Source organism: Tripterygium wilfordii, chromosome 4 (genome assembly GCF_013401445.1).
Source record: "Tripterygium wilfordii isolate XIE 37 chromosome 4, ASM1340144v1, whole genome shotgun sequence".
Taxonomy (NCBI): Eukaryota; Viridiplantae; Streptophyta; class Magnoliopsida; order Celastrales; family Celastraceae; genus Tripterygium; species Tripterygium wilfordii.
Window position 1 is genome coordinate 13632964 of NC_052235.1, and position 70728 is coordinate 13703691.

The 70728-nt window shown below is 35.9% G+C and overlaps 9 protein-coding genes across 15 annotated transcripts; 4 read left to right on the forward strand and 5 right to left on the reverse strand.

The window, feature by feature from the left end:
• Positions 1-1917: 1917 nt before the first annotated feature.
• Positions 1918-2414, forward strand: LOC119996160 (histone H4). The gene has a single exon (XM_038842698.1). The coding sequence runs from the start codon at positions 1955-1957 to the stop codon at positions 2264-2266; it is 312 nt and encodes a 103-aa protein (XP_038698626.1). The 5' UTR covers positions 1918-1954; the 3' UTR covers positions 2267-2414.
• Positions 2415-7384: 4970 nt separating this feature from the next.
• Positions 7385-8107, forward strand: LOC119996991. The gene has a single exon (XM_038843766.1). The coding sequence runs from the start codon at positions 7385-7387 to the stop codon at positions 8105-8107; it is 723 nt and encodes a 240-aa protein (XP_038699694.1).
• A 5702-nt stretch (positions 8108-13809) lies between these two features.
• Positions 13810-15143, forward strand: LOC119997693 (DNA repair protein XRCC3 homolog). Its single transcript, XM_038844863.1, has one exon. It carries the CDS (start codon positions 13852-13854, stop codon positions 14758-14760), a length of 909 nt encoding a protein of 302 aa, XP_038700791.1. The 5' UTR covers positions 13810-13851; the 3' UTR covers positions 14761-15143.
• Positions 15144-17404: 2261 nt separating this feature from the next.
• On the reverse strand, positions 17405-24195 carry LOC119997378. 4 transcript variants are annotated; one of them, XM_038844341.1, is made up of 7 exons: positions 23657-23818; positions 23482-23562; positions 22799-22913; positions 21735-22367; positions 20323-20434; positions 18551-18606; positions 17405-17778 (listed from the first exon to the last, which is right to left on the reverse strand). In XM_038844341.1, exons 1-6 carry the CDS (start codon positions 23725-23727, stop codon positions 18581-18583), a joined length of 1038 nt encoding a protein of 345 aa, XP_038700269.1. In that variant the 5' UTR covers positions 23728-23818; the 3' UTR covers positions 17405-17778; positions 18551-18580. The 4 variants fall into 4 exon arrangements, with proteins under 4 accessions (XP_038700269.1, XP_038700268.1, XP_038700270.1 ...); XM_038844340.1 differs by having other exon boundaries at positions 17405-17771; positions 23657-23813; XM_038844342.1 differs by lacking the exons at positions 23482-23562; positions 23657-23818 and adding an exon at positions 23866-24195 and having other exon boundaries at positions 17405-17771.
• A 1588-nt stretch (positions 24196-25783) lies between these two features.
• Positions 25784-32282, reverse strand: LOC119996068. Its single transcript, XM_038842572.1, has 12 exons — positions 32132-32282; positions 31332-31424; positions 30987-31115; positions 30354-30654; positions 30021-30139; positions 29173-29305; positions 28382-28458; positions 27445-27642; positions 26832-27021; positions 26491-26669; positions 26272-26378; positions 25784-26173 (listed from the first exon to the last, which is right to left on the reverse strand). The coding sequence occupies exons 1-12, from the start codon at positions 32144-32146 to the stop codon at positions 26032-26034; spliced, it is 1683 nt and encodes a 560-aa protein (XP_038698500.1). The 5' UTR covers positions 32147-32282; the 3' UTR covers positions 25784-26031.
• A 5753-nt stretch (positions 32283-38035) lies between these two features.
• LOC119995989 (AAA-ATPase At5g57480-like) lies at positions 38036-40212 on the reverse strand. The gene has a single exon (XM_038842473.1). The coding sequence runs from the start codon at positions 39824-39826 to the stop codon at positions 38246-38248; it is 1581 nt and encodes a 526-aa protein (XP_038698401.1). The 5' UTR covers positions 39827-40212; the 3' UTR covers positions 38036-38245.
• A 3086-nt stretch (positions 40213-43298) lies between these two features.
• Positions 43299-48400, reverse strand: LOC119997308 (probable DNA-directed RNA polymerase I subunit RPA43). Of its 4 annotated transcripts, none has more exons than XM_038844232.1 (8): positions 47978-48399; positions 47477-47598; positions 46789-46940; positions 45986-46095; positions 45781-45866; positions 44642-44746; positions 44376-44554; positions 43299-43676 (listed from the first exon to the last, which is right to left on the reverse strand). In XM_038844232.1, the coding sequence occupies exons 2-7, from the start codon at positions 47584-47586 to the stop codon at positions 44422-44424; spliced, it is 696 nt and encodes a 231-aa protein (XP_038700160.1). In that variant the 5' UTR covers positions 47587-47598; positions 47978-48399; the 3' UTR covers positions 43299-43676; positions 44376-44421. The 4 variants fall into 4 exon arrangements, with proteins under 4 accessions (XP_038700160.1, XP_038700161.1, XP_038700159.1 ...); XM_038844233.1 differs by having other exon boundaries at positions 43309-43656; positions 45986-46092; positions 47978-48400; XM_038844231.1 differs by having other exon boundaries at positions 43309-43656; positions 47865-48397.
• A 2548-nt stretch (positions 48401-50948) lies between these two features.
• Positions 50949-54768, forward strand: LOC119997307 (4-coumarate--CoA ligase 2-like). The gene is made up of 5 exons (XM_038844229.1): positions 50949-52000; positions 52613-52811; positions 53817-54030; positions 54154-54256; positions 54378-54768. The coding sequence occupies exons 1-5, from the start codon at positions 51023-51025 to the stop codon at positions 54495-54497; spliced, it is 1614 nt and encodes a 537-aa protein (XP_038700157.1). The 5' UTR covers positions 50949-51022; the 3' UTR covers positions 54498-54768.
• Positions 54769-55096: 328 nt separating this feature from the next.
• LOC119996992 lies at positions 55097-55663 on the reverse strand. The gene has a single exon (XM_038843767.1). The coding sequence runs from the start codon at positions 55661-55663 to the stop codon at positions 55097-55099; it is 567 nt and encodes a 188-aa protein (XP_038699695.1).
• Positions 55664-70728: the final 15065 nt, after the last annotated feature.

The window sequence follows — 70728 nt, forward strand, 5'->3', positions numbered from 1 at the left end:
TTTCTAAAGATGCCATACCCTGTAGCCATGCAAATTGGTAACCCTTCTGCATGGAGATGTCTAATTAAGTGGCTAGCCCCCGCAGTAGGGAAAACAATTACCAAAAGAAGCCAGCATCTTGTTGAATGTAAAGTTATTGAAGCCAAAGTCCAGCTGTGTAATTGTCAATTAAAACCAAGTAAAAGTTTCAAGGTACCAGACGGAATCTTTTTTCAAACATGAATTGGGAACCTCAAAAAGTGCTTGGATTTGAAGGGAGCGACTAAAATCCTAGCTGCAACTGCTATCCTAGCCCGTTTCATACGCAACAGTTGATGGGCACCTACACAAGGCACAGAGAACTCTATCTTCATCCTCAAACTTATTTCTACACATTCTATAATGCCAAATTCTTCTTCAAGAATATCCATTTTTCATAACAAAGAACATTAATCTTCAATTTTGATCTTCATCGTACACCAACCCCCCCCCCCCCCCCTGCAGAGAGGAGAAATAAAAAAAAAAATCTTACAATAGGATAAAAGGTATTTAGACTAGATTTCAACAGACTACAAACATTTCCCTTCTTTACTCTCTAATGTGTTGACGCTAATCATCTAAGATCATTCACTAGAAACTAACACGTAGACAATGATTATTGTCTCCGATAAAAGTAAGACTATAAATAACGGAAGATAAAAATAAAGCGGGCCAACTTATAGTCTGGCTTAGCCTCAAGAGGACTGGTGGATGCTCTTGCATCAGTTCACACATCTTGAATTCCTACAGTCTTCTTTGAGCAGCCACTGATATAAGTTTTTACATATTGGTATGCGAATTGCATATTACACATACTAAACGGGGAAATAATCATAGAAGTTGAAGTCCCAACTTTGAAAAAACTAATTAAACACAAGTATATGTAATGATCCTTCATTTGCAGTTCAAGTACAAGCAGACCTCTTAAGACAATATAACTTGAGCTGCTTTGTTTTCTAAGATGAATAAAACACGAATCCTAGTATCTCTTCATCATGCAGTCATAAGTTCCATTCAGTCCTGAACCTCAGATAAACTCAGGAAAAATCACACTAGATAACATCTAAAACTGTGGAAGTTAAAATGCAAAAGTATATACGACATCAAAGAAAGACTTAAAATGGGGAAATGGAGGACAGGATCAACATTGCTCTTATTTGGATGTGGAAAACTGGATATAAGTATCCTTTTCCTCATTCAGTTGAACAATGGAGGAAGGGAGAAAGGATCAAAAGTCAGGTTGTTAATAACCAATCAGTTATTAAGTAGCAGGAAATTTTTAAAAAAAATACTAAAAAGTAAATATCCAAGTATTTTAATGAAATTAGGATCCTTTATCAACCAATAATCCCCACATTTTGGATAGAAAATTGGGGTTGATGGATTTGTGCCCCTTCCACATCCGAAGTAAACCTCTTACCCCAACCAATAACACTTCCAAAAATGAAGAACAGGAGAGCTTTCCACCCTCTCTGCTACCAATTGGTACAATTGATAACCTTCTAGCAGTTCTAATATAGTTCGCTCAGAGTAACAAATTTGCAGATAACACCATCAATTTTCGAAATGTACCAGATTGATAATGAAGCTATATGCTTGAAGAAAGAAATTACCAAGCAAGAGACCGTCCATGTCGAAGATGAAGTGAGTGACAGGCTCTCCAAGCGAACCGGCTTCGTACAGAGTCTGAGACTGAGCGAACACAGTTTGACGATTTTGCCCTCTATAACATTCTTCAATCCAACATTTCCAATTTCCACCAATCAAAAACAAGCACTCCATATCCAACGGCTAAGGCTCTAAGTTAAGACATTACATGGATCGCTAGGAAATCCAACGGGTAAAATAATACTTGAGTTTTTATAAATACGAACGAAAATCTTGCAAAGTCAGTCATCAATCATATCTCATCAGAGACAGAAGAGCGAGAGAAAAGATGTCAGGAAGGGGAAAGGGTGGAAAGGGGCTCGGCAAGGGAGGTGCGAAGAGGCACAGGAAGGTCCTGAGGGACAACATTCAGGGCATTACCAAGCCCGCCATCCGTCGTCTGGCCAGGCGTGGCGGAGTGAAGCGTATTAGCGGACTCATCTACGAGGAGACCAGAGGCGTCCTCAAGATCTTCCTTGAGAATGTCATCCGAGATGCCGTCACCTATACTGAGCATGCTCGTCGCAAGACTGTCACTGCCATGGATGTTGTTTATGCGTTAAAGAGACAGGGCAGGACTCTCTACGGCTTCGGTGGTTAGATGTTGGTTTCAAAATTTGGGCCTAGGGTTAGGGTTTTGTCTCGATCTGCCCCAAATTATAAATATTTCAATTCAATTATGTTGATGTTGGAATGATATTATGAATGGATATCGTTAATCAAATTAGTTCCTTGATTAGTTCCATGGATTCTCTCTAACCTCTGGTTTTGCTTTTTTCCTTTGAATTCCTGTATTTTTCTGGTGACGTTTGTGCTCTAATTGGATTGACAGTACATTCCCCAGTCATCTTACTTGACTGGGCTAATGGTAGTGAATGGTTTTGCTTACTGGAATGAATTCTTGTTCTGTTGCCTAGCTCTCCTTTTAATGTCCCATCCAATGTCCCTTACTAGGGCTCTTGATGCCTCTCCGGTGCTGCTTAGAAACTGCAGATTCTTGGTAGTCAACCAAGAAAATGGTTGCAAATTGATGCGACCCAGAAATTTGAACTGATCATAATGATTTCAATGGCAACAAAACCACAACAATCGACAGAGAGTGGCGGAGCCACATATGTAGTTCACTGGGCTGAATGGGCCTTCACTTATTTTACCTTAAGGCCCTTAATACTCAAGCCCAATCTATATGAAAAATAAATATATGAGAAATTTTATCTACACACCACAAAAACATTATATTTATATCACTTTTTAATTTTTTGTAGTTTATATAAATATCCTCGTATATAATGACATATTAACTCTTAAATTTAAATTTTAAAATAAACAATATTTTACATATTTAATTAGAGACTATTTAGTTTGCACCAGATTTTTTCGAAGGGAAAGAACAATAGGAGGATGTTGTTTTTCTGAAGAAAAAAAAACAACACAATCATGTCGTAAGCCCTATCGTTTTTCTAGAAGATAAACAACATGACCCTACTGATTTCTAGAGAGAAAATCGAACCTGGTTTATTGACTTTTGTTTCAATGGTTTTTAACACAAAAAATCAGTGCATGGAGTAAAATTATACACAACCACTAATGTTATGTAACAATTATTTTACCGATTTTGTTTGATTTGAGAGATTTTCAGAAGTAATATACATATTAGAGAGATTTACAAATCAAGAGTCTTTTTATCTACTCAATCTATGATTGTTTGACCTTGATATTGGGCTTTTTCTTGGTCGAAATTGCAAGTCGACACTTCTTGGTTGGAAATGAACTTCGAATCTAGTGTGGAGAATCAATGGCAGCAATCGTCTGGGCAGTGGTTAAATCGGTAAGAGAGTGTGAAGATGAATTTTGGGTTAAAAAGACAATATGTGTGTAAACTTAACAATAGAATTTCTAATATTTTACATATCAAGGGTAAATTGATATTTTCATCATAATTTTATGTGTAGATTTATAATTTTTTTTGTGTAAACTTATCATGTTCAAAAAGCAGTGTAAAAATAGTGTTTTTGTGGTGTGTAGATAAATTTCTCTAAAAATATTTTATATTCTAACCCATTGAGCCATTATAGCCAAATAGCCTAGTCTCCCAACCTTGATCTTTATTACCCCAGCTTAAGAGTGTGTTTAGATTGAGGGATTTGGAAGAAGGGGAAGGGAAGGGAAGGGAAGGGGAGGGAAGAAAAGAGAAAGAAAGAAAAGGGAAGAGAAAGAGAATGAATAATATTTATTTTCTCTCATATTTGGATAGATAAAAAAGAAATGAAAGAAAATTAGTTTAATTTATTAATTTATCCTTATTTTTATGTTAAAGTATTATGTATAAGGATAGAATAAGTTTTTAATTTATAAATAACTTAATTAGTCATTTCTTCCCTCCAAATGACTCTATTTTGGTGAGAAAGAATTTTGACAAAAATTTCATGAATTCTCTCCAATTCTCTTCAACTAACTTTCCTTAATTTTTTATAAATTATCCAAACAAAAAGAATTAGAAAAAAACTCTATTTCCCTTCTATCTCTTCCCTTCCCCCAAATCCCTCAATCCAAACACACTCAAAAGGAATGCATACACGGTAGACAACCTTATTTATCATTGAAGAAATGTGTATAACTATTGAGTATCAACTAGATATAAACATTGGATGCGAACCTATGACATATTTAATCAGTTGGGGGGTTTGGCGATCTTTTTAGATTGTTAGTGTAAATAAAGAAGCATCTCTATTTACTTGGTGTATGGACTTATGAAGTTACCATTAATTTTGCCTAGAGTAACAACGAGTGAAAAAGAAACTTTTCAAGAATGAACATTATAAAATGGATTTATGCAATCAGATTAATGACCAATTTTAAATAAATGTCTTGTATATTTCATAAAAAAGAGTTGTTTGAATCTATTACTAATCATTTCGTAATAGAAAACAACTATGATAAATAAATGCGTAATGTTTTATTTCTTTAAACTCTAATCTTCGTGTCATATATATAACTCAAAAAAAAATTTCTGGAGACGCTGCCTTGGACCCTCGCTACTTAGTTGTGCCCCCAGTGAATTCAAATCTTGGACCAAACTACAAGTCAATTTTACAATGAGAACGCTGCCATTTTTTCATAGACAGAATGCTGCAGTTTGATCCCCAGAAGTAAAACTAGATTGTTTAGTTGCTGAGTAAAGAAGAATTAGCTTTGGCATTTATAAGTAAATTTCGTGTACTATGGAGGATTCTTATCAGAACACAGAATGCAAACACTTCAAAAACAGAGTGGAAATTATATCTCATGATGAGAAAAAAAAAAAAAAACATTTTGAACCACATTTTCATTGAATGATTGAAATGATTTAAGGGGCTGCTTAATGCGAGTATTGGCTGGCGTTCAGGATGGTTGCCTCATTTCATCATGAGATAGATATTCTAAGTAACATACAACCTTGAAACTTTTCTAAGAACACCTCTACAAACATAAAGGTAGACAATTTTTTTTGTCCTTCCCAACCCAATTCTTGTGAACACTCAGGCCAACCATAATTTACGGGACATTTGGTTCATAATTGAATGAGTGTGAGGCGAGCATGAGATATGTGTGAGGTGAGTGTGGAAATGAGTGTGGGACTATGAGGAGAGCATGACCGTATTTGATATGAAATAAATAATGAGTATGAGTGTGAAGATTTTATTACTATAATTTTCATATTACCCTTTTATTTTCTAAAAAATAAAAATAATATTAAGATAAGGGTACTATAGCCTTATGTAGTAATAACTATCCCAAAAGTTTTCCAGTAGTGTGTGACATGTATTCATTGGGTGTGGTTACATCATAACAAGGGGCTCATTGAAAACTACGTCCAATGAATGTTTACCACACATTGTTGGGATGTTTCTGGAATGGTTATTACTGAGATTTTTATCATTTTTGTTAAAACTCATTCTCCCTCGTGGAGAAAAGCCTCCACAAGGAAGAATAAAGGGTGAAATGAGTTTGTGATTTCATCCTCTTAAAATCAACCAAACAAGGGAATGAGCAATTCTCACTCCGATCACATCCTCTAAATGCCAACCAAATGCCCCCTTAATATCCAGCTATGCCTAGCTAGACCAATGATATAGATCTGTCTTTCCTTGCAGCAATAAGAAAAGGAATATAAACATACCCAAAAGAAAACAAAAGGTAGAATTGAGAAATTAAGCACATAAATTAAGTAAAAACAAGTAGAACTATTCTTGGTTCCTCCACACTTAGTGGAAAATCAGACGGCAAGATTTGTAAGGAATGGACAAAAGGAGAGCATTGCAATCCAATTGTCATCCAATTAACATAAAATTCTTATGTAATGATATGAGTTAAAAGCTTCTAGAAGAAGATAAAAAGCATTATGTAATGTATCACGTGGTGTATATGGTAAGGTGAGAAAGTAAAATCATTCATCTTTGGTTACCACAAATGAATTGACGTGTTAGGTATTTGATTCGCAAATGTTGTTGATAAAAGGGTTTTCCTTCTAGTGAAAATTCTCAAGTGAGGGATCCCTCACTTTATTTAAAATAAGGGATCCATCTAACACCATTCATTATGTGTAAGTGTGATCCCCACATGTGATGGGGCCCACGCATGAATGGTGTTAGATGGATGCCGCACTTTAAATAAAGTGTGGGATCCCGCACTTGAGAATCCCTCTTCCTTCTAGTGGTTTATTACCCAACTCGCCGACCTAAACAATGGTATGCAAGATATTGTTTGAATATTCAAATATATGGTAAAACGACGTCGTACTAGCATAGTTCTCTCCCTCTTATCTCTATCTCAAACTAATTCACTAATTTAGGCCATTCCCCTTAAATACAAGTATTTATTTGAAAGAACCTTTTTGATTTTGAGTGTGATTCAAGAAAAAATTATACCTTAAAATGAATGACCTAAAACATAAAAACACAATTCGATATAAAATCGAGTCTGCACAAAATCTAATCGAACACACACATCCATGGGGTTAATACGACTTTTCAACATTGAAAGATTTTTCATGTTTCAACTCACGAACGTTCAAATATTTTAATTTAGTTATCCAAATTTCAACATTTTTCAATTTAGATTAGTAACTCAAGTAGATTTTTAGATTTTCAGAAAGTCAATGCGCTTATGCGATGCGTACAGAACATTTGACTTATATATAGATCCCTTCATTGGGTTTAAAACCAACCGGAATAACTTCGATGGTCGGCACAATAAAAAGAAAAATAATTAAATTAAGTGTATATATTTGCAAGATGACTAATTTTACAAATTTGTATAAGGTTTCAAATTTAAATGTGGGTCCATTAGAGTAAATATTTGGTCCACTAAACAATAAATAGTTTCATTTGAAGTTACAAAGCTTTTAATTCTCTCCATTTGGATTTTCTTTTGTCTTGACTTTGAATTCATCTTTCTAGATGACTTTCTCTACCTTCTTTTCTCAAATCCTCCCACCTTCTAGAAGCTCTGAAAAACAATAACCCTTGGAGCCACCTATATATTATAAAAACAAAAATTAAAATTAAAAAAACAATGTAATTATTATTATTAATTTATTTTATTCTTTTGTTTATTTTTATCTCTCATTGGCTCTTTCTCAATATATATACATACTCTCTCCTTTTAGCCCTCTTCTCATAGAATCTTCTCTTCTACACAGTCATTTGCTCTCTCTCTCTTCTCACACAAAAAAACAAATATGGGAGAACACTTCAATCTTCACAACCCAGAACAAGAAGAAGAAGAAGAAGAAGCAGAGGAGACTCTCTCCCTTCGCGACCTCCCACTTGACAACAACAACATCAACAATCATGGCAATCACAGTACTCCGCGGCGATCATCCTCCGACTTGTTCGAATTCTTCAACAACTTCCCCGTCGACATGTGCCCCGCCGAAGAAATCATTCTCTCCGGCAAACTTTTACCTCCGAAAGATCACTACTCCTCCACCGCCAAACCAATCACGCAAGACAACAAGAAGATGACGGACTTTATTAATCTCAAACGCTCTAAATCCCTCTCCGAAATCCAAACGCCTCGATCGAGCAGCACCAAAGCAAAGCTCAAGCTCATGAGAAACAGCGGCTCCCTCGATCACCGCAAACAAAAAGAAATGATGGAAAGAATCTCGTCCACGAAGAAGCCGGCACCGAAGCCTCCTAGATGGTACTATGTGTTCATGTTTGGCATGGCCAAGATTCCGACACACATGGAGCTGACGGATATCAAGAATCGACAATCCAGACAAAACCCGTCAGCTCTATTCCCGCCGGTAATTGATAATAATAGCAACAATACTTCTACAGTCAGCCGCCAGAGCTATGGTATCGGCAAGGGCTCATACAGGCTCATCAAACTACTGAGCTGCAAGGATCATGCTAGCGTGGCTGTAGCAACGACGCCGTTTGCTTGGCAGGGATAATATGGTCATTCTACATTGTGTATACTTACATGAAAGGAGTTTTTAACGTCAGTAATGATAGGTGTTCCAGCAATTGATATCCTAGTTATCCCAATTACTGAATTGCACATACGAGATTTCATGCATCATGTGGGATATGTAACGCTCATGAATTCACTTGAATCATGTACGTCCAGCACAGCAGCTGGGATAATTGGGATATCAAAATGCTTGGGATGTTTATCATGTTGGTTTTCACGTGGAGTAAAAGGCATGGTAATGGTATTGTTGTGTGTACAGTAGAGAATGATGTTTAATCTTCTGGGTTTTTGTTGGTTGGGTGAGAAATCAATGGTGATCACGAGATTGCCGACAGCGACATAAATATTGACACTATATATATATATATATATGCAGCAGTTTTGGGGTTTTGTTTTTGGTTTTTGTTTTTTGTGATGGAGTTGAGTTGGTGCATGATATAAATGTATGAATTTGTCCGGCAATATTATTCTCATGTACACTTTGTCGTCTCAGCCTCTCCAGGTGGAGAAATTAACAGCTATTTAGGATAGGACAGCAGACCCCGCTGTTTCCCCAAGGGGGGTCCAAACATTTTAGCGATTTTTTAATAAATCATAAATAAATGTGTAGTACTATTCGGATTAACAAATCTAACAATAATTTTATTCGAAATAAAAGTTAAATTCGTTGCGATTGAAACATCGAATGTTTTAAGTTTATGTTAGACAATATAAAATTGTTTTTTTTTATGTTAAATTTAATTTTTATTTCGAACGAAATATACATAATTAGATTCGTTATTTCGTTAGACATAATACTACACATTTATAAAAAAAATTTCAAAAATACTATTTTTTTATAATATCAAAAATCCGATGACAGCGGGCCTGCTTACGAACCATATTAATTATTAATTACTATTAATTATCAATTAGTTTATTCTACAATCCATTTTGTCTGCTTACGTACGTAACATTAGATCAATTACTTTGGTTATTAATTATTTCAAGAATTAGTTCCCGTACGTAAGATGAACTTACTTTTAATTGCCTTTTTATTTATTTTATAATTATTTTAGACAATGTTCATATCTACAATTAGTAACTATGCAATTTGATCCTTTCTTTTTCTTTTTTCTTTTGAATTTTATCCCTTAACTTTATAATTGATGTTTTTAATTATATCTCATAGAAAATTTGACAATATAAGTTCCGTAAATGATAGTTTGTTGACATTTTGAATAGGAGTTGCTTACTTTTGAAAATTTTAGTCGTCAATAAATTTTATTGTTAAATTAGGTAAATACACATATATACATAAGGTATAGGAATCTAACTCTTGTCCTAATGATTAGGAGAAAGTCTTCTCTCCATTGGAGGTCGTTGATCCAATTTCTTCCCGAGTTCATACATGAAATTATCACGTGTTTGTCTAGCAGGCGTGATTTCTATGCTACATATTGAGCGAACACCCAGTGCATATACGAACAATAATGACAGCGGGTTCCTATGTTAAAAAAAATTACACATAGGTGATATATTTACATATTCAATGTCCACGTCCAAAACCTTTTACTTGTCTTTTACCAGCCTTTTTTCTTTTATTATTGTCATTATTATGATACCATGCCTTGTGTTTAATTTTCATAATTATATATGCCTTATTATACACAACTTCATAAATACGAATGATTAACTATATATAGATTATCTTCTATGGAGCTTGACAAACAAGCCATATTATTACAAATTTCTTTGTACTTAAATCCACTTCACAAGTAAAGAAAACTAAAGCCATGAAGCAATAAATCAAGTAGTGTCGTAGTGTTGCTTTCATTTAGTAAATCATGATATTAATAGTAACTTTAAGTTAGTGGACTCAATATATTTATGAAAGTTTGAAATTTACATATCTCCTACCAAGATGTGTTCAAATCATATTCACCAACCCTAGATGATTTCTTTTTGCCCTTCAAATTCAAATAAATTTAATACTAGTTTTAACGTAACTACTTATTTTTGGAGTGCATTTAATGCATGAGAATTAATATATGACCAATATTGTCTACCTTAATTTGGAAATATTAATATTACTCTCAGGGGTGGCAAAAAATTAATTCTGAGTCAATTTCGGGTCGCACAACATCACGTGTTTGCAAATATTTATATATTCGGATCCTAACCCGGATTTGATTTTGGGCGTACTTAATTAACCAAATTCGTATTGGTTTAAATTCGAACAAGTAAACCGAACAATAACATAATCTAAGTTAGGATCTGGTCAAGTAAATCGGACACAAGATTTATGTATTTGGATCCGGACCCGGTTTTAAACAGGATAAAAATTTTATGTTGTGACTCGGAGTTCGGACATATAACTTATGTTTAAACTTGGTTTAATAGGGGTCGAACAAATTCCGTCGTCTGGACCTGACATAGTTTTACCACCCCTAATTACTCTCAAGGATTAATAATGCCTATATACGATAATCATGCGGATATTAATTTTTTGTTAAAGTAGAATTTAAGAAATTACTTACTTAGCATGCAAGCCACATTTTAAAAGTGGCATTGCTTTATTTAATGCTAATGCATGCATTATAAAGTTAACGACAAGATTGGGTGGGAATGATGAGCATAATTCACTGGTAATTAACATTATCGTTTTCAATCAAATGATGATACGATTATTTCAATATTATATTGCCACAATTTCTTTTTCCCTTATATGTTAATTAATTACATGATGTGGTACTTAAATTATGTCAAAAAAAAATTAAGTAGTAATTTCTTGATTAAAGTTTGTGAGGAAAGTTTCTTTCATGGTCATTTCTATCAAAAATAGTTAAATTAAAACATATTTTTCTAGATTGTGGACGTCAACACGTCACCGTATTAAAGAAGTTAGGAGATTGATAGATAGGATCGCCAATTAAGTTGGTCAGCTGTTAATGTTTACAGGCAACATAATATTTGGCCCGATTGTTCGGAAAATTGGAAGGTTATAATGGAAGTTTTTACGACAACATTTATAGAGATTTAACGCTATGATGGGTTTGACTCACTTATTTTTTGGTCATGTATTGAGTTTTAACCAAACTTATTATGTCGTTAAGTGAAAATTTTCTACGCGTGCGAGCCTAGCAGTCTGAGTTTAGACTCATATTGGATATCAAATGATAAACTTGTATGATGTCGTTCGCGGTTAAAAAAAATCTGACCCACTTGATCTGAGGGAGCTAGGCCTACACGAGACGGGGTGAATTAATGTATCCCCGAATTTTAAATAGAAACATCTAATCCAATTTAAACCACGTTAATACTAAATACCATAACACAAGCAAGGATTGGTCTCTAAATGGTCCTCCTAGCTAGTCAATTTCGATCAATGCATTAATGTATGTAATAGAAGTTGAGTGGAATACAAGGTACGAGTAAGCACTTGACAAAATGTAAGAACGCAAATATTGGCAAGTAAAGCACACAAATCAACCTCAAGCAAGTGTCTTGACACACAAGTCCAATAAAGTGAGTTCTATAAGTATGGATACAAATGGGTTCGCTCAAGGATAGCACTTAGATAATACAAGTGAGGAACTCTCTCAAATATAGTGGATAACCTCTTGAATATGAATGAAATGAAGAACAAATGAGGATTTTACTGATCTGAAAGAGAAGCACTCCCTCTTTGCAAAAGCAAGTTGACGAGGGATGTATGCGGGTCGGGTAGAAGCAAGATTAGGTAAATGATAGCTTGAAAGCTTGGTAGACTGAGAGCAAAGATGGTTTCTTTTCTCGCAAAAAGCAAGCTTATCCATGGATGGAAGAGGAAGGACTCCTTTTGTCTCAGCAAACTCTGGCAAATTAAATCCAACCCTTAGATCAAAACCAAATCTTCATCTTTACCTTCTATGTTCAGCAAGAAGTTCTTACCGTTTGATCAAAAACTCATTAAATCCTCACCATTAATTTGAGCATCAAAATTCAAAAGGACTCGCTTCCTGTGTGAGACACTACCTAGGCGCCTTAATTTCCAACATTTTCCAAGACCATTTTCATGCACATTATGCTCGGTCCAGCTCGTTTCATGCATACAACTCATATTTTTCAAGACCTCATGAAATCAGGCCAAAGCTTGCACTATATGCACAGATAAATTTCATCAATTGAGATAGATAAATGGTAGCTCCAATATATTCGAAGATAATAGTCATAAGGTTAGTTCCATTAAGCTCAATTAAATCTTCCTTAGCGAATGATTACTGAGCACTCGGATTTTCCTAGCAAAGCCTTGATCTCCAAGCCCATTCTTGGGTTGCCGCGAGTCAAGCACTCTCCAAGTTAGTCATAATCTTTATCTAATGATCAAATGATTGTACCTACAAAGAAATAGGAGATAGAACTCCACAATTTTTATGCAAACTCAGAATAACTTCAACGAAGTGCACTTAAGTCAATCATAATCAATTTATGTAGTTTCAGTAAACTATAAATCATGTATGATAAATCAAATTAAGCATAGTCCAATATCCGACAACATTTGATAAAGTAATGAAGCAAATCATTCAATGAGTACAAAACTGAAATTTCACTATCTAAAGTAGCTTGATCTCCTCTCATAGGAGATTGATCTCATTTAATAGGCGATCGATCGGTTAGATCTCTGGAACTCTAACGATGCCTTAGGCAATTGATTGGCTAGGTCTTTTTCACATATTAGGCACAAGCCTAGCACTTAGCATGCTCAAGCAACATTTCACAAGCATTTTATTCATCCAAGCTCATTCAAATTCATCGCAATTCAACATATAATCAAATAGCACCCAATGAATTATATCATCAAAATCACACACGTAGGACATATGGTCCAACAATCAAACTTACCTAGGGATGGCCAAAAAAACCGATCCGAGCACTATTCATAGGATAACTGATCCATTTAAAACTCGAAAACCGATCATATAGGGTTTGGAAACGGTTTTGGTTTTGATTTTCAAATCCGTTATGATTTAGGGTCAGGTTTGGTTTTTGATGCCGAATTTAGGGTACAGTTTAATTAAAAAAGTAAATTATAGTAATAACATTATAAATCATCTTTATAAAAGTATATTATTAGGATGCTAAATTTTAACATGATCAAGTATATTAAATACAATAATATAATAGAATTATATATTATACATTCAAACTATAATAACATGATAAGTCATATTATTTTTTAAGAAATTGAATTATACATTTATAGAAAATTTAAAAAAATTAAAAATTTAAATGATAAACGGGTACCCGATGCTAAACGGTTATGGAATGATTTCGGTTTGGAAATTTAAATGGTTTTTTACACTGTTTTGGAAAGGTTTTGGTATTAGTTACCTTAAATAGAAACGGTTTTGATATTCACTAATTGGAAGGGTACCCGACCCGTTGCCATCCCTAAACTCACCATCGATGCCAACCATAGAGTGATTAGGTGACAATTTAATGATTCTCCGGTTAGAACGATTTCTCTATACCCAATTCAATTACTCATAGATTGCATTTATATGTACACTAATTGCTTCAATGCCAATGAAGTGTGCAAGTTCAAGATGATGAAGATCAGATGATAAATTATATAAAAAAAATCTTTCTTTTTAGTTTTTAGTAAGGTAAAGTTCATCTTTAATTTGGAAATTATAAACAGTATCTATTTTAGCGTCAACAAATACAAAATTCATAAAGTTTTGCCACAAAATTTCCCTCTCAATGGCAATCACACCAGAAAACCTCCTAAATGGACCACTATCCACCCAAAAATGCACCCTTGGCTGCCCCATCCTCGACCGATCGCTAGGAGGCGGAGTGCCGTGCAATTCCATCACCGAGATTGTAGCGGAAAGCGGTTCCGGCAAGACCCAACTCTGCCTCCAAATCGCCCTCCACTTCCAGCTCCCTGTCTCACACGGCGGCCTTGCTGCCTCTTCTCTCTATCTCCACACGGAATTCCCATTTCCCTTTCGCCGACTTCATCAACTTTCCCATTCCTTTTGCTCTCTGTACAATCGCCTTTATAACGGCGTAAATTACAATCCATGTGATCATCTATATGTACATAGCATACACACTGCAGACCAATTGCTCGATATAATGTCCAAGATAGAGTCTTTTCTTGTGAACAGGAATACCCAACTGCCCGTTAAGCTAATTGTGATTGACTCAATCGCGGCACTATTTAGATCCGAGTTTGATAACACTCCGAGGGAACTTAAGCGGAGGTCGGCGCTGTTTTTCAAGATATCCGGAAAATTGAAGGCATTGGCTAAAAGGTTTAGTTTGGCTGTTGTAGTGACTAATCAGGTTGTTGATTTTATGGGACCAAGTGAGGGGATAAATGGGGTCAGAGTTGGGAATTTGGGAGCTTTGTACTCATCAGGTAGACGGGTTTGTGCTGCTCTGGGGCTGGCATGGGCCAATTGTGTGAATTCAAGGCTGTTCCTGTCTAGGGAGGAGGAGATTGTTCGAGAAGACGATGCATTGGTGGATTGCAGTGATGGTCATAACTTGTGTAGGCGAACAACGAGGTTTCTTCATGTGATTTTTGCACCTCATTTGCCTGATACATCATGTGAGTTTGAGATCACGAGAGATGGCGTTTTTGGAGTTGAAAGAAGATAATAATATAAGATCTTCTGAAGGTAGCGGTGCTGAGTTTGGGTTGAACTTATGATTGGACTTTCAAAGAGTACAGTATGTATGGCTCTCCCTTCTTCCTCTTAAAAGTTTTGTTATTTGTTTTTGTTTTAAGTTGTTTTACATTGATAGTAGCTAAGAGCCAAAGATAGGCTTGTTTAGATTTTATTTTCTTGTAAATTTGTTAATTTTGATGCAAACAATGCAAGCCTCTTTTCTGGATTTTGATGCATACAATACAAGGCTCTTTTCTAGATTTTTTTTTCTTGTAAATTTTCTAATTTGAGTAAGGACCCGAAGCATTGAAGTACACTGATCCTTGGAAGACAGTAAGTTCATTTGTAAATTCAAATTAAAAAATAATAATATTACAATAATTGTTTCCTATGTCATTTCATCCCCTTTTACCTTTCATGTGGTGAGATACTGAATAAGAAAACAGTCCATGCATAATCTGTGCAATTCACTAAATCTGTTCTTGATTCAGTAAGTTGCTAGACATTTCTTTGTTCCCTTAGATTTTGGTTTTCCCATTGTTATACAACCCTGGAAATACTTGCTTTCAGTGGGAATGTCTTGCACAAAACCGGCTAGGCATTGATATGACTAAATTCTGTCAACAAAAATCGACTGAGGGTTTGGTTCACCTCAGTAACTGAGTCCATGGATTAGATGAGTCAGTTCTAAATTAACCAAAACCAAAGGCTATAACCTTGCTTGGGAGGAGGATTTTGTGAGAGGCTTTTGGAGGTAGAGGTATTTTGGGCAGTAAATATTTCTTAAAATCCCCTAAAATCCCACATCTGACATCCCAAGCTTCTCTCCCAAGACCACTTCCCCAAAAACCCCGCAACTGGCATCATAACGTTGCATCTTTCTCCAAATGATATTGTACTAAGTACTAACTGAATCCTTTCTTCCTCTTTGATTTACTGAAACTCAAAGAACTGCTTCCCTAGACATATCCAGCTTGTGAGGTCCTCTGCTCCATTACAATGTGGAGATTCCAGTTTTTTATGAACTTAGCAGCTTGTTTCGCCCTCCCTCACTAGGGATGCCACTCCAGGTGCAAAATTACAATCAAAGAAGATGTTCTGCTCACATTCCCACTATACAGAAAGACAGATAATAATTGCCTATCTATCTCACAACAAGAATAAGCATTGAGCTCCATCTTCATTGAACTTATTGGAACCCAGGATTCATAATATGTATGTCTCATGCGAAAGCAGTAGAAAATAATGTGATTCAAGTTTATGCAGCTCATCTATGTTGCTTCTCAAGCAAAGAAAGTAAATGGTTGAACAGGCTGTCATAGATTTCTCATGGAAAGACGATATGCACTTAATATTGTTGATGTAGCCAATCTCCATAGCTATATTTAGACAATTTGTAGAAGTGGTAGTAAAAGTTAATGAGAAGAAACTAGTTTAGCAGTTATTTTGAAGGCCTTCGATCAGTCTTAGCTGATAGAATAGATTGAGGGGGCACCTAATCTTTTTCTTTATGGGTATAAATTGAATTCGACCTATCCTTATACGCTCTAAAAAGGGGTCATGGACTCCGTTTTTGTTTAGGGGCTAAGATATTTAATACTCGAATGGTACCTCAAGTGGGGAAGCAAGCGTTCACTTATGATTGTTCTCATTTGTTAACAAGACTTCACTACTTGATAAATTTATGCTTTCTTGTTGTGTCTAGATAATCCTCCACTAGTTTGTGGAGATTTGAGCCATTTTATGATGTGTTTCCTTCTTCTTTTTTTGATGTTTTACCTATTTATTTATGAGGAAACATACTCTTAAGCTATAAATTTACCAATTTTTAGGACAGGATAACCCTAAATCAAATCAATTACCATCAAACTGTGTTTTTCTGAGTTTGAGCATTTTGAATAGTTCATTGGGAAGGCCATAATAATTAGAAGATATTTTTAATTAGCAGAGTTTCTGATATCTGATTTAACATTTGGCTTCAAAGTGACAGCAACTGGCGTTAAGGTCCTCTGACATTGTAACTGAGACTATGTCATACACTATTCCTCATGTGACTTGTGTAGATAATACATATTAATAGCTCGGTGGACAAAGGTCCAAGGCCGGGGGAGGGGGACTTGAACCTGGCTGCGCGCAAGGATAGGACCCAGCTCAACCCAGGTTAGGTTGATAGAAGTTAGTTTTAAGTTTTGCGCCAATTGAGCCCTGCATTTGTAATATCTTTTCTTCTTAAGATTGAAGACTGAAAATTTTAATCTGCATTTGGTATATCTTTGCTGATATATGTTTCTGAGGAACCTAGTATTATTGACCTAGCTGAATTATAGTGCAACTTTGCAGGAAAAGCTCAAATACTAATTCCTAAAAAGAAATGGGCATGCTTCGTACCTAATCGCATAAACAGAGATTGTATTCTTTCTTCCAGGTCTTGTATGTATTAGCAGCAGAGCATTCTGTTTAGGTCAAACAACATATAGTGGCAATGAAATTTCTGCTCCAGACACTAAAATTTTCTCAATAATTGTCGGCTGGAAAACACAGTAATATATGTAGGGAGAAAAATTGTCATATCTTGAGAAGGAAGAGCTCAAAGCTGCATCATATAGCAAATGCAATAATTGTAACAACGAGTATCAAGAAATTTCGCAGCTTCTCTTATAGATTTTCCAGGACAAATATACAGCACGGAGGGATTTCCAGTGGAACTAATATCGTTAATTTTAACCATGGTCCTGAAGTGAGAACGATACACGCAACATCAGTAAATCCAACTTCATCAACTTGGGTTTAACCCTTAATTACAATGTGATTATCAACACTACCATATATTGGAAGAAACAAGGCTACATGAATACATATACATCTTGAGTCGCACAAAAATATAAACACTTGAGGGCTTCCAATTACTGTGGTTGGATTCACTCCTTGTGCAGATACTTTGCTGACATCCAGGCTTTGAAATCAACCAAGGTAGTCCCTTCACGAGGAAACACTAGTAACCTGCAGACTTGAAAATAACCAAATAGTTAGACAAAGAAATACAGAACCTGAAAGATTATTGTAGTATACTAGATACGGCAATATAAATGAAGCGTCACTTGAAATCAAGCACAGCATACTACAATGCTAGAGCATTATTCTGACAAAAGATAAGAGATAGATTACGGATTATATACCTGAAAGTAATAAAAACACTTCCCCAGCGCTAGCCAAAGGATGTCCTTTTCATACGTTGACACACACAATAATATATATACAAACAGAAATTCTGGGTTTACACCAAAAGGAGGAGAATAACAAATAAATAAATCCAAAAGAAATATATCAACGGAGAATGGACCATCTTTGCTAAGATGCAGGATTCCTTTTCCGACACCCAAAAGGGGTTTCTTCTTATTCACGGACAAGATTATATAGAGGATAGCAAAATGGTCAACACTTTTGACTAATTAAGCATTCTTATCATCACATAAATGAAGTACTTACAATCTATTGAAAATTTTGACATAGCATTTAAAAAAACAATTAAAACCAGTTGGGCCGAGACCCAATGCAAACCATTCGGAAATAGTTGCGTCAGCTTAGAATCAAACCCCCAAACTCGGGCGAGATTCTTTACGCCCCAAGTCCGGAGAGATAACTAGCTAGGCTATTGCCAAGTAGGTATTCCATACAATTTTTACTCAAGTGGAATATCCACTCTGCACTTAAAAAGAACCATGTTACCTCCGTTCATGTTTAATATGGCAAAAAATAACTTTAAAATACAATACAATTACCTCGATCCACACAAGGAGAGAACTATCCTGTCAATTTGTATAAAGTACAAAATGCACTGCAAGGACAAAGAAAAGGATCCCACATCAGCATGATATCTTATATATCAATAGACAGCAGACAGGAGACATGAAAATCCAAGACTTCAAATCATTGAAAAGTCACAAGGCTTTGATATGTTGTTTTCCCCCAAATGTATTCTTTCAGCCAACTTTTTAAGTACTCCTATGTGGCTCAATATGTCCATAAATACGAACATTCACGTAAACAACTTTTTGTGTGTCAAAGAGCCCAATAACCATGATGGCAAATTAAAGCTTCTAAAACTTGTGCTTAAGTTAGATTAAGGCGGCTATGAAATGATAAGATGAAGGGAAAAGACTAGCAAAGTAGCAATCATTAACCCGATGGTAAAAGGTAAAAAAAGTCCCGTGCATAGGACTCCCACAATGGGCGGGGTCGGGGACAAGCATAATGTACGCATACCTTACCTCCACATAATATGTGCAAATAATGTTTTTAGGAATTGAACATGTGAACTCTAAGGGAAAATGCAATGGTTTGTTATTTGCTGGGCCAACAAAAATGTTGGCCATGTCCCACCTCTATTACACAAAAAGTCAAGTCAAACACGTATTCTAATACAGCAAAACACATCTTCCAATACAACCACATCAACAAAACACAAATTTCTATACAATTTCTCTTCCCACCCAACATGGAGGCCAACAATATTCCATTCCTCCATATTATCCACAACAAAACTACACCAAAACATCAAATATCAATACATCCACATCAGCAAAACACATTTTACAATACAGCCACATCAGCAAAAGGCAACATCTTTATTGGCCCAATAATACTTTATCATTGCATTTGCCCTAAGTTGCATAGCTACAATCATTAACCAGATGGTGAACAACAAAAGTAATTTTAGAAGGTACAAAACAAATCAAAGACTTCTGTCCAGGAGAAAATAAAATTAACAAGGGCATGTCATTTGGTTTTCAACTTCAAATGAAGCAGTTTTCCAAGTTTGCTCCAGAATACCACAACTTTAGATCAAAGCAGTAGCAAAGACCAACAACAATTATCAATTAAATACTGTTAAAAAACTTCACTCAAACAAAGGGAAAAAGCACCGTCAAAAAACAGCATGCATTGTGTGGTGGACAACTGCTCTATACAGGCTATTTTGATAATTCCAGCTACACAAAACCATTCTTCTACAAGCTTCCCAGAAAACTAAATTTTCAATCATTACCTGTTACTTAAATAATTTATCACAAAAAGAACAAGATTTTTTATGCGATGGACCATTTCCTATTACAAGTGTAAGTATCTCCACAATGCACGAAAAATTTATGCCGCCATAAAATGAAATCATTGGTTAACAAGTCATGCTGTCTACATTGAATCAGACTAGATATGATATGAACTCATGCTTCGTATTAGTCTATCAATGCACAGGTAAATTCTAAAAGAACAAATGATTGAACATCAAAATTAATATTTTTTGACAAATCTTTGGAATTGAAAAACTGCTTTCACAATGGTATTGCAAGATCAATCACACTGCCAAATGCCAGACTGTGAGCTTATTTCTGTTGCCAGAGAATCAAATTAAAAAAAAAAAAAAAAACAGAGAAAATGTAGCCACAATAAATATAACATCATGAAACCAAATACCATGTTACATTACAAGGAGATCATGGTCGTCAACTCAAGGAAATTGATAATTCTTTATGCTTAAACGAATTCAGGAACTTACTGATTAAGAAAATGCTGAGCATTAAAGCAAGCATAAGTTGGATAGAACGACTAAGCTGCAAGGGTAATGAATTTGGTATTTGTCTTTGTAGCCCACCAATCCGACAGGAGATCTGCAAAACATAAGATCATAAGTCGCCTAGAACTGCAAAACATTTCTGATGATTGTTGTTTTTGAAACAAAGAAACATGTTTAGTCAGAAAGAATGATTTTATCAGAAACTAAAACAACTTTTTTTTTTTTTTGCTTTTTCTCTCTATGGGTAACAGAGATTAAGGAGAACAAAAATAATTATTTCCTCTTCCTTTTTCTGTGTTACAACTCTTAACTTGGATTTTTCCTAAACGTTTTCTACTCTATTCTTCACATAAAAATTGTCCTCATGGAAGCTATTCCCATAAATTATTTAAAAGAATGCAGCCTCACAAGCCCAACCAAAAAGTAATCATGTTTTCCCATAGAATATAGGCTTCAAACCTCACACACAAAAATATAGACCAAATGGTCTTTTAGTTTTACATTTCCTCTTGTATATCTCTGGCACCAGTGTTTTAAAAGGCGGTCAGGGCGTACGCCCTGAGGCGCGCCTCAAGGCGAGGCGCCTTCGAGCTGCCTCCGGGCGTACGCCCTTGATAAAGGCCTGTGAGGCTTACGCCTCATATGCCTGAGGCATACGCCTCGAGGCGTATGAGGCGTAATTGTTGACACACCACAATTTATCAAAAGCAACGCCCACAAAGAACAAAAACACAAACAACCCAACGAGGCCATTCCAACCGAGGACGACGATTCTTGAGACAAATTCTCGAAGACTCTCTCTCTCTCTAACAAACAAATCCTATCATCCACACAACACCCACTAGTTTTAGACATGTAGCTTTAGCATATTGAGAATGGCTGGAAGTAATTGATTTATTTTGATTCTTGAAGACTTTATTCAATTAGACTTTCTCTCTAATTCTGCGTCCAACTCCAAATTTCTCTGCTGATCACTTGAATTGATGATGGATGGAGTTATGTCTTCATAAATTGATATGATTATATTATTTGAATGTGTACATGTACATTTTAGATTAAGCATATAGGTTTTTTTGTTGATTCTTACCGAGGCTTATGCCTCGTTACGCCTCGAGGCTTACGCCTCGCCTCAAATAAGTCAAGCGCCTCGGTTTCCGAACCCGCCTTTTAAAACACTGTCTGGCACCATTCGTGCCTTTATTAAAAAAGGTTCTTTACCATTCAAACTATAAAAGCATTATACAGAAAGCTATAATTTAACTAACCAAAAGCTGAGCATAGAGAGAGAGATGTGAGAAACGGGAATTCCAATTTCATATAACACAAAAGGTATGTGGACCTTTTCTGATTGATAAATTATCAAACATACTATTTGATATAAATTATGAACTGACCTGACTACACACATTAACTGCCCCCTTTGCCTGTGCATGGTCTTTGAACCTTTGCCAGAAGATGGATTTGGACCCTTTTTCTTTGGGAGTGGCCTCAACACTGGACAGTAACCGGCTACTTTCACCTTTGTCAGCAATAACAATCTTTAAGGCACCAAAATTTGGTTTACTCCATGTTCTTTTTGAGCCAGTTGCTTTATCAGATGGACATATTATGTCATCTCTCGTTCCCAACGTTTCTTTTTCTTCTATATCTATGATACACTCTGGATCCTTTCTAGTGGTGCTAACTTTGGAAGTTTCCATTTCATCAGAAATATTTTTGCTGAAATGTGTATTAAGGTCAAAATCTTTTCTCCTATGATGATTCTCCATAAGAGAACCTCTTGTAGAAGTTTCTGAGATTTCAGAAGTTCCAGAGAGGAACATGGCTAAATCATCCCGTTCATTTTCATCCAGGTTTACCCATTGTAGTGGCTGCTTACCATTCTCACTAAAAGCTTCCATTAATTCTTCTTCAACATGAGAAATTTGGCCCTCAATGGCAGCAACAAATTGTCTATGCCTAGACGTTTTAATATCATCATAAGAGCGTCCTTGGCTCAACCTGACCGCCCTCTCGAACTCTTCCAACTGATACAACATTAAAAGTTCCAAAAAAAATTATTGCTCGTCAAAGCCAATTGACTAACTAAGGAGATAAAAGAAAGACCATGACAGGATTTCTGCACATTAAAATGGTGGGCGAGAAAACAGAGTAAAGGAAAAACCAATTGAACATGTTCAACAATATCTTCATTGCTGACTGAGAAGCCAAAAAGGCATAAGTATCTTTTTCATGAACAAAAACTTCGAATTAGATCAGTTGAGAAAGTTGATAAAGAAAATTTGGATTAATCGCGATAAAAAAAGCTAATCAGTTTTTGGTATTCCCTCCACCCCACAGTCCCATCCCCCTTTTCCTGGTTGCTCATAGAAAAAAGAAAACAAAGCTTATCAATTCAGTGGCATGGGAGCAAAGAGTAGAAAAATACTGAACTTATAAAAGAATAACAGAAGCAGACCTGCCATTTTGCGGTGCCTAAAGCAGTTTGCAGCTCCCTAGAGAGTTCATCGAAATGCTCTGGAGTGATCCCTTCTCTCCTCTCTCTTAACCACATCCTGTATGTCGATTGCATACTGCGAGAATAACATAAGCAAAGAGAAAAGGCCTTCAAATTAAAATTCATAATCAAAACAATAAAAAAAATGTTTCCACTAAACTAATGATGTTCCATAAAAAGAAAAGAAACTAGTAGTCAGTTGTAGCATTTGTTTAGGCCCTTTAGGGAGATGGCAATACAAGAATCCTTTAGTAATTGCATGTACAATACAAAAGAAGATATTCTCATAAAAAAATTCAAACCTTCTTGAAGGCGGGAAGGAGGGTCTTAAGATTTCAGGAAGATAATCTCCCAGAAATGGACTAGCAACAAAGCATAATTGCGCATGCAATGTACAAAAACACCAGGGGAATCATACAGCTTGAATATCATTTCATAGGGTACACCTACTTCTTTCTAGGGTTCCAATGTTTTAGATTACATAGTATCAGACCCAAAGACTAGCAGCCAAAATAATAATCAGTTACATTCCTATACAACTGAGTGTTTCTAAAGAACTACGTCACTATTCTCATAATTCTGAACAAATCAAAATGCCACATACACGCAAAACAATCAACAAAGTGAACAAGTACTAAACTAACCATACAGCAGGCTCAGGATCTTCAACAGCGAGAAAATACAGCAAATTCATGAAAGCAATGCAAAAGCCAACCAGGTTTTGGCTGTCAATTCAATAAGATACATCCAACCATTAATAGTTCATGACCATAATATCTACATAAAGAAAACATTAAAATGGAAGGATTCATCACATACCCAGAGCATATACAGGAAGAAAATCCGACATGAGTCCTTATATTCATAAGGTAAAAGGCATCTTGACCCATGTCACCAAAACACTTAAACTTGCAATTTAAGCCGCAATTGAGAAAAAAAATCTAGCAAAAAAAAACAAAACCCGAAAAAAACCTGCATAGACAATATGTACGCTACAGAAACCAATGAAATGAAGAAATGATACATACACATCCGCAGATTCCTGAACCTCCTCGGCCGCAGAGAAGAAAGCGTCCTTTTGCCACAGATCAAAACTGTTCAAAACCATCATCTCGACCAAACAAAAAGAACAGCAACAATATCAAATCCGTCCAAGCAAAAGAAAGAAAACCAAAAATTGTTATTGCGGCTTGGACGGATTCTGCAGATGCACTAAGCTTCAATCCTCTCTCCTCTTCCGTTACCCCCTCAGATTCTCTTCTCTTCCTCTGTGTTACACAGAAGCAAAGAAGGAAGAGAGAGAAAGAAAAGTAAAGCAAGGAAAGGGAAGAGAGAAAGAAATGAGAGAGACGTATAAGCAAATCTCTCCTCCTCTGAAAACGTTTAAACTCTCAAATTAAATTTTTAAAAAAATTACATATTCACAACCAATACATACAAATTTTTCTAATAAGATTCATTATTAAAGAGTTTTATCAAATAAATCTTCATTCCATTATTTTTTTCAATAGAATATTTTAATTTTATTATTTTTTTAATAAAATTTTAAAAATAAATGAATTTAGAACTAAAATAATGAATTTTATATTATATTTTAAAAAACAATAGAATCTATATTAAAACAATATATTCTGAGATAAAAGACTGAAAATAAAATTAACTATTTCATTTATTAAATTAATAAAATAAACATGTTAAAATCCCATGAATCATCAAACTAACGAGTTACATGTCATTTTGATAACAAAGTGAAATAATACAAAAACAGAGGTGGTGGCGTGTGGGCTGCTTATTGGGCACAGCCAGAGCTATATGTTATTGGCCAGCCCGGTCAGTCGGTCACCACCATATAAGGGTCCCACTTAAGCACCTAAAAAAAATCCAACTTGGTGGACTGAGTGATTATTATTTTAATCCGGATCCACCGTGAAATAATCCACCAGAGCTTAAACTTACCTCAAAATAATTCTTAAAAAATGTTACTAAAAATAACCACTTACGTGAAGGACTATAATTAAAGAGGATATGACAAAAGTCTCGGAAATATATACATGGCCCTCATGTAAAGGATTTTAATTCTTTCCATAAATTTATTTTAAGGAGGATTAAAATTAAAGACGATATCAATCTTTAGAATACAAATCCTGGTAATGTACGCAAGGCGTGTATCTGTTATGGATGAAATCTCATATGGATTAGGCAACGCCCAACCAATGGGTTAATAAAGTCAAAGCCCATCATTAATATGCAATAAGATCTTTTTCCAAACCTACTGAGTTAGGCTTTAACCCATTAATAGTTGAGTTTTAACCCAATGAATTTGTAACATTTACCTATTGTAGTTAGGCTTGAGGAACAAAGCCATGTGGGCATGATGATATTCTCGGAAACTGGACAATCCCAAGTAGGCAATGTGATCGACATATATAAGAGTGAATTTTCTGATAGTACTAACATATGAATTAAGTACTAATCCCATATCAAATATGGCACTTCCATTGTAAGAAGTTTACTTATGTGTTTGGCATACTCTATTGAAATATGTATATAAATTTTTAAAAAATAAGTTAAGTGCGAGTATTTGGTATGCCATAGTGAATCCTTAACCATTACCCTTATCACACTCGTTATCAAGACCCATTAAAAATTTGTAAATAAAGAAACAGTTGGGGCACAACAAACAAATTGAATTATCAATTCAATATGATGATAATGATTGATGAAATTAAATGGTCCAACTCACCACCTCACTCAACCACCTCTTTAACCACCAGAGCTATTCCTTGTTGCACTACCACTATAAAATAACAACTAATTTGTTGTCTCTTTGTCCACTTGCCTAATAATGCCTCTCTACAACACTCCAACAAACACACATGGTTTTGTTTTGGTTTCTGCTTAATTTAATTTGGTTGTTAATGGCCACACACCTTCAACTATTGCTGATTCTGAAAGCAAGTTGTTGATGTAGAGTACACAACAAATCTCAGTATCCACACATTTTCTTCCACCACAAAACTTTAAAAAAAAAAACTGTTTCTGTGCTTGTTGACTCCACATTTAAAAGCAATTCCATGCTGCTTCTGCTCTTCAGCTTCCCTCTTCAATATTCTAGTTCTAGTGGGTTGTGTGAAACATGATGAACCATGGATTGCATCATAGATAGCCATAGAAAAAGGCGAAAAGAGCTGACCTTAATCGCTCATCGTGCATTTGGATAATTCATTTTCCAGCAACTTGAGACCAGCATCACAGGAATTTAAAATAGAGGAGATTATCTTGCTTTGACGATCTTTGAACTCTAATGCCAGCATTACATCCCAATTCAGGTTTTCTCTGCAGTAATGACATAAAACCCTCATAAGTAAAAAATAAATAAATTATTTCCTTAATTTGATACCCTGAGCTTGCTCGCCAAGGATATAATTAATTACCTGTTGACAACATCTGCGTCAGTGTCTCCGAGATTCTCCATCATGCTGCTGAAAGTCGACTGGAGGTCTTCAAGAACTTCAATTTCGATTTTCAACTTTGCTTGGAGCTGAAAAAAAAATTTAAAAAAAAAATTGGAAAGTCTAAATCTCAAGCCAAAGGCTAATGCCTCGAGGGCATTAATATGTCACGATGAATAAATAGAAGAAACTAAAACTTACACACGTCTCAGTGTGCAGCATGGCGCCTCGAGCTCTCCTTAGGTAGTCCAACAAGGGGGATGGCAAGCCATAATAGAACATATCATGGTTTTTTGAAAGCCAAGTACCCCTTACCATGTGATTGCTCCAGTTGGACAAGGGACTGGCCTCAACACAATCAACCTGATCAATGTCAATATCTGCAACGTAAAAAAAAGATGGACTAAGCAATAATTTAAACATCAACACCTAGTGTATGTGTGTGTCCCAGCAGAGCATGTGCTTGTTAAAAGTATAAGGAAAAGTCTGAAAATTGACCAAATAGATTTATAAATTACCAAGTGGTAAAGCAAGAAATTTACCAAGTGGAATTACATCATAGGGGTTGTCTCCTTCTGGTAAAAAACCATAAAATGTAGTAAGATGTGAACTAGACAAGTTCCCATAGCTAAGAAAGCATTGTTCTCCTGCACGGCAAGGCCTTGACAAAGGAAATTTGAGAGAATTTGTCGCAGAATCTACTCTGCCATAATTAAGTATGTGCGGACATAACTGTAGAGGAACAACAAAAGAAGAACAAGAGACATACAACATCATCATAAAATGAGCGGTAAGTACATGAATGACCACAAAAAAGGCCCTAGCACTCAAGGTAAAGATTAACTAACAAGGGAAAAAGGCCCAGATAAAATAAGCAAATAAATAATTTAGCTACTGTCTTTATTTTAGAGGCAGACAATTTTGATGCAATGAAAAGAATTATACAAAAAGTGGAGCAGTCTAATGGTAAACAACACTCTATATTTTTGTAAGCTTTATAGAGATATAACGACTGAGCTATTGTTCTCCATCTCAATGTACCATAACTTCTTTTTTTTTCGTCTTTTTTCTCAAGCACTATTTCCAAAAAGTTTAGTAGCAGATGCCATTTACATTGGGAGCTAACCATGTAGATAAAGAAAAAGAATAGCGTACTGAATGGTTAAGGAAGCCTGCAATAGGAATCAAGCACGTCCTTAGCTTTCCCTCAGCAAACATAACTTTCATGCTGTTAGAGTACCAGAGTTCACAGGCCCATAAGAACTCCTCCCATGTGTAAAGTGTTGGTGGAAATATATCAGGATGATTTTTGCATAATTGAGGAACCAGCTCATCATATTGTGTGCGCAAGTGCTGTAAAATGAAGAAAGGAATGTAAATATCATACTTTTGTCCTTTCATGTACTTCAGTCCATATAATTAGAATTCTCTGCAGTCACATATGATGAAATTATACTCATTATGAAAGTTGGGGATCACCCTCCACCTGAGGTGGTCTGAACCATAGACAACCCCTACCAACTGGCAGCAGTAGAAAGAAGGGTAATATATGTGATTTCTCCATGAACACTTGATATACAGTCTATCGCTTAAGTTAGCTATGGCAAGGAGATAAGAACTCTTTTATTACAAAGTTACTTTTAGTTATAAAACTCAAATATTCTGTCGAATCCCAATATGATGCCATGGGGTGCCATTTAGGTAAGAAACAGTTCATAATTCACATGGCAAAAGCAGGTAACCCCTTAACTAAGGTAACTCCTCGTACACATGGCCCTCATTAACAAACGCCAATCCTAATTATTGGTTATAAAGTGTAGGTTCTCGAAGACAACGCACATCCTGTTGATAAAAGATATAGATTGCATTAGTATAAGGATGGTTATTTCTTGAAAGAAATTCACAAGAATGGCTATTGACATTCGATTAAATCATGGATTGGTAAATCAAGAACGACAATGTAAAAGATGGGAAACTCATCCGACAACATGGATTATGGATACTCAATTACCAAAAAGCTATTATCCCTTGAGAGAGCAAACAAAAATGTCAAGTAGGTTGAGAGATAAATGGTACAGGATGGCTAGATAACCTCTTTTGCTTGCATTATCTCTTCTAATAACAGGGTTCCATCCAAAGCCATGATCGCATCAACTCCAAAGCTTAACCCTATTGTGATTAAAATATAAAGTCAATCACGAAGTACAGTCAGAAATAGGCATATAAGAACCTTTTTTCCAGAGCAACCACTCAAAGGATATCCTAAACTACGAGCAAATGGAAACATATTCAAGATTATTTACATAAATTCCTCTCCAACATATTGATGGTTCCTTTCCACTTATTATATCTTCTTAAATAACCATTTATCAGCATCAACAATTACATCCACTTAGTATATCTTCTTAAAAAAACCATTTATCAGCATCGACAATTATATGCAGCAACCATTTGTATGTTGCATATTGCTTATGTTAAGAACAGCAACAATAGAACTTGGAGCATCCTAACCCACCAAGACAATTAAGATATTATTAACCAACATCCCACAAATTCTCATTTCAATCCAAGAAGAGTTATATCATAAGTGCTTGATGCATGATGTTCAAACTTGAAACAATGATACAAGTTTAAGTAAAAGAAACAAATAATCATTCCCATAATTCACAATGAATACATTTTAAAAATAACAACCTGGTAATAGATAAGTCCTTTTTCATTCTCAAATTACGGGTCTGGTCTAAAATTCAGTGATCCATATTATGTTGAAGAAACAAGAAACTATAACTCATACAGGAAGAACCCGTCTATTTCAGTGCTCTTTGAAATTAATTACAGACATTTCTAGATTAGATGCTCACTGAAAAAGTATGAGGGGCGTACCTGTATTGAAATTTTCAGGAAGAGTATCAAAGTACATCTTGAATTTTGAGCTACAATTATGCTTCTCCTTCATGCTCCACAGCAACAACATAGTCTCCGAGGATATTCCATCAATCTTCTCCAACACATTATACTAGAAGCAAATGATGTAAGGAAAGACCACTTCTATTTGCCTTATTGTTAAGAATCCATATTAAAAACCAACTTTTGCTAGAACCTAATTCAAAAAATAAATGGTTTTGAAAAAGGAAGCATTATTAATTAATCTTTACGAACAAGGAAGATGCATGGTCAGCTCATATAAACAAATGCATAAGAAAATTAATTCTTGGCTCATCAATAAAGATTTCACAACTATTTTTTATTCAGTTAAGAATCTTTTCTTCGTCTTTTTTTTCCTTCCTTCTGAAATGCGAAAGAATTTTTATTCACCACTCATTTATTATTCAGTTAAACATGCATATGCCATATGGCATCCAATTTTTGTGTCTTATTTTTTGCATCTTCCGTCATTTCAAGCATAATCCAAAGGAGTTTAATCCATTCAAGACCTATTTGAGACTGATATTAAGGAGGTGCAACTGAGGTACTACCACCACCAAATATCTTTCTTATGTCACGTCTACAGTTTTAGATATCAAACAGGAGGTTTTGGAGTATAAAGCAGAAGATTATTTACCTACAATAGTAATGAAAACCTTTGAAAGGCATTTGACAGGAATTTAAATTAAAAGTTCATGAATTGGGTGCTTCTACCATCAAGCTGTTAGCAATTCAGCAATACCAAGATAAAAAAGAGTTAGAAGAAAATCTTATCCTTTTTTTCAAGAAAGATGAAGCATACCTACCATGTCAGATTTGTACACAAGTTCTTCAGAGATGATGATGGACACAGGGACTTCCAGCGCAACATCTCCAACTTTCAGATCTTCAGTCACAATGGCTCCTCTACCAGCTCCTTTGACATCTATTCATTAATGGAGTGTAAGAAATACAATGAGGAGAAGGTTAGATTTCCTTTACTTGATAATTTGTCTTCCTAAAGATTAGTCACAAGCAATATATAATAGCATCTTCAATCTTGAGCTCGCCATTGTGAAAACGAAAACGAGGGGAGGGGGATTTAGGTGTTTCTGAAGCAAGCGAAACAACACAACAAAACCTTTGACATGGAAACTCACAGGCTATCTCCAACCTTGTTTTCAAGCCATTGTTTTCTCCCCACTGTACTAGACACTTTTCCTTGTCACAACTATAGCTTCTATCAAAACTGGTCTGTCGACTGAATTTGTCCCCAACTTCTTGGAGCTTAAAACCAATTTCATTTTGCAAATCTCGCAAGACATCCATTTCCATGTGCTTTTCATTGGAAAGCATGTTCTTCACAAGTGAAAGAATTGAATTGAGAGCCTCCACCTCATTCTTGACACTGTAAAATTTCACTGATGAAGATACATCGACTTCGCTAAAGTATAACTCTACCTGCATTTCGTAAAATCCATTACATGAAACATTAAATGCACATTCACATAGCATACTGTAAAAATATAAAACGATTTATTTCATCATTAAGAACCACCTTCACGTCGCACTTCTTTTTTTCCTGTTTAGATTTTGATGAAGTATGCTAGAAAACAATGACGTAAAGAAGGTAAAGGTGAATGGCTTGGGACACAATTGCTGAATCATATAACCTAGTTGACACCCAAAAAGGGTTATATGCTACCTCATTTATTTAATAGAATAGAAGCCAACTCACATTTACCCAGATTTAAAAAGCTGCGAATTAAACAGAAAACAGTTATGTGATGTACCTCATTTAAACTTATGATTCTCGCTATCTGAAGCATCTTTTCCAGGGTATCACTAATTGATTCATGGCATTCAGATCGATTAAGGGGTATATATTCCTTGGTTTTGAAACCCCTATTGTGTAATAAACTCTGCAGAAACAAGTAGAGAATCATTCAGAACCAAAGTTTCAAAACCAGAATCAAATAGAAGTGGAGTCATTATAAAATGCACAACAGAGTCTCATCTAAAAAACTTCCCTCCTACATAAGTGAGGTAATGACAATAGCTTTGCCCAGTTATCACCAACAATAATGTACCACAGAGATTTATAAAGTAGAATGAGCTCACCCTATACCGTCAGTTACCTTCTTTTTATTAAACAAAGGGTCATCTTTGTTAAGTTCAATGACTATTACACAACCATCATTGGTCTCCATGGCTTTACAGAGCGAGCATAGCTGAAATCAGTACACAATTCATCAGTTTCTAAGATTTATTAGAGAAAAGAAATCAGGAACATGATAAACAAGTCAACATTTTTTATAATAGAAAAGAGAAAAACAAGCTATAAAGAAGACACAGAGTGCATGCATTTAGGAGCTTATGAATGAAGCCCACAAGCCCACCTAAACCCTAAAACCCTAATGACCAAAACATACAAACCACAACATTCTATTTTCAATTTGACGCAATCCTTCACAATTCAACCGAAGATTGAAGAGCCTCAATGCTCCTTCCATTCCTTGCAATCCTTCACAATTAAACAGAAAATTGAAGAGCCTTCTGGGACAAAACCAACCAACAAATATTAACATTTATGCCACTCTTGGGTAGCCCAAGAATGAGGTTACACAGAAATTTCATACCATCACTACTAATAACCCATCGACTATACTTAGTTAACCCATAACGGCAAGACAAAAGACGAGTCCTCGAAAGGTACCGATAAACATAGAATTGCTCTGCACATCAGTCAACCGAAAAGTAACAAAGAGAAGGCAGCAATTTAAGGCCTTTCAATCAATTTCCTCAATATTGTTCGAAAACAGTCTGAGATTGCATTAATAGTAGCCAAATAAAGCACCAAACACCACTACACAGTTCTTGAAAATAAAGTTGAGGATTTTCTATAAAAGCACAGCTAAATAAACGATTGAGCTTCTACCTTATCATTCTGCATCCAGACCCACGAACTGGAGCAGTGGTTGACTGAGATTGTAAGTCTACACACACCCTGTGAATGGAAAGCTAATTTGAGCGGCAAGAGGAGCAGAGTTTGAAGAACCCAGGATGGAATTATAGGTCAAGGAGCAGTGCCCCACTCGTGTTGATTTAGCTTAAGCGCTTGAGATGTTCTCGTGTCACTATTTGATTGGTTTATCAAATAAATAAATTCAACAATATTTCGTAATTTTTCTTAACATAATTTCGGGCGCTTCGGGAGTCTTGAGTTAATTCCATCAATGAATTACAATCTACTTTGGTTCTAGGGGGCACATAAGGCCGTCGCCTCCTTCGGTTGATTTTGCGAAATCATATCTCCATTATGGACTCTGTGTCGATGTGTATTACATGGGTTCTTGGTGGGAGGGTGTAATCTTTAACCATGAAGACTGTTCAGAAAAGAGGAGGATTTTTTCCCCCGACTTGGGTGATGAGTTAATGGCTGGAATTGATGTATTACGGTAGATTACTGAAAGATTGGGACGAGGCTACAGAAACATGGAAGCACCGAGGGGCCTGGTTGTTTCTTGAGTTGATCAACAAATTTTGCAGAAGAGCAGTTCATCACTGTTTCTGTGCAACAAATATATTTGGATGCTTGAAGTGTTTTTGATAGCTGGATTAATGGTTTATCAGAATATGTCGACACTGCTAGGATTCTGCTTTCTTGTCTGTGTTTCCTCAATGTGATTGAACCATGCATGAATATAAAGATGATTGTTCTGCGCAATTATATAATTATGCAGTCTCTATGCTTCGTCTATATATATTTTTTTGGAAGAAGAAATTCCACAAATCAAACGGAATTACAACCGGAGGTGAGTAAAGCCTAAATGGAGGGGGAACTGACTCTAATAAGATTGAAACTACTTCGACCGAGCGCTCCAGAGAGGCCAGGATATCAACCACTCTATCACACAACCGAGGGGCGAGGGTATGTAAAATCTGATGGGTGATAAAACACACATGAGATCGGATGTCTTTAAAGATAAAATCATGGAGTCTGAGGGACCTATCCGTCTAGTTAGAGCAATCGCATTCTCAAGCGCATCACCCTCCAAAAGGATATATATTTACATATATTTGTAGGTGCATCATTTTATTAATGTGACGTACATATAAGATAAGAATCAGAATAAGACTTTAATCTCTATTGTTCAAGTCTACTTGGATCGTCCTCTGCATTAAATCAATCTTCCAACTTGTTAAGAAGAATTTGCACCAATTCCATCAACCTTGATCGTTTCATGTGAAATCAAGATGGCAATCATGCCCACTAACTCAGAGCCCTTGAAGACAATGGATCAATCCAAGTACTCACATAAACTCATATCAATTGGAAAAGAGACTTGCAACCTTTTGGTTTCGTGTAAATGGTACATCGAGCCGCTTCGGGTTTGCCAATTCACTGTGAATATATCGGGTCCGAACAATTTTATTTCTCTGGATTGCCTCACATAACGGTACTTGAGTCTAGAAAAAAAAATTGTTGATTGAGATAAATTTTGGCTTTTCTTATAAATCACAATGCTTGGTGTTCTTCAAACGATGTGAGATTATAAGTCTAACAAAAATAAAGATAAATGATACATTACCAAGAACTGGACCTAGAAACCATGATTTATAATTTTTTGTTATCATAAAGGTATCAAACACTTGTCTTACGGTGGGAATAGTTGGGGCTTGTGCACTCTCCAATCTCCACCACTTTGGGTCTCTATTCACGCTTCTCATTTTTCCTGGTAGCAAGCTGCTCTGGGTTGTATGTGGTCTCAATCTAGCAGCGATGGCCAAACACGCAGTAGGTAGGGCAGTGCTTGGGTTTCCGCTCATATTCAACTTGAATTTCAACTAGGTCTTCCCCTCATTGATGCTCCCAAGCATGAAGGAAGTAGGGGGTACTGTCTTAGCATTAAGCATTACACGGACTCAGGCCAAAGCAGTACGCGTACCTTGCATTGTAATACGATCACAAGTGATAGGCCTTCCTACTGCACTTGCAGCCATGTTGAGGCCCTTGGCATTCCAAAAGTGGAGCGGGAGACGATGGAGCTGAACCCAGGTTGGGATTTGAGTGATCTTATCTTTTGTGAAGATCTAGTTGGGCTTCCATTGTTGCAGAACAATCAATTTTCCCCCCTAACATCCAAGGGCCATTCTACAAAATCTCTTGGACATTGGCAACACTATTGCATCCGAAGTAGTAAAAGTGTACATTACGACACCCCATCATAGTTTTTTTAGAGACGCGCAAACCACTTTTTCTTAACAAAACTCACAGCACAGCACCACAGTTTTAAAACTCACAACACAACACCACAGTAGCTCAAAACACAACATACTACCAAACGAATCAACGAATTCTTCTATGAGATCTTAAAATGAGATCTTAACTTTTAGAATTCACTTTTAGGATTCAAAACTATTTTCTAAAAATTTAGAAAAAAATATATTTATATTAAGATTGATCGAAATATAAATATATTTTTAAAATTTTTTAAAAAATATTTTGAACCATAAAAATTAAGACCTCATTTTAAAGTTAAAATAATAGATTTAACTGCAACCATTGAATTGTTGTCTGGCTGGTGGCTTTGAATTGATCAGAATCCTCTTTTACTTGAAGCAACTGATATCCACTGGCTTTTATGCTTTAAATTTTTTAATTAAATATTTCTTTTGTTTGTGTGCGAACAAGATCAATATTTAATTTCCAAAAGAGAGAATCATTGATAATCTAGCCTCCTCTTCGTGAAATCCGCTTCTGCGTTCTTTTAGGTTTGGTCTGAGAAGTGTTCTTCGTGGTACAAAGGTTCCTTTGTTGGGCTTTTGGCTTATTGGGCTCCTCTCCTTCTATTCAGTTCATTCAAGACTGGAACGGTTATTCACTTGAGTCCAATAGGTTATAGGCCCACTCACAAGTCTCTTATTAGTTGGTTCTTTTCAAATGTTTAAATAATACTTGTACAGTAACAAGTCCAAAATATTTTTTAATTAAATATTTTGGACTCCGGTAACATTATTCATTTAAAAAGATAATTATCAAAAACAGAACACGATACATGTTTTTTCACTTTTATTATGACATTGACATGAAAATTGTTGATATTTTATTTTAAAATCAAGCACTGAACCATACACATTAAACACGTTGAGGAAAATACTTGGAAAAATTATGAATTATCTTTAAAACAAAAGGAGTCTTTTAAGTTTCTTCTATTAATCAATGTTTTAAAAACCGGATTTCGGATCGTGCCGGTTGGCCACCGAAAACAGGTTTAACCGGTTCAACCGGTTTGATCGGTTGGCCGGTTTTATTTGATTAATTAAATTTTTAATAATTAATAAAAAATTATAAAAAACCTGTAAAAATACTAAAAAAATTAGAAAAATACTATAAATTAAAATGCATCCAAATAAATGATAACCACATAATAACACTCTCAATCTCAAATTAAACATAATATTACCAAATGTAATTTTCAATTAACAAACATTCTTATAAAAAATACAACATAACTATATAAATTATAAAAGTTCAAGTCTAACATAATCATTTAAATCTCAATTAGATTCAACTTTTACTCTTTTTAAAAAAAATTACTTATTTTTTAATACATTTTTATTTTTTTTTATCAAAAAATTCTTAATTTTGAATTTTTCAAACCGGAGAACCGGTATTTATACCGAAAACCGGCCGGTTGAACCGGTATTTGACCAAACCGATATTTTACCGATATTTTATTAAATCGTACCGGTGACCCCTCCGATTTCCGGTTCAACCGGTTGAACCGATATTTTAAAACATTACTATTAATTGAGCTTATTTTGTATTAAATTTCTCTTTATTTTTTGCATTGACTTTCTCATATGGTAATATATTGCAAGGGATTTGTACAAATGGGGTTTACGCAATAGATGTAAGTCAAATATATGATCACCCCAATGTTTGCAAGCTGTCAACTAATTGTCACCACCATTAGACAAGAGCAAAAAAGTCTCAGCCTTGTGGTTTTGGACAAACCAAAATGACTTTTCAACTCATTTTAATCAAACGTGACACAATGTCAAACTTGTTCTCAATCCTAATAAGATACGACTTTCCAACAACCTTTTCACTTCCTTTGTTTTTGTCCGGGTAAACAATATTTTATCTTTTTAACTTTTAACCTCTATTCGTTGATACTTCAAAAACCAATTCAATACATCATGCATGAATCATGATCCTCATTCTCTGACTATATGGTCGATAATCGACAGACCAACGAGAACTGATATGATTAATAATTGATTGGGTTAGACATATATGTGTATAATATTTGATTTCAATGAGAAACAAATTTCTCAATGGCATTTAAAAAAAAAAGACCAATATGATCGACGAAAAATGCATATCTTTGACATATGTATCCAGTTACTTCACCCCGTGTCATTAGTCATTACATACGGGATTTTCCTTAAATTTTAAAAAAAGATAATGAATTGAAGAAAAAAAATTTATACGCTTAAAACCCAAAAGAGCAACAACATCAATAGGGATGTCAACGGGACGTAACATATTATTTTTAAGATCCACCTGGAAGATCTAATTTCATATTTACACAATAAAATCTTGCAATATGCAAAAAAAAGTACTTAAGAGAGTGGGACAATTCAAACATTTAAAATTTACATGAATTAAAAACTGAGGTAATGTAATTTTTGATCACTGAAAAAGTTGACCAAGTCCAACTCGGTCACCAAATGTTCATACGTTCCAATTTGGGAATCCAAAGTTAAAAACTGTTTCCAATATGCATATTCGGACAGAGTTTCGACTATTTAGTCAGTCAAACTGATGATGTGGCATAAAAAAATCAATATAAGAAATCTGTCCGAATAATGAGAAATATGCTCGTGTGTGTATATTGGCACAAATTTCAACTTTGGGTTCTCAAGTTGGAACGTGTGAATATTCGGTGCTTAGATTCAAAATTGACAACTCTTTCAGTGATCAAAAATTACATTACCCATAAAAACATATAGTTCTTCACGTGGTTAAAAAAAAGTATTGTAGGGGAGGGCAATCTTTAAAAAGTTTTGCACTATTTAGATTTTAGACAATGACAAAAGAGCTTTATTCTCATAGCGACATAACTAGATAGTCTACGTTTGTCATCATACCATCCTTCGTTTTCTTGTATCAAGTCATTTCCATTGATGAATTGATAAACAATAGTTTGGCCATTTGGGTCCCCTCAAATGACTCTTTGACAACCTCCAAGTAGGCAAAGCATTTGCAAGTGCACATTTAAGGGGGAAAATGTCTCAATGGCCAGCCTGACTAGCATTGTAACTATTTAATTAATATCAACTCCATTATTGAAACTATCATATGATGGCTATGTTGGAATAATTCCAACTATAAGGTAGTTTATAATTTAGTAAAACGCACTTAGGGTTATAGCTATTGAGACAATGTGGTATGTCTAGTTTCACGTGATTCTCACAATTATGGGTTCTAAACACACATGATCGTTTAACGTGTTTGGACAATATTAAAATTTAAAAATGAGGGCTAATGTGGCTCATAATGAGGGCACATTAAAAAAAAACATATACAGACTTGGTCCCCTCTTCATTATGCGACTTTTCACACCCATTCTTTGCCCAAGGTCCAAAGGAGAGGATTATCTTGCTAATTCTCTCTTTTGATCAAAGAAATCCATGGTTGAATCAAGTACGCTTCTACTCAATTTCTACATATCTATGTTTTAATTATACACATATTTTTGGAGCTTCTACTCAATTTCTACATAATTTCTAAAATCACCCACCCAAACGAATTTTCAAAAACATAAAACTGTTTTGAGAACGGTAACCAAATACACCCTATTATATTTCCCAACGGTATTTTTTTAAAAAAAAAAAACATTGTACTAACAATACCACTTGTTTTCTTCGTTCCATTCCCATAAAGCCCACCAACAAAATTAAGAACCAAATCCCCTGCCTTTTCATATGCATCACAATAGGGAAATTAAAAAAATTAAAATCTAGCATTGCATTACTTGTATCATTTGATTTTCTCATTATCATCATCAACATCCTCTCCTTTCTTAACATTAATCTCCTCAAACTCACAACCTTCTTTAGGACTCTCCAAAGCCCTCTTCTCCTGCTCCTCCTCCTCTTCTTCTTCCTCCACACCATTCTGTTTCCTTTCCCTCACTCCCTTACTCTTCAAATTCTTCTCTGTCTTCTCTTTCAACGCTTCCAACAACTCCCTCACTGCCTTGTCCTTATTGCTCCTGTTCTTAGTCAAAACTTCACTGACATACGCCGGAGTCATCTCTGCCTTATCAACAACACTCTCCATATCCTTCAATATTCCATCCTCTATGTCCTCCTCCTCATACCCCAAATAGTTCTTCAACAAAATCTTCAGTGCCGGAAACGAGCAGTAGCTCATGAAAATGTGCATATCCATCCTGCCACTCCTAAGCAATGCAGGGTCTAGTTTCTCAATGTGGTTGGTAGTGAACACAAATATCCTCTCACTCCCACAACAGGACCATAGCCCATCAGTGAAATTCAACAAACCGGAAAGGGTTATCGAATTGTTATTCCCATCATCACCACCACCACCACCGGAACCTACAGACCCAGATCGCATTTCCGGGTCATACGAATTCTTTGACCTGGAATTGGTACTAGTATTCTTCTTTCTATTAGTCAAATTGATTGAACAGTCAATATCCTCGATCACAATTATTGACTTTGAACTAGTCTTCATCAAGAGTTTCCTTAGCTCAGAATTGTTGTGCACCTCTGTCAATTCAAGATCATAAATGTCATAGCCAAGATAATTAGCCATGGCAGCAATCATGCTTGATTTACCAGTACCAGGAGGACCATAGAGCAAATACCCTCTCTTCCAAGCACGCCCTGTTTTCTGATAAAACACTTGACCATTCGCGAAATCCTTCAAATCATCCATGATTTCCTTCTTCTTGATTGGGTCCATAGCCAGAGTATCAAAGGTGCTCGGATGCTTAAATGGTACAGACTCCCATGGATGCCCTCTCGCATCAAGCGATCCTCCTCTCGAATTCGTGTACAACAGACGGTCCTGATTCTTTCTTCTGATATCATTGGCCTTCTCCATAATGTAATCCAAATACGAATCAAGAAACAGAGTCTTGTCCTTCTTTTTGATTCGGAGAGTGAAGCCACGTTTCTCTTCCGGCATAGGCCTCCACGAGAAGGTTTGTGATTGCCTTTGCGTCACCACATGTTCCCATAAAACAACGACGCCGTTGAAGGTGTCGAAGATGCGGTCATTGTTGGAGAGACCAAAAGTAATGGCGCTTGAATTGAGTGCGCGGGTGAGGCTCAATCGGTTACCAGTGATTGATGCAGAGCTGCTCAGGTAGAGTTGTACGGCGTTGTAGAGTTCGTTTGTGTTGACGCCGTCGATTTCTGTGATGTCGTAGTAGCAGTAAGAGGAGAAGATGTGGAAGATCCGATTGAAGAACTTGAGAGTGGCGAATCGGAGTTCTGGTGGAAAAACAACCTGGAGGAGACTCCGGCAGAAGGCCAATACACCAAGTAATGATGCTAGAGACGTCCAATATTCCCTCATTTTGTTCTCCATTTGTGGGGGAATGGAAGTGGTGGTGTTTGTGGGTTGTATAAGAGAAAAGGTGGAGTCTTTGAGTCTTTTTGTTAATGGGTTTTGGCTTAATTTATAGACAAGCTACTGGGTTTTTGGAAATTTGAGGTGGATGCGGTTTTGGAGAAGAGAAAAGGTGGAGTTTTGCTGGCCCAACAAAAATGTTGTCTTTTGTTGATGTGGTTGTATTGTAAAACGGGTTTTGTTTATGTGGTTGAATTGGAAGAAGTGTTTCGCTGACGTGAATGTATTGATATTTTGTGTTTTGGTGTAATTTTGTTGTAGATAATATGGAAGAATGGAATGTTGTTGGCCTTCATGTTGGGTGGAAAGAGAAAGTGTATAGAAATTTATGTTTTGCTAATGTGGCTGTATTGGAATATGTGTTTTGCTGATGTGGTTGTATTAGAATACGTGTTTCACTTGACTTTTTGTGTAATAGAGATGAGACCTAACATTAATTTTGTTGGGGACATATGATGAAAGTGCCCTTAGTTATTGGGTTTTGGCTTAATTTATAGAGAAACAAGTGGGTTTTTGGAATTTTGAAGCGGGTCTATGGAAATTGATGTGTGGTGTGTGGAGGAGAGGAAAATCAAAAAAATATTTTTTAAGTTAAAATCAATAATAATTCTATTAGAGAGTATATTTGTAGTATAGTTTCATAGATAATAAATTATTTTTAATTTATTTAATCATTAATCAAACAAATTATGTCGAGGCTATCAATTATTGCGAAGATTCTCCACTATTTTATAAAAAACCAAGTGAATTTTTTGAATTTTCAACCGCGTCTGTAGAAAATTATAAATGGAAATGCTATCCAGAGTCATTAGAGTATCTCTATTTTAAGTTTAAAAAATTAGATGAATAAGTGTTTAATTGTTTATCATGATATATTGTAGTGAATTCTTAATTATTTTTCTTAGAAACTCGTTAACAAAAACCAATTATAAATTATGGGAAATTTGAAATATAAGGGGGGGAGGGGGGGAACAGGTCATAAAAGTGGAATAAAAAAGGGCTTTGGGGATGGAACTTGGAAGTGAGAACATCAATGGTGGGGTGAAAAAGACAAAAAGAGTTTTTGAGTTTCATATCTTATGACACTGTCAGATCAAATATATCCTAATATAATATTAGATCGAAAATTATTCCCTATATAACACTAATGACGAGTTTTTTTTTAATTTTTTCCAATCACGCCATCTTTGATGGAGTGATATATTTTGCACTAGTAACGCCGTCTTTGATGGCTTGGCTAATGGAAATTTTGGATCACGCCATCTTTGATGGCGTTAAAAACATATATCTGATCAATCACGCCTACATTGTGGGCGTGATTGATCAGATATATGTTTTTAAGGCGTGATTGATCATTGATCATGTTTGACTGTCGGTGGCTCTCTCACTGGTTGGAGTAGCTATTTCTGTGGTATGGGTGGTTGTGGGCTACGGGTGGGAGAGATCGGAGAGATAAGGGTATGGGAGGTTCAGTCGAAATGTGTATTTCAAGTGGGTGAGTTTTAGAATATTATTTTTTTTTATTTAATAGATGGTGCCATCATGGATGGCGTGATTATTGGATTTCTAATATTCACGCCATCTAGGTTGATGTCTCTGTAAATTTTATAATATTCACGTTACTCCCGATAGTGTGAATAGTGCAAAATAGATCACTCCATCAAAAATGACGTAATCGAAAAAAACTAAAAAAAAACACGCCATCGTGGATGGCATGTAGTACTATAGAAGGAAAAACTTTCAATCCAATATTATGTTGAGATATATTTGATCTGACAGTGTCATTTTGGCAAAAAAAAACTCTTATAGATGGTGCCTCTCTCCTATATTGGGGGCTTGGAGTGTTCTTCATGGCAGAATGTTTTTTCATTTTTTATTTTTTGGGTGGACATGAATTATTTTCCTTATTTTTTTCCTTGTACACATCATGTTTGATTTGAATTATATTTCTATAATGCAAATAAAAGGACATGAGAAGATTGTGATTTGTGAAACAAGAGACAGTGATGATGATGATAAAAACCTAAGAAAACGACAATGAATGAGGTCAAAACGGCATTGAACTCACTGGCTCCTGCTGCAGAAATGGAAGATATCACAAGCAACACCTATATTGAGTGAGATTTTACACCAAAATAGTACCAAAAAAATCCTCTATAAACTGCCAGGGAAATCTGCATGTGACTTTGCTACATGACAAGAACTTTTAAGTTTTAAATACTCACATTATCAACTTAATTCTCATTAACCACACAGTGATAGTTAGGGGTGAATTTCTCTGAGATCATTACGTAAGAATTCAAATGATTTTGAGTTCGATTTTTCCTAACAATATATACCTTATTACAACGAGATGGTCTTTGACCCAATTTATCATGTTTTTAGGTCAAAAACTACTGTACACGCACCTAACTGCCTTAGTTTAGGCCCATAATGTCGTTCTCGGTTATCAAAAAATACTTAATTCTAATTGGTTGATAGGGAATTAGGGTTAGTAGTAGTAAATATGATTGTGAGTAGATATTTGTAGCTGTGATTCACTTTTCAATGTAATTAATTGTCCTCTATCCTTGGTTTTAGGCATAAAAAATGGGATTTTGATCCTTAACTTTGTAGATCTGTTGTGATGGGTTTTGTGCTGAAGGGTCTGCTTCTTTTTTTTTTTTTTTTTTTTCTTTTTATCAATGAAGGGTCTGCTTCTGAAACCTATCAGACACTGCTAAATTTATTGATTACCTATTTTTTTGTATAAAAATTCAAAACCAGTAGTACAATATTGATGGTCAAATATTCTCCACGTGCCTTCTTATAACAGGCTAATGGCTCCCTCAGACCAATGCTTTAGCTATCAAATAAACTATATATATATATATCATTTTTCTCTGTAAAGTGAGAATGGAAAATCAAATCATTGATGGTAGCATTTGACTTTATTGTTACTTTGTAATATGGGGAAAGTACTACGAAATTAAAATCTTTACGTCTGCTTTAACTTTTTTTTTAGGTCAAACAACTGTACACGTCCTTGTACTTACATCCCTATTAATACATACATTTTTATGATGGATTGTATGATTCAATTTGTTATCAGTAATGTCAAAACAATAAATTTTCGGACAATGATTTTAGAATAAAAGAATGGAATAAAATTATTCCATTGATTTATCAAACTGATGGACTACATGTTATTTTTGATTTGTTATATATGCGCTTCTATACAAATGAGCCAATGTGTTTAGAATACTCCATATAAACCAACCCCTAGAATCGAGACCCGCCCTAGTCATATAACACTTTAGACTTTAGATTAGGGTAATGCTTGAGACTCCAAAAAGTAATCCTAAAATACCCCCAATTAATGTGGAGCTCTACATGTGTGTTTTACATCGAGTGTTATTTTAATGTCACGTAAATTTATAAGTATTCTAAGGGACACAAAATGAAGGATGTAACATTGCCCTTTAGATTATCATGTCATGCAACATTTATAATGTATGTCACTACATCACAATTTCTGCGAGAAAAAAGATAAAGAGTGTTCAATGGCTTGGACTGGTTATGTTTGAAACTTGGAAGGCATGCTAAAATTCTCCCCCCATTGAATTGCAATGCCGTCTGTTTGTCAGAAACACATTGCAACACATCTTGATCCTTCTTACTACAAAAAACCACATAGACGATACCTCGATAGCTACACAACTATATTGTTGTGTTTCTTACATTCTGCGATGGATGGCTCTTGTCATGGAGCTGCAAGCACTGTGATATACTTGATAGGCTTTATGTGCCTGCGCAATCATGGAAAGAACTACTACCTGAATCAGACACAATAAAGGAACAAAAAGCATATAGATGAACATTTACAGAATTTAAAGCAGAGTGTTAATACACGAGATACTAAAACACAGATGACAAGTACAGAAAATAATCTCCAAATGCCGAGACCAGGTCCTTTAGGTTTGGGAAGAGAGTTAATTGAACAAAAAAGTTCAAGCTGCACATAAAGTTTCCAAGGAATGGGCAGCATCATTTCTCGCAATTGTTAGTTGTTGATCTTTTATATCTCCTCGTTAAGGCAGTGCAACAAGTAGTAGTTTCATAAGGAAACTCATTAATCCAAAAATTGCACATGAAAGCCGAAAAAAGGCAACTCCAAGGGGATATTTAAAATTGAATTTATTATAAGTAATGAGCCAGACTACTTGTTTGAGTTCTCCGTAACTGCTTTCAAATTACGAACAATCAAATAACAAAATCAAGGTCTTAATGGAAGATAAGAAGAGAGGGTATCATGTAAACCAGGAAGGCTTCATCATTATCGTTAAAACTGTATTACCAAAATATTTTGGGGTTGGCTATAATCAATGGGACCATTTTAGTTGGTAATCATTACAGGGATTCTCCACTGCCGTTTGCTTCAGTGTAAAACTTTCCACTAATCCAGTAAAAATAAACCAACAGTTATAATACAAGTGTTTAACAGGCAAAACAAGAGTTGTAAGCGTACCTGTAAACAAGGTGGAGGCCAAAACAAACAGGTTCCACTGCACCCTTCAATGATCTTGTGAAATTTTATGTTTCTTTGACTTCCTTGCATGGTTATCGTTCAAGGAAGATGCTCCCTCAGTACCAACCATGCTTTCCCTCATTCCCATTTCTCCTACCCTTTCTTTTCGCCTCTTTGCACTATAGATTTGATTACATTGTATATTTAAAATCAGAAATATGTGATAACTTAAATGAAGTTCAAAGATTATAAGGTCAGTTGAAAACCTGTCAGTCTGTACACTATCTTCCGAAATTCTATCCAACCGACGAATGCTTCCAGTGTTATCTGGCATTAATGATCCAGAAATGTGCAGAACAGCTTCGTCAAAACTGCACACACATTTGAAAATAATGTTACCCATATGCTTGAAAGAGTTTACTAAACCAAGTCATAATAAATTTCAGCTGAAAACACTTCAACTGGCAACTCTAAATAAACAACTAAATTTCCACAAGAAGTCAAAAAGCACATCAACGTACTCAACCAATATGTAAACAAAAGTGATAACCAGATCAGCCAAATTAAAGAACATGGATGATCTCATTCCATCTCATCGAGATAACAGACATGGGAAGACGCTGGATGATCTTTCTCCTAGTCTGGTCCTTATTGAGATTACTCCCTGCTTGAAGCTCACTTGCTCTGCTGGAACGAAACCCAGCTGATTACCAATAGATTCAGGGCAACTGACCAGACTTTCCTAGATCACGCACAGAGTAGGAGCATATGATTGATAGATTTCTTATTGGAGTTACAAAGGCAGCACCTGTTTGCCAGATGAAAACCCGTCTTTTGCAGGTTGTCAATTCCAACTAATTGCTCTTATACGAGCAGTGTCTCACAACAACCCAGAGGTCATGAGTCCAAAACCTGGAAATAGCCTCACCAAATTAATCAATGCATTAAGCGGCATATATCATGCGCTCTCTGACCCTGTGTTCACAACAGGAGCCTCAATTTGTTTGGACTTTGGACTTTGGAATTAAAATTTGACATTGACAGTTTGACACAATCACATGCACTGATTGTCAAAGTGAATACAAATATGTATAGACAAAAAAGCTATCAATATGGAAAAATTTCAAAGCTAATTGCGTAGGCCAGAACACTTGGAAAGAACTGAACATGTTTATCTACAAATTTCTGCAATAGGAAATCAAGAGGGAAATTTCAATTTTCTAGCCAACAACAAGCTAGAATAACAAAAAAGAGCTAAAATATCCCCAATCAGGTATAATTTCTAATATATTGCACCGATTGACCAGTACAACCAAAACTTTTTGAATGCAATGGTGAGGGGTGGTTAATGGAAAAGATGACATCGTTAAAAAGCGAACAGAATTAAAGGAAGACTATATTTTACCTCTTGATCAAGAAACGTATCATAGTTCCAACCTTTATAACATGTCGTTTGTTCAATCTGTTGGCAAATACTTCTTCACCCTTTCTCTGCGAATAATTAATTTATAAACAAGTTAATTAACAAACAATGACAGAATCAGCCAAGTGTTAATTTTAGAATAAAAACGACAATAGATGGCAAAAGATCAAGATAGAGAATTACTAACAGTTTCATATTTGAATTCTTTACGGATATCTTCGTACGCTATAATGGCAGATGAAAAACCAAGAACGATGACATGAATGGATTCCGGCGTGATTTTCACCACCTTCCCTTCTGGATGTTAAAAAGGAAAATGAATGTCAAAGACAAAAGTATTTAACATATAATGCTTGGTTTTTTTTTTTTTTCTCCTTTTAATGTGATACTAAATAAAAATCCAGCAATACAAAAGAGAAAGTCATACAGAGCCATCCTGAATAGTTTTTATTAGTTGAATAAAAGATTATGCTATGCCTGCTAAATAGAGTAAGCAAAGATTTACACTTCATGAAACAGTGGCAGATCCAAGATTTTTATTTGGTGGGGGCCATTACTAGTTGACAGTTCCAAAAAAACTTAGGTGAGGACAAAATTAGAATTATAAATGAGCAATAATTTTGCTAGAACTTTCTTCAATCTAATTTTCCTCAAGCAAATATCAAACTTAGTAAAATTTGTTACACCTTTTATATATAGAGCTTTTCATTCCTGGAATTTTACTTATTTTATATATATGCAAACATAATGTTTAGGATTATTAATAAACCTAATTTATGTAGTAGAGGCATAATATATTTCAAACACTTAATAAGACTTAAGTTTTATCACTTTTCTTAACAAAAATTGCCTTAACCCCCCAACCCAACCCCAATACGCCATTGGCAAGAAAGTAATTGTTAAACTGTACATGATACATAAACTAGATTTCCTTAAAAGTTGCATACCCATAAAAAAAAAAGAAGTAATGTGAAATGCATGGAAAACTACCTATAAGCATTTCTTGCTTTGGTGAAAAAACTAATAAGTTTGCTTTCAATTTAACAGCCAAATACGGGTAAATCCCTGGGAGAACTTTTGAGTAGTTATCCAAAATGTTGAAATCATAAGCCAATACAATGCCTTCAAAAGTTTCATTAAACCTGTGGAGACGGACAGAATGTGGAAATTACAGCTACATTAGAAAAGAAGGAATTAAACAACAGTAGATAGCTCAACAATTGTATAACTTACAAAAATTATACATCTGTACCCTGGCATTTTTGTAGTACCATGACATATCAATACTGATTTACTTACACGACCAGAGGAAAGTTCTAAAATTGTTAGGGTTTAATAACCAGGAGTTGCCACCTCTAAAGTATAATTCAAGAAATAATTCCAGAGCTAAACTCACACATATAACAAAAGGAATTTCAAAAATGCAGAAATGAAATAGATGTGGACAAACCAAGAAGTTGACTTCATAGTTTCGAGACAGAAATTTTACAAATTCAAATCCAAATACAAGCAATTAACTCAGTTTCCTAGTGCCAGTGTGCAATCGAAAATCATACTTAGGACTAAATAGTTAAATAGTCATAAACCACATGACACAGTTCTCAAAATAATATAAATCTATAGATCACTTTAAAATATCAAGAGTAAGATATGGTAAAGTATAGGCAAAGAAACAAACTGGAAAAGCAAGGAACTGAGGTTGCGGAGAATTGCTTGATGGATCTTGTTGTGTTTTGATGGATGCACGTAAACTATCAAATTAGCCTCGGATACATGCATGCCCTCCATTGATCACTGCCACTGATGTTCCCAAAACCAAGTTAGACAATTTATATTTGACACAAGATTGACAGTGACAAAAAAGATTTAAATACACAGATTATAATGTGGAACCAGTTCCAACTAGGATTAATCATAGTTGTAAAAGGCTAAAATGCACTCCCATAGCTTCAGAACTGTTTAAATTACATGCTCAATCTAAACAAGTAAATAATTCCTAAATGGCTAAATCAGTTTAGAAATGAATCAATGATGACCCAAAGATTCAATCACCCAAAGATGAGTACCTAAACCAGAGCTTGACCGAAAATCAAAAGCCGTGAAGCATCAACATTCACGCATCGTTTAGTATACCCAATATTCTAGCATCAAGATTGACTCAAAAGAGTGAAAGACGGACCTCAAATAGTCAAATGCGAACCAGAGAGATAATGAGAGCAGAGTCGCAGAGGTTGAGGGCTTTAGGTAGAGTTGCAGAGGTTGAGAGACAGAGTCGCAGTGGCCGGTGAACCGGTGCGGGGCAGCCGACAGTGAGTCGGAGATTGAGCGAGTGAAATTCGAGTATTGACCTTTTAGGTTTAGGTTTAGGGCTACAATCTGAACCATTGATTGAAATAATCAATGGTCCAGATTGCAGAGTATATATCTAATTATATATGTGTGAAAGTGCGAGGCTCAAATGGGCCAAGGTGGGCAAGTGCTCGTATCCTTCGTTGAATCCTAATATTGGGCCGATGGACTCTGCTGTTAACGGGCCTTCAATCCATAAAGCCCATATGCCATGTACTGATGGGTAGACAACAAAACTAGACAAAACAGAACAGAACAGAAGGGAGGAAAGCGTCAGGAAATGAGCCGGCAGAAGAAAGATGGGTAAAAAATCTCGCATCAATTTGTTGTAAGACTTTGTATGCTTTTTAAATGACAAAACCACAACGTAGATCTTAGACTCAAAGCAGGGGAAATATCTTAAGTGAATTAGACCGAACCTTCTTATCTTAAGACTTTGTCAGGGTATATGGTATAAGGCCAGCCCAAAATTCAATATTAATGGAAGAATAAATCAACCTCTACCTCTCATTGACCAATCTTTGGATGATTTGACTAAATATAAAAGGCATTAACTTGTTTAAGAACACAAATGAGCATGGTACACCCTTTGTTGACTATAATATTTTGGTTGGTGTCAAAAGTTTTACCAGATAAATTTGTTGAGGTTGGTGAATTCACATATTAAAACATATTGGGTTGACAATATCAAACACTAATTCTCAATCCTTGCAGGAAAAACAGTATCTTTTTTTTTTTTTGGCTAGATAAAGCAATTGAAAACAGAGTTTTGAACAATAATTTCTAAAGTAGGCAACCAAAACCTCCTCCTTATAATAATTAATCATTTTGTGATGTAGTTATTATGATATACTTACCAAAAAATAGTAATTAATATGATATTTTTGTGGCAACGAGTATTAAATATGGGCCCATATTGAACATCCGAAAAATTACCGAGAACGAGATATCATACTAGTTTGTCATTTGGACATATGATAAGAGTTTAAATTCTAGCCGTCAAACCCGCGCACATTTAAATTTTCCAAGTGACGACAAGGGTAAGTTGAACCAAAAACTAACGTGTGGCCACAAGAATATTTCTCCTAGTGAAAATCGAACTCAAGACCTTACGATTTCATACGGTTTGATCTCAAAGAAATTTACCAATTAGACTATCTCCCACGTAGTTGGCTATCCTCCACGTTAATGCGCTACAATTTATTGAAGAAAGTAGAACAATTTATCCTATTCAAATACCCGAGTGTTTATATAGAATTACTTAAAAACTCTTTGTATGATGCACTTATCTTGATTAGAAAAAAATTGTGTAGAGCAAGTAGTATAAAAAAAATTAATTACCGTGATATTATATGAGAATATAAATAATTTCAAGCAAAATAGAAGAAAGATTATTAAGGGCTTGCTTGGATTGATATTTTGAAGAGTTAAGTAAGGAGGGTTAAGGAGAGAGGGATGACTTCACCTTACTTCGATTGTAGGATGAAGAGTTAAGTGGGGTGAATAAGGGAGAAAGTTCCCTCTCACTTAACTCTCCAACTCAACATTTTGTAACTCTTCAATTTGGAGAGTTTGTGAAGTGAGAGAAAAATTTCGTTTAGCATTTCTTAAATTATCTCATTAACTTACATCTCTTACCTCTCATTAACTCTCACTCGACCCTCTATCCAAGTAAGGGTAAGTCATGGTACTCCCCCTCACATAACTCTCCCTCCATTAACTCTACTCTACCTTTCATTTCTCAATCCAAGCAAGCCCTAAAGGTCAAAAACAGAGTAGAAGAGATGTGACGATAGTTGGTCGCCATTAAACGCGCCAAAATAAAATTTAAAAAAAAACGTGTAGAGTTTGTAATTTGTTTTAGAGTTTTTGGTTAGACACTTTGGATTATTAGCAAGTTATTTTTCAAAATGACACTCTGGGCATATTTAAATACTAGTAATAGTGTCAAATACTATTTTGGTAAAATCGAGTGTTAATTGGTGTTTAAATAGTCGAGAGTGCATCATCATTATCATCAAAGTTTTATCTCAAAAATTTGGGGTCGACTATATGATTTTATGAGAACATAAAAGAGAATCCATAACCTTTATTCGTGTTCTCCATTTATGGATCATATATCCATCCACTCACATTAGTTTCATATCATTTTTTATTACTTCAAGTAATGTCTTTTTAGGTCTTTATCGGTACCTCCTACTATCTCCTATACAAATTCTCTAATTCCTCCTCATTATCGCACCACTATCTCCATGTTGAACATATCCATACCATCTTAAACAATTTTCTCATAATTTATCTTTAATAAATGTTACTTTTACCTTAAATCTAATATATCACATTTCTTATTCTCTCCGACTTTCTTATCTTATCTTATCTTTCTAGTTGAGAGTTCCATTTAAAAAACATTACTTATTAGCGTAATCGGGCAGGTGTAGTAGGTGAGTCTAGCTAGTGTCGGTCTGCATCAAAATTCCCATCTCAGCAAACCATCCATGACAGGGTCAGCAGCTTGAGTTAGGTGGAATCCAACGTCGCAAATGATTTGTTGGTCCTAACTCTCTAGTCAAACGTGACATCCACGTGCACTAAGCCCCCAAACCCTCCATTTCTAGTACCCCTTACCAAATACCAACACCCACAAAAATCCACGTATGAAAAGCACTGTGAATTAAAACGAGCCACGTGTCAATCGGGCATATTAAAGGTCTCTTTTAACCCCCTAAAAATAGTTAAATCCCAATTTAGTCCCCTCCACCAGCTCCCCTCCACCAACTTGTATATAACCTTAAACCAAACCCCAAACCAAACCAGGGAAGCAAAAGCAACCAAAACCCCAACTCTTTTGCTCCCAGAAAACCAGAACTTTCTTTCAATGGAAAACAAAAATGACCCAGAAATCATTTTCAGATCAAAACTCCCAGACATCAACATCCCAAACCACCTCCCACTCCACACATACTGCTTTGAAAAAATCTCAGAATTCAAAGACAAACCTTGCATAATCGACGGCGCTAACGGCCGCATATACTCCTATGCAGACGTTGAACTCACTTCACGCAAGGTAGCCTCGGGACTCAGCAAACTGGGCATCAAACAAGGCGACGTGATCATGCTATTACTCCAAAACTGCCCCGAATTCGTCTTCGCATTCTTCGGAGCATCATTTTTAGGCGCAATGAGTACCACCGCCAACCCGTTCTACACTCCGGCGGAGATTGCCAAGCAAGCCACCGCGTCGAGGTGCGAAGTTATTGTCACACAATCAGCCTACGCTGATAAAGTGAAGGACATGGGCTTGAAAGTTGTGATCATTGATGACGCGCCAGAGAATTGCTTGCATTTCTCGGAGTTGACGGAAGCGGACGACAGCCAAATCCCAACCGTTGAGATTAAACCAGACGACGTCGTGGCGCTCCCTTATTCGTCCGGGACGACAGGGCTGCCAAAAGGTGTCATGTTGACGCACGAAGGACTAGTGACGAGCGTGGCACAGCAAGTGGACGGAGAGAATCCCAACCTCTACTTTCACGAGAACGACGTGATCCTCTGCGTGCTGCCGCTTTTTCACATTTACTCGCTGAACTCTGTTCTGTTGTGCGCGCTGAGGGTTGGTGCGGCGATTCTGCTAATGCAGAAATTCGAGATTGTGACGCTGTTGGAGCTGGTGCAGAAGTATAAAGTGACGATTGCGCCGTTTGTGCCGCCGATTGTTTTGGCGATCGCGAAGAATGCTGAGGTCGATAAGTATGATTTGTCGTCGATTAGGACAGTGATGTCGGGTGCGGCTCCGATGGGGAAGGAGCTTGAGGATTCTGTCAGGGCTAAGATGCCTAATGCTAAACTTGGACAGGTAATTATGACTAATTAATTCATTCGAAAGAATAATTAAGGCTTATTAATTATATATAATATATTTTCTTTTTGGCATCCGGATTGTTTTCCCTTGGGTTGCCCATTTTGACAGCCTAGTAAGTGGAGCATAACGCGAAAACTGAACCCAATGATTAATCGATTGAATGATTGATTATTTCGAAAAATATTTAGTAAGAACTTAACGGTCAATCGACTAAATAACTTAAGTAATCGTTGATAACCGATAGATCGTTCAGTTAAATTCTTTTGTAAAAGATATAAAAAAAATCCGACCGTTAACACTCCTGCCTATAAATTTAAACTCGTGCTAGTTAGGCATGCGCAAACCTTTCCGACAGGTTGATTGAGCTAAAACCAGCACAAAACATTTAGAAATAGTTACGTTATCTTAAAATAGAACTTCATATCTCAGGCGAATTCTTAAACGGGTACCAATTGTTTTCCTCCTAATACTAAAATTGGGAAAATTTTGATTTGTATTTGGTAACTTTTATTTTTCAGGTATTTTATTTGGTATTTAATTAGTTTTTCATAGTTTACTAAAAAAAGAAAGTGCAACAAAATGACATTATTGTATATGAACGTCCAGGGATATGGGATGACGGAAGCAGGGCCAGTATTGTCAATGTGCCTAGCATTTGCGAAAGAACCGTTTGAGATAAAATCAGGTGCATGCGGGACCGTAGTAAGGAATGCAGAAATGAAGATCGTTGACCCAGAAACTGGAGCATCACTGCCGCGTAATCAAGCCGGCGAGATTTGCATCAGAGGGCGCCAGATCATGAAAGGTACACTTTCCTACCCTCCTCTTAATTATCATTAATTATTAAAGAAATATATTTTTAATGAAATACCTTCGAAATGAGTTGCTTACATGACTATAATTTATAAATATTAAACATGGATATTATTTTGATTTTCTTTTTTAAATACTCAATTTGAAGTTGCAAGGAGAGCAGATCTAGATTGTCAAGATAGTCATGTTTTATCCTTTTCAATATATATATAGGTGTGGGATGACCTAATATATGTAATGTGGTGTCGGGTGACCTAATATATATATAATGTGGTAGTGAGGTGAGCTAACATGCCATCTCTTTCCCTACCAACACCTTACCTAATTTTTAATCCTCCCCAAATTAGACTTAGCTTTGCAATATAAATATATATATGCGTTGGGTTAACCTAACTTTATAAACAATCTTTAATGGATGCGAGTATGTGACTTGGCAACTAAATTGCTGATGTAGGTTCTCCGGGATGCCACGTAAGCAATTAGACTATCGGAAAAAAAAAACTCAAATATTTATCTGAGATAAACAATAAAGATTGTTCTAATTTTTAAGTGCGGAATATATATAGTTATAAACCTAAATATTTATCAATTAATACTTTCTAATGCCTTAATTTTTTTTAATAATTTAGAACGACACCATACAAGTTTGTATTTTGTACGTTCAATGTGAGCTTAAACTCAAACCGTAAAGTTCGAGTGCAAAAGTTTCTCATTGGACGATATTATAAATTGAGTCAAAACTTAGCACGTAGCCACAAGTGTTCTGATGCCCTAAACTCGAGACCTTAAATACTAAACTTTATATCTTCATTCATAGTACGCACTGTTATAGTACAAAATTTATGAGCATGAATTTCACTAAATTTTTCCGAGATTTGTTTTATTTTCCCAAGAATTTAGGGTTTTATTTTTTTTTTGATAAAAATGCCCTTTGTTGTGAAGTTAATTTCACTATGAAATAATTTACATAAAACATTAATATTTGATTATTTGTCAGGTTATTTGAACGACCAAGAGGCCACAGCAAGAACTATAGACAAGGAAGGATGGCTGCACACGGGAGATATCGGCTACATTGATGACGACGACGAGCTCTTCATCGTCGATAGACTGAAAGAGCTTATCAAGTACAAAGGTTTCCAAGTTGCCCCGGCGGAGCTCGAAGCAATGTTGATAGCCCATCCAAACATCTCAGACGCTGCTGTTGTACCGTAAGTATCATCAACTAACATATTTACATTTCAACTGTACCTAATATTAATCCATTTGTATATATATATATACACATATATATATATATGTACCTAATATTGGACATTTGATTATGGTTTCAGCATGAAAGATGAGGCTGCCGGCGAGGTTCCGGTTGCATTCGTTGTAAGATCAAATGGTTCCAAGATTACTGAGGACGAAATCAAGCAATACATTTCAAAGCAGGTAACTAATGATGTCCCAAGACCCATATTGAAGCTCTATAGAGTATACTATTACTTGGCTCCATTTGGTAGAGTTTATTTGTCGTCACGACGGATGATTATGTTGCTATATATGTATGCAGGTTGTGTTCTACAAGAGGATCAATCGGGTGTTCTTCGCGGATACGATTCCCAAGGCACCATCAGGAAAGATATTAAGGAAAGATTTAAGAGCAAAGCTTGCAGCAGGTCTTGCCAATTAGACTACTCAATGTGTGTATATATAGCATCATATATATATATATGCATGAATGGGAGAGATTGATGATCATCAATTCAAAGTTCACAGAGCTCAGCTCAATTTGTTTGAATTTGTTTTATCGTGTATATGTTGTTATGAACTACTCCAAATACCTTAGAATATTTGCAGTTTGACAATCTTCAAACTCAAAATTATTTTGTGCCTTTTTTCCTTTCAAATGTACTATTAATCTGTTGTTAGCAGAAATTTATATATAATTTTGGCTTCACGTATCCAATTAATAATATTCTAAGGCGTTTCGCCTAGCTAATAATTTTGATAGTATATTTTTGCACTAGTCTTTGGACCAACTTACCTGTCATCGGTTGAAAACTTCTGTGCGCGGATATGACGACCCAAGTTTAGATTCATATCAGATGTCAAAACTTATAAGTGTAAACTTATACGGACAAAGCACCCATCATTTTGTTATTCTAACAATCAAAAATACTAAAAAATATTAAAATGTAAGGAAGAATAATAATGCCTCCCATACTACTCTTACTAGCAAATCTATTTTAATTCTATCAAAAAATAGTCATTGTAGTAGCTTCTTCAATTTCACTCTGGTGGTGGTGATACTCCTGATTTTGCACCACACTTGCTCTTGATCAATGGAGGAAAGAATGGGTTTATAGGGAACAACTTAGTCCAGCACTTGTCACTGAGAGTGATAATTGCCTTGCAACATGCAGGTCCAAACCCACCTATTTTTCCACTCGTAAATAACTCAAAAATCTCTTCAACACACCCACTTATGTTTGCAATGGATGACCAGCATTGTTTGATTTCAGTCTGTTCTTTCAATATCTCTATCTCCAACTTCTTGGCGATGCTCGGCCGGAGAGATGGAGGTGCAGCACAGAAGGTCTTTAGCCCATTTGGGAAGACTGGGTTTGATGGGAACAACTTAGGCCAACAATCATCTTCAATGTGTGTGATGGCATTGCAACAAGCAGTGTCAATGGACCCAATTTTGCCACTTGAGAGTGATACGAAAATGTCGACGACGCAGCCTTGTAAGCTTACAGACCAACATTGTGGGTTAGCACCAACACCTGGTGGCAGGGGAGGCAAAGGAGGGAGAGGGACAAGCTGGGCTAGTCCTGCTGAGAACAACATGGACATTAATGGTATGGTTAATAGCATAGTTAGTGTTGTTGCTGATACTTCTGCCATTGGAATTGAACACAAGTGCGTCTTGTTAAGGATGTCTGTTGATGTGTAAGAGGAAGGGGGAGGAGGGTATTTATAGTATTTCAAAGTTATTTCAGTTGGAATGACTTCTTCTTGGTCTAATGAATTTGATGTTTGAAACAGTTTGTCTAGCTTTTACTGTGAAATTCTTTCTGTTTAATGAAGAATTACTACTCCACATTAAAAGTAGTTTTAAGTGGTAAGAGTTAAATTTGTTTTTGTCAAGAATTACTGCAATTTAGTAGTACTAAGTAAATGTGAAAGTAATGCTATGTTAAAATCACCAAGAATTGCTGAAAGTAGTGCCATAGGGTGCGTTTGGTTTGCCCCTGCCAAACACATTGTTTTTGGCTTGAATGCATCGTATTCGATAAAAAAATGTTTGGCCGAGCGATGCTTTACGGTATCATCGCACACGTTGAGACTGATGATCGAGTAGGCGGTGATAAGTGTACCAATGATTCATCCATTTATACGTCTTATGGACTCGTGTAGCAAACTTCCGGCAACTTTGAAATAAAAACACCTAATTAATTCATCTGCCCTTTTTAACTCCCTCACATAAATCTCCCCTTCGCTCTCTTTTATCTCCCTAACCCTAAACCAGAAAATCGTTTTGTAAACGCTATCCAAAATCCTCCATGGTTTCGTTTGGCAAAACTTATTTACTGTCAAAATAAGCTAACTTATTATTAACTTGTTTGGTAGAGTTTATGAGCTTCAAAATAAGCTCAGTCAAACTACCCACACGAAGTTGACCTTGGCCCGTGTGTGTAAGCTTGATGAAAGATATGTTTGGGAAAATTAATTAGGTTAAGTTCTTTCGCAAGCTAACCTTGGGCCTTGTGTGTAGCTTGAATTGTTGGGATGGATATTTCTTTAACTATATTTTTATTTTTTTTGTTCGATTTGGGAAGATGTTTAGGTGATGTATATTTTTTCACTATTATTTTTTTTCATATCTTTAATAATAAAGTAAAGGTTGTAACAATGAGATCTGTAGTATACACATTATCATTACATATGCTGAAACAAAATAAGTGCAAAATTACATCTTTGGGAAAAAAACAAGAGCCCATATATTATATATTCAATTCATTCAATTTAAAGTGATGTACAAACTAAAGGACATAAACAAGTTATTTATGTCCTAGAGAATTTTTGATTCTACAATATAGCGAAAAATAATTACAACTGTATTGTTTGAAAGATAGTGTTGTGGATGCTGTGTTGGATTTTTTTGATACGAGTATTATGGATTCTGAGATAAATAGTACTCTTATTGCTTTGATCCCAAAAACGAAAGAAGCTCTTAGAGTTACTGAGTATCGCCGCATCAGTTTTTGTAATGTCTCGTACAAGATTATTTCCAAAATCTTGTCTAATAGATTGAGTCTCATTCTCCCCAATATTATTCATGGTAACCAATCTGCTTTTATTAGAGATAGGTTGATTACGGATAATGTGATAGTGGCGTATGAGGCGTTACACTCTATGAGTTTGATTGCCTAGAGCAGAACTAGTTACATGGCTGTTAAGCTTGACATGAGCAAAGCTTACGACAGGGTTGAATGGAATTTTGTAAAAGAAATTATGTCTCGATTGAGTTTCTCAGAAAAATGACAGGGGTGGATTATGTAGTGTATTAGATCCGTGACTTATAGAGTGCTTATTAATGGATCTACTACATATTTGATTACCCCAATGAGAGATATAAGGCAGGGTGATCCTCTTTCTCCTTTGATATTTGTATTATGTACGGAGGGTCTTAGTAGTAATTGAGAAGAAGCGCATGATACTAATCTGTTTTGTGGGTTTCCTTTTGGTAGAGGTCGGTTGCGGATTTCACACCTATTTTTTTGCTGATGACAATCTTCTCTTTTGTCGGGTTAAAAAAGAGGATTGGATGTGTGTCTATGATATTTTGACAGAGTATGGTAGAGTCTCGGGCCAAATGATTAATTATAGCAAGACTAGTATCTACTTTAGCAGACATATTTCATCTCAGCAGAAAAGCCAGATGATTTCTTTGATTGGAGCTGTGGAAGCAAAGAACTATGATAGATATTTGGGATTACCGGCTATTGTTGGTAGATCACGGAAGACGGCTTTTCTTTTTATTTTAGACAGAATGAGGAAGAAGGTAATGGGCTGGTCTCATCGCAACTTATCTCAGGCAGGCAAGGAGGTTTTTATTAAATCAATCCTTCAGGCGATTCCCACTTATGCGATGCAATTATTTAAATTTCCAGGAGGCCTTTGTACGGAAGTGAATCAAATTTTACGTAAGGTGTGGTGGGGAGTGAATGATAAGAATAATTATATGGCTTGATTACCTTGGGCTAAACTATGTGAATCAAAGCAGAATGGAGGAATGGGTTTCTGAAATACCGAGGCTTTTAATGATGCATTGTTAGCTAAGCAGTGTTGGAGAATCATTGTCAATTCAAATTCTTTTTCCAGCCATGTTTTGAAGGCAAAGGACTTCCCAAGTTCCGGATTTTTAGAGGTTTCGAAAAAGAGAAATGCCTCTTTTCTATGGTCTAGCTTCCTGAGTGCACGATATTTGGTGTTGGATGGATTGAAGTGGCGCATAGGCAATGGGAGGACGGTGAAGATATGGGGTAATTCATGGTTGCCGAAAACAATCTTTTATGATGAGCAATTGGAGGAGAAGGGGATTCAAAAGTCTGCCTTAGTTGAATTTTTAATAGATTGGACCACCGGGTGGTGGGATGCCAGTTTAATTGAAGAAATATTTGATGTTGACACAGCTAGAATGATAATGTCCCAGCCGTTTGGTTCTCCACATGTGCAAGACTCAATATTTTGGAATGGAACTGAGCATGGGAATTATACTGTGAGAAGTGGATATTTTCATGCACTTGATATAAGAAGAAGGGAATCTGCTTGCTGTTCAGAACCATTGGCTAATCCTCTAGATTCAGTATGGACTCATATATGGTTGCTTATGGTGCCTCCATCTACAAGGGTCTTCTTATGGCGTGCAGTTCATGATATTCTACCCAACTTTTCACAATTGCACAGGAGACATATAAGTGATAGTTCGGTATGTCTTCTTTGTAACAGTGCTGAAGAATCAGTTATGCATTCTTTGTGGGAATGCCTGGTAGCAAAAGACGTGTTTTGTGTGAGCCTCAAGAAGTTGCAAAAGATGGATTCTTTTTTTCAAGGCTCTTTCGCCCAATTCTGGATTGCTTCCTCAACTATTCTTTCTTCACATGAGGTAGCTACACTAGCTATTACAATGAGGTTGATTTGGCTTAGACGGAATAAGTTTGTCCATGAGGGGACTCTTACACATCCTTCACAAGTAGCTCTACAAGGTATGAATTTAGCGAATGATTTTAAATCTGCTCAAGTAGACGGAGTTGATGTTCGGCCAGATTCAGTTTCGAGTAATCTACAGCAGGTTTGGAAAGGACCACAAATAAACCTTATTAAAGCCAACTGGGATGCAACAATCCAATCTCAAAATAATCGTACGGGTATGGGTGTCATATTTCGAGATGCTAGTGGGGAGGTTATGGCAAGTAGTTCTTTGTTGAGAATGACTGCACTTCATCCTTCTTTAGCTGAGGCCTTAGCAGCCCTACATGCTGTGAAGTTAGCATTGGAATTGGGTTTTACAGAACTGATTTTTGAAGGAGACGCTGCAGTTGTTGTGGAAGCCATTAATGGGAGTGACATACATCGTGCTATTTGGAGTCCGGTTATAATGGAGATAAAGAGATTATTGTGTTTCTTGACGAGTTGGAAGTTTGTCCATATACGACGCACGGCCAATGAAGCCGCCCATTCCATGACTAAGCATGCCTTTCTCATTCAGGGCATGCGGGTTTGGATTGAGGAGGTACCTTGTTCGGTTGTGCATATTATTCAGGTGGAGAAGTCTTCTTAGAATTCAACTCGTCAAAGCCTTACTAATGACTGCTATTGAGCTATTCCGTTATGTTATGTTTTGTTTTAGTTAAAGACTATTTTGATTTGTCCACTATTTTATGATGTTGATTGTATTCCACCTATATGGTGGCCCGAGTGCCCATAATGGCCTCCATTTCTATTACTCAAGGGTTGAGTATATGAATATATATCCGGTCTCTTGACATTTTTTTAAAAAAAAAAAAAATATAGTGGGATCAATTGAGCTCAAATAAATCCCCCGCGACAAGATATGGTGGGGCCAATCGAGCTCAAAATAATCCCACTATACAGATTTGGGCGTGTCCCAGAAATACTTGAATGATTTTCAAGTACTTCAACCTTAGAGATTGGTTGGTTCAAATGCTCCTGCAAAACAAATTTCATAACAATTGTAAGAAACTCAATATTTCACAAACACACAGCATAATTTATTGAAAATTTTATCAACCATCGTAAAATCCATCACTATTTGATTGATGTTTGAGAGATGTATGTATAAAAGAACTATTAGATCAATACCTTGGAGAATCAAATTGTTTTGGTAAATCACTGATCCAATGGTGTTGAATGCTTTAAAAGTCTGCATGAATCCACGATCTCCATTTGTTTTATTTACTGCATCCTTGGATTTATGTGTGCCCATTGTGTAGAACTCCCTAGAGAGCTGTGGAGGCTGAATTGGTTGATGCAAAAACACTCACAAACACACATATTTATATTGACATAAACCCTAGCAGCATATCTCGATATCGTTGGTATTTTTTCCTCTTTTGGGTGGTTAAGATTAGTTTGGATGATCATATCTTTCTATCTCTATCTCTAAACATAGAAATTAGATTAATTCTATATATATATATATATATATATATATATGCACACCAACTTTACGCATTTGTTTTTCAATCATAGATGTAGCGGGTCTCATAGAAAATTGGTGGTCTACAAATTTGTTGTATTTTATTACGGCCATTGGATTTCAAGTGCGTAAAATTGGTATGCATAGTTGGTGTGTGAAATAAAAGACATTCATATATTACTAGACTACTAGTTGAAATGCATATGCATTTGTTTTATCTTATTTTCTAAAGATACAATGCATATACCATAAATAGAGATGTTATAAATATTTCCAATATCATAAATGTGATCCATAGAGGTTTGCAGACATAAATAGATATGTGTAGTAAATATTTTTTGATTTTTTTTTCCAAAAAGGCTTTTACTTTTCGTGTCTTCTAAAAATGCTCCCTTGTAATCTTTCTTTTTTGACCTCATAGTATAATTTCTTCCTTTTGTTTTCCTAATCCTAATTTCTCTTGTCTTATTGATGATAATTTCGCAAATAATCTTATTGGTCACTGTTGTGAAATCAGCGGAATAACAGTAGTCTAGACAGCGATTCAAGCAAACAATCCAACGAAAAACACAACAAAATAGAGAAATTGTAAGAAATTGAAGAACACACGAAGTTACCCAGGTTCGGTCTCAATGTGAGAACCTACATCCAACAATAGTCCACTATGATCTTCTTGAGAGATTACAAGACCAAGATTACAAGTTTGAAGACTTTGAAACAAGCCCCCTCTTTCTCTCCTTCTCTCTCTCTCTCTCTCTCTCTTTTCGTAACCTAAAAAACAAGATCTACTTTTCTGCTGTTGCGAAACAGGTATTAAACCTGAAATCCTGTCAGGTGTCCGGACACCACTGCCTAGTAGCGTCTTCGAAAAATAGTTGTCCGAACACCACTCTAAGTGTTTGGACACTCTGCCCAGAAACAGACCTGTAGCTCTATTTTCAAGCCACATCTCATAGATCTCCACCTTGGCCCAATAAAATGAGCCACCAACAACAGGAAAAAAACACCAGATCATATAACAATAAATACATCCCCTAACTACCTCCGTCACTAGCTAGCAGATTCCACTACCGACTACCTCCATCACTAGCCGGTACCTCCAACTACCTTCAATACTAGTAAGAAATTGCCGTAACATTAATCAAGTCCAAACAATACCTAAGCTTGACTCCAGTCACGGGCTTTGTCACCATATCAATCGGATTGTCATTTGTGTGTATCTTCTCTAAAGATATCTCTCCTTTAGAAATTATTTCTCGGACAAAATAAAACCTCAGTTTAATATGTTTTGAACGCTCATGAAACATAGAATTTGTAGCCAAATGTAAACAACTCTGATTATCACAAAATACCTCCACCTTACTCTACTCAACCCCCAACTCACCGACTAGCCCTTTCAACCAGATGGCTCCTTTCATAGCTTCTGTAGTGGCTATATACTCGGCCTCAGTCGAAGACAATGCAATTATCGGTTGCAACTGTGCTTTCCAGCTCACCGTGCACCCAAACAAAGTAAAGATGTATTCGGTTAAAGACCTATTCTTGTCCAAATCCCTTGCGTGATCATAATAAACATACCCAACTAGTTTACTACCATCATCCGTAATCCGCTTATAGGCCAAGCCATAGTTAGAAGTGCCCTTCAAATACCTGAATATCCACTTCACAGCTTCCCAATGCTCTTCCCCTAGATTTGACATAAATCTACTCATAAGACTAGCCGCATAGGCGAAATCTGGCCTTGTATAAACCATAGAATAGATGAAACTCCCCACTACACTAGCATACGATATATTCAACATTTTCTCCTTTTCAAATTCAGTTTTAAGAGACTGCTCTTTTGACAATTTGAAATGACTTGCAAGTGATGTTTCAACCACTTTCGATTCTGACATACAAAATTTATCAACAATTCTCCGAAGATAATTGTATTGAGACACAAACAACTTACCTCGCTTTCTGTCTTTGACAATTTCCATCGCCAAAATCTTCTTGGATGCCCCCAAATCCTTCATATCAAATTCTCTATAACAAGCTTATGAATTTCCCTCATGCTCTTCAATGCTATTAGCATATCATCAACATAAAACAATAGGAAAACTCCCAAGCTCTCGGTTATCCACTTGATATAAACACAACTATCATAGTTGCACCTTACAAACTTGTTTTTCAGTGTAAACTCGTCAAACCTGAGGTACCATTGTCTAGGCGACTGCTTTAGCCCATACAATGACTTTCTCAGCAAACAAACTTTTCCCTCATGTCATTTCTTCACGTACCCCTCTGGCTGAGCCATTAGAATCCTCTCCTCAATGTTTCCATGAAGGAAAGCTGTTTTCACATCCATTTGTTCGAGTTTTGTGTCATACAGAGTGACTAGAGCAAGCAACACCAGAATGGATGTGTTTCACTACCGGTGAGTAAACCTCATTATAATCAATTCCCTCTCGCTGCATCAAACCCTTAGCAACAAGCCGTGCTTTGTACCTGAGATTATTTGACCTTACAACGCATTCTTTCAGCTTGAATATCCACTTGCAACCAACAATCTTTTGATTTTCAGGATTGTCAACAAGTGTCCAAGTGTGATTTCTATCAAGCGAATCCATCTCCTCTTCCATAGCTTGTTTCCAAAGCTTACCATCTTTTGACCTCATTGCCTCTAGATACCCCTTTGATTCAGAATCCTCCATCCCTTCTACTATAAGCAACACAAAAGATACTAGATCCGCATATCCATATCTAGTCGGTGCCGTCGTAGTCCACCTAACTCTGTCTCTTGCCAATCGATATGAGCCAAGATTATTATTCGGATTATCCTTTTGCTCATCCTCCAGGTGGCCTATATCATTACATAGGTTGAAACAAGACAAGAGCCCGTATAATATATATTCAATTCATTCAATTTAAAGAGACGTACAAACTAAAGGACATAAACAAGTTATTTATTTCCTAAAGAATTTGTGACAAAAAAAATACTAAATATTAATTACAATTGTATTGTTTGAAAGATAAGATATGCATTGTAGAGCCAATTGCGCTCAAATAAATCCCCCACGATAAGATATGGTGGGACCATTTGAGCTCAAATAAATCCTCCCAAACATGCTTAATCAAGTTTGGGACGAGATTATGCTAAGCTTTGAAATACTTGAATGATTTCCAAGCACTTCAACAACAGAGATCGGCTACTTCAGATGCTCATACAAAACACATTTCATAAACAAAGATACATCACTATATGATTGATGATCGAGAGATGTGGGGTGTTCAATGCTTTAAAAGTCTCCATGAATCCACGATTTTCATTTGTTTTATTTACTCACTACAAGAAATTCGGGTTTCCGTGACAAGCTATGTGTGACAAGCAAAAAAATTGTCACTAAAAGGGATGTTTTTGTGACCAAAAATTTTTGTTGTCACTCATAATTTTATTAAGTGACGATAATATTGTGTCGTCACTAGATAAAACCATTCAGTGACCCCGTTTTTCTTAATCGTCACTAAATGTTGTAACTGAAATAAAAAATAAATTTTTGACAAAAGTTAAAGACAAATTCTATATGACAACAAGAAAACTTGTCACTAATGGTTTATTTTTTGTGACTAATTTAAAATATTGTAACTAAAGGTCTTAGCAAAAATTCTGCAAAATTTATAGCGTGAAATACAAGCGCCAATTTATTCCCCTTTAGTTACCATGAAAATTTTGTCGTCACATTAAAATATTAGTGACAAGGTTAAAATGAAATATCTTGTAAAAAAAATTTAATTACTTAGAAAATGATATTAAAACAATAATAAAAAAAAGAGTTTAACCTAATTGAGAGACCAGCTCCCCAAAAACACCCAAAACGTTTCCTTCGTCAGATAGTGAGGGAGCCAACGTCGAAGTCTTGCCTTGGGCTCTTTCCATTGAAGGACGGTATCATCGGCTGCCATTGAAGAAACGAAATCGCCCATAACGAAATCGCACTTCTCTTCAGTCAAACTCACTCAAGCCTAAATAGTGGAAACCGTTCTCCTAGATTGCCATTGAAGTTTGGGTATGTTAGCACTGTACGTTTTGTTTCTCCTTCCATGTCCTCTCTCTCTTGGTGCTCCATGTTTTGTTCTTTGTTTTCAACTTAATTGACCGATTAGGTTGTTAAATGCATACCAATTAGGTTGTTTAATGCATACTGATTAGGTTGCTAGTTTTTCTTCTGGTATTCTTTTCTTTGCTGGGTGTTGCAGGTTTGTTATTTTGGTGGGTGTGTTTTTGGTGTTTCAATAGCCATGTGGGGAGTGTGGTGAGTCAGTGGTGTGTTGGGGAGTGTGGTGGCCGGTGTTGAGTTTGTGGTGAGTTGGGTTCTTCGGTATAAAAGTGGTGTGTTGCTGTTAGTGTTTTAGTGCCTCTAAGCTTTTGTCATGACCTTGGTTGTCTTGTTTGGTTCTGGCTCTGTTTCTCTCATGTATAGTTTTTGGACTTCAATTTTGTTGGATAGTGCCAGTTTGCTGCGTGATTGCTGGTGTTTTTTGCTGTAGCATAATTAGTGGTTGCGTGGTGTTCTTTGCTAGTTTGGGTGTTAGTTTGGGTCAAGTGTTAAAATTATATTTTCATATTGTTAAAATTTATTTTGAACTTTCTGGCAGAGTTTTATTTCAAACGTCGTATTGTTAAAATTTATTTAAACTTTCTGGAGAATGTTAGAATGGTGAAGGAATGAAGAAGTTATGGTGATTTTTATGTTCTTGGCAAATAGTTACTCTTGGTAGTGAACACTGAACATTATGTTGTGACATCGTGGTTGTTCATTCACTTTGATGTTTAGTTTATTTGCTGGCATGGACCATTTGAGCAATCTAGGCTACTTGGTATACGACGACGATGGATGTTGAGTCAGAAGATGGTTTACACCCTTACACTTCAGTTGCATCCTGTAGTAACCGGATTTCGTCCGATCCGAAAAAGAAAAAATAGAAAAAAGAACACAAAAAAATGCAAAATCTCATTTCTTTGACCTATAAGCCCATAGATATTCATAATCCCTTTCTTGGATCCTTAAATACTCAAATCTTGACCCAATAAGATCAAATCTTAGAAAATATCTAAAAATAAGAGAATTGTTTTAAAAAATGTCACATCTTTTTATGATTTTTGCTAGAAGAATGGAAAAGTAAAAAATAAGAAAGAAAAAGCCAAGAATAAAAAGAAGGAGACAAAGAGAGAAATGTGGCACAAATTGGGGAAAGAAAAAGAATAAAAAGAAGGAGACAAAGAGAGAAATGTGGCACAAATTGGGGAAAGAAAAAGAATAAAAGAAGGAGACAAAGAGAGAAATGTGGCACAAATTGGGGAAAGAAAAAGAATAAAAAGAAGGAGACAAAGAGAGAAATGTGGCACAAATTGGGGAAAGAAAAAGAATAAAAAGAAAGAGACAAAGAGAGAAATGTGGCACAAATTGGGGAAAGAAAAAGAATAAGAAGAGGGGAGAAGAGACTTTGGTTTTGGGGAGAGGAAACAAAACAAAAAAAAGAAGAGAGGAAGAGAGGAGGCGTGAGAGAGAGGAAGAAAGAAGGAGACTTTGGCTTTTGGTGAAGAAAAACAAAAAAAGAAGAGAGGAAGAGAGGAAGAGAGGGGAGAGGAAGAAGAGAAGAAGAGAAGGAGAGAGGGGGAAAACCGATTCTTTGGATTTTTTTGGTAGAAGCTTCATACCCCTCATATCTTTCACTCAAGTATTGCTCTATTTACACTTGATTTCAATGTTTGATTCATTTTTAGCATCCTCGGATGTTGACTAAGAATAGACATGGTGTTTCTTGCATTCACCTTGGACATATGTGATGCTTGGGAGTGTTTTCGATACTAATATGTTGAGCCCTCTCTCTTTGCATTTTTTTTTCTTCTTTTTCTTGTTGGAAAAAGCGGGAGAGACCATATTTGGATTTGATTTTCTCGGTTTGGATACGTGTGAATCTCATAATGTGGTCTTGACTCGATTTAAATCTTGATTTACATTTGAGTATTCTATTTTTCCCTCTCTTTATGTTTGTTTTGTTGGACGAGACTCGGGCTTGGATATTATTTGGACGAGTTGATGGAGGCTTGAGCAATTTCAAGATTTTGTTTGGTTTATTGCAATTTGTGTATATTTATGTAATTTATTTTATTCATGTCGATTTGTATAATTTCGACATTTATTATTTGGATTATTTGTACAAGTGTGGATTATGAATATATAGGCTTAAAGTTGAATATATGTCATTTCAATTAAAGAAACCATAAGTTGATTTCCTTTATTTGAATTATGAACCTTATTTGATTTCATTTATGAATTTGCCATAAGTTGGCAATAATAGGTTAAATTGATAGATGACACTTTTCCAAATAATCATTTATACCATAAGTTGATATTTAAAATTAAACCTACCAAAAGTTGGTAGGTCATTTTATCATTTATGCCATAAGTTGGTATTTAAAATTAAACCTACCAAAAGTTGGTAGGTCATTTTATCATTTATGCCATAAGTTGGTATTTAAAATTAAACCTACTAAAAGTTGGTAGGGCATTTTATTAAATAAACCATAAGTTGGTATCTAAAATTAAACCTACCAAAAGTTGGTAGGACATTTTATCATTAACACCATAAGTTGGTGTTTTAAATTAAATCTACCAAAAGTTGGTAGTGTTTCCCCAAATAAAAACTATCATAAGTTTTAGTAATATTACAATTTCTTTTAATGCTATCATAAGTTGATAGTATTCTTACAAATCTTTTCCCAAAACTATCATAAGTTGATAGTGTTATTTCAAACCTATTTCCAAATAAAAACCATCATAAATTGATAGTAATATTCCAAGCTTTTTTTCAAACACTATTATAAGTTGATAAGTGTGTTGAAAGTAATAATTCAAACTTTAACAATTATATCTTGCAAAGAGCAAGTATCCATAAGATAGCCATGAAATTAATTAGGGTAACCGTTTTCAAACGGGAGTTGTGGGTTGCCTAACACCTTCCCCACACTCAATCGATCCCCGTACCCTTTTCTCTGGTTCGCAGGTCTTTACGGTGTCCAATTGCACCTTAAATCAATTGGTGGCGACTTTAAACATTTTTCATCCTCCCACGCCGGTCCGCGTCGTGACCCCGGTTGCGACAACTGGCGACTCTGCTGGGGAGATCAGGTTTTTTAAACCTAAGAGGGTCAAGCCCATATGATTAAATTGATTGGCTACGGTTGCTTCTTTTTGTATGATTAATTGTTTGTTTCCTTTATATGTCAGAGATGTTGATTTATTTTGTTGTGGTAAAGTATTTGTCATCTCATACATTTACACTCACTGTAGCCTACCAGCTGGGATCTACCTTTAGTATTAGAGAGGGTTGACCACTATTCTCGTGAGATTCCGTCTCCGCATGGGTAGTGGAAGATATCCTCACCGGATCGACTTCCCTTAAAAGTTAAGGGAGGAGCTTTTGTCCCAATAGTTGGGATTTTAAAAGCAACATGATCTGGGACCTCGCGGAATAGTTAGATAAACTTACCCAAGCAGTTTATAAAGCCCTAGATCCATGTTCGAAACCTCCAGAAGTTTAGGTTACCCCGTGTAATGGCATATTCTATTTTTGTGTGATTTATTCATTTGTCGTTGATTTTTTGTTTTACACATTTTTAATTGTAATTTCCATTATCGGTTTCTTCTCTCATGCATTCACGTAGGCACAGTCATTGCATTTTGTCAAACTAAATAAGTTCATAGTCATGCATGAAAAAAAAAAAAGAAAAAAAAAAGAAAAAAAAAAGAAGAAAAAACACCAATTCACTCATGTCTTTGCCATCCTTATAGTACAAGATTACAGTTGTGAATTGCTAAAACAATGAAAATGAACAACAAAAAATATAATGGGGCAGTTTGTGAGGAAATTGACTCTTAATTTTCTTGTTGATCAAGTGGGAATGGATCATTCTATGTCTGATTCTGAGGAGGTTTACGTTTTGGCTGTCGATGACAACCTTGTTAATAGACCAGTCATTGAAAGGTTGCTCAAGATTACTTCCTGTAAAGTAACTGCAGTGGACAGTGGAATAAGAATACTTCAGTTTCTGGGATTAGGCGAGGAGAATAATTGTCCTGTTGGGTTTGATAGTTTGAAAGTGGATCTAATTATCACCAATTACTGTATGCCTGGAATGACAGGAGATGAGTTGCTAAAGAAAATCAAGGAATCGTCTGCCTTGAGAGAGATTCCGGTGGTAATCAGGTCATCTGAGAACGTAGTGACTCAAATCGACAGATGCTTGGAAGAAGGAGTAGAGGATTTTATTGTAAAGTCAGTGAAGTTGTCCGATGTGAAGCGCTTGAAAGGTTACATGACCAGAGACGGAAACCAAGAGAGATGCATCAACAACAAGAGAAAGTTTCCGGAGACTTGTGATCTATGTTTATTACCACCATCACCATCAGAGCCATGTTCTCCACCACCGTTGGAATCTCTTATCAGACAGCTTAAAAGGTCCTGCTTGGATTAAATCCTGATCGTCTGTTATGCACCCTGCCTCACTGTGCAAATATTCGTAATTTCTCGGGGAGTGTGAAAGTTTTTTTTATTATTATTCTATTTTATTTTTATCTAGTTGAAAAAAAAAGAGAAAAGAGTCGTCCTCAAGAGGGGAAATGAACAGTTGAGTGTGATAGTTTTGTTTTTTTATTATTATCTGGTTGAAAAGAGAAGCAGGAAGAAAAAAATTCGTCCTCAAGTAGGAAAATAACAGTGGAAGGTGACAGTAAAGTAAATACTGATGTGACAGGCACCGCGAATGTCTTCGCATATGCAGAGCCATCTTCGTCTTCATCTCCATCTCAATCATTTCTGGCAAAAGCGTGTTTTCTCTCTGAGCCATCTTCATCTCCGTCTCCATCTTCACAATCATACACAATCATCAAAAACACAATGTTGACCTAGACGCTAAGTCTTGGTCCAACACTTTGTTCATCTTCCTCAAGAAATCTTCAAGGATGGATACTCCTAACTCTCCACTTGCAAAAAGGTCTAGAACTGATGAAGGTTCTACTTCTAAAGAAGAGGAAGGTGAAAATGATCCCAGATTCAACCTCTCCCCTATAAGGGAAGACGTATACGAGGACGATCCCCAGAAAACCATCGAATCTCTACAAGAAGCTTTGAGGGAAACCAAAATGAGACTTAAAAAAGCAACCGACAAAGTTCAAGACTACAAAAGGCAACTTATGGTTTCAAAGCATGCCATACAAGGTGTTCGATATATGTCATGGGGCAGACAAGCAAGTACTCATGACCCAGATAAATTGCACGAAGCAATCACTGAGATCACAGTACAACTTGGATCTGTTGCAGATGGAATAGACAATGTTCTTTATACCCTAGAATAAAATTCCTGTCCAACAGTATGATTATTACTATGTATAAAGGGCAGTGGTTTGATATTGGGAAGATCTATCTGGCCACAATCTTCAAAGCCAAGGATTTTGTCGAGAAGAAGCCAACAAAGGCGGGGAAGTTATTTTTCCCACGGCTTATCACAAGGTTGCTTTTGTTCAAAAGCATTCGACCTCCTCGTCCTCAAGCATCTTTGGGATATCAGGTCACCATGATGGAAAGAAGGACATGGCGTCAGAGCATCAGCCATTTGAAAACAACTTCTGCTGGAAAGAAGCAGACCTAAGAAGGTCACTCAGCATCACCACCTGGTGATTCCTCATCAGCAATTGCAGCATCTCCACAATCAGATCGCATGCGTGCAGCGATAGCCCGGCTAGAGATGGGGCTACAAACACTAGAAGAGGGACAGCAAAGGCTGGAGCACATGTTGGCCGCAGTCATGGATATGGTACGGAAGTCCAAACACTAGAAATTTTGGGGAGTTATGTTTTAAACTCAGTAACTGGACCAATTTGGAATTGCCAGATTCTGTCAGCAGCCTTCAAGAGTAAAATCCATCTGCACTACCATCTGTGGTCCGGCTCACGGCCATTGATTGGGTTTTAATAATGAGCATGTCTTTACTTTACTTTGATAAATTTCTCTAGTACAGCTTTTGCATGTTCAATGCTTCCAGTTCTCATGTTTTTGATGCTCTGTTACACTCATCATTCCTACATTTATTTGCCCAATTCCCGTGTTTTTGATGCCTTTGTTACATTCATCATCCCACTTTTATTTGCCTTTA

Bases quoted from the DNA above. Each gene is read 5' to 3' on its own strand.
- LOC119996160 (XM_038842698.1), top strand. From the start codon at position 1,955: ATGTCAGGAAGGGGAAAGGGTGGAAAGGGGCTCGGCAAGGGAGGTGCG.
- LOC119996991 (XM_038843766.1), top strand. From the start codon at position 7,385: ATGGGAGAACACTTCAATCTTCACAACCCAGAACAAGAAGAAGAAGAA.
- LOC119997693 (XM_038844863.1), top strand. From the start codon at position 13,852: ATGGCAATCACACCAGAAAACCTCCTAAATGGACCACTATCCACCCAA.
- LOC119997378 (XM_038844341.1), bottom strand. From the start codon at position 23,727: ATGGGTCAAGATGCCTTTTACCTTATGAATATAAGGACTCATGTCGGA. The intron at 22,914-23,481 runs GTTAGTTTAGTA...TTATTCTCGCAG, and splicing joins GATCCTGAGCCTGCTGTATG to TATGCAATCGACATACAGGA. The intron at 18,607-20,322 runs GTAAGTTCCTGA...TTGTCCTTGCAG, and splicing joins GCTCAGCATTTTCTTAATCA to TGCATTTTGTACTTTATACA.
- LOC119996068 (XM_038842572.1), bottom strand. The intron at 30,655-30,986 runs GTACATCACATA...TACGAAATGCAG, and splicing joins GAATCATAAGTTTAAATGAG to GTAGAGTTATACTTTAGCGA. The intron at 30,140-30,353 runs GTGAGTTTCCAT...ATTAATGAATAG, and splicing joins AACAAGGTTGGAGATAGCCT to ATGTCAAAGGAGCTGGTAGA.
- LOC119995989 (XM_038842473.1), bottom strand. From the start codon at position 39,826: ATGGAGAACAAAATGAGGGAATATTGGACGTCTCTAGCATCATTACTT.
- LOC119997308 (XM_038844232.1), bottom strand. From the start codon at position 47,586: ATGGAGGGCATGCATGTATCCGAGGCTAATTTGATAGTTTACGTGCAT. The intron at 46,096-46,788 runs GTAGTTTTCCAT...TTTAACATCCAG, and splicing joins AAAGCAAGAAATGCTTATAG to AAGGGAAGGTGGTGAAAATC. The intron at 44,555-44,641 runs GTTTTCAACTGA...TCAAATCTATAG, and splicing joins GATAGTGTACAGACTGACAG to TGCAAAGAGGCGAAAAGAAA.
- LOC119997307 (XM_038844229.1), top strand. From the start codon at position 51,023: ATGGAAAACAAAAATGACCCAGAAATCATTTTCAGATCAAAACTCCCA. The intron at 52,001-52,612 runs GTAATTATGACT...ATGAACGTCCAG, and splicing joins CTAATGCTAAACTTGGACAG to GGATATGGGATGACGGAAGC. The intron at 52,812-53,816 runs GTACACTTTCCT...ATTATTTGTCAG, and splicing joins AGGGCGCCAGATCATGAAAG to GTTATTTGAACGACCAAGAG.
- LOC119996992 (XM_038843767.1), bottom strand. From the start codon at position 55,663: ATGTCCATGTTGTTCTCAGCAGGACTAGCCCAGCTTGTCCCTCTCCCT.